The 72,089-nt window shown below is 33.4% G+C and overlaps 1 long non-coding RNA gene and 1 pseudogene across 2 annotated transcripts; one reads left to right on the top strand and one right to left on the bottom strand.

Moving 5' to 3' along the window:
• Positions 1 to 41,958: 41,958 nt before the first annotated feature.
• Positions 41,959 to 48,726, top strand: LOC143052149 (uncharacterized; annotated as a pseudogene).
• LOC143052150 (uncharacterized) lies at positions 42,707 to 49,170 on the bottom strand. 2 transcript variants are annotated; one of them, XR_012971008.1, is made up of 5 exons: positions 48,903 to 49,170; positions 47,778 to 47,888; positions 46,945 to 47,013; positions 44,448 to 44,611; positions 42,707 to 43,401 (listed from the first exon to the last, which is right to left on the bottom strand). It is a non-coding gene; the product is annotated as an uncharacterized LOC143052150 (long non-coding RNA). The 2 variants fall into 2 exon arrangements; XR_012971009.1 differs by lacking the exon at positions 46,945 to 47,013 and having other exon boundaries at positions 48,903 to 49,160.
• Positions 49,171 to 72,089: the final 22,919 nt, after the last annotated feature.

The raw sequence follows: 72,089 nt of genomic DNA on the forward strand, positions 1-72,089 counted from the left end.
ATTAAACAGTGCACTGTTACATCCAGAACAATCTGTACAAAACGGGTGTGTCAATCCATACCCAACAGGTCCTTCTGTACTAGATGGTTTAGTCCAGTTAGAACGTTTTTGTTGACCCAAATACGAGATAAGGTTACATCGACCAGCCTGTTTTTGAACTTTGCAAGGTCTTATGTCCCCCAATATAGCCATAAACAATCGATACATACATGAATCACACAGAAAAACCAATGAGTTATAGGTTTCTTCCAAAAATAGGATTTTAAAAAGATGGTACAATTTAGGCCAGTGCTCGAATGGAACGGTTCTGTATCCAACTGTAATTCAATCAACTGTGTTTTCCACTTCAATTTAATCAATGTGGTGTTCCATTTTAATTCGATTATATTATTGAATACTCCAAAAATATATCAAAAAACCCATCCTTGTTATGATAATAGCAATTGTAAGTTTAACATACTGGCCTTTATCCATTCTATCTTCAGAGGTGAGCAATCGTGTGCCTTCTCAACTAATCTACAAATACGAAAGACAAAATTAAATAAATAATTGACAGACAGGTATGTCTCGTGTTAATGTTATTTTGGTAGTATAATCCAAATGTTGCATAGCGTTCAAAGTCATTGAACTATAACTTAAGGAGCGGTGACAAATAATCTAAACGCAAACTTTAATTTGTAAACTACTGTAAATACATTTATTTTTATGGGCACCAATATTCGCTTGAGGAAAACTTCCATTTTATTTGGATATTTGATTTCGAGGTTTTGCCACCGGTACCCACTTAATCCATGAAAATTAGTATCCAAAGAATAGTAATTCTTAGTAAGCAAAATTTGTGCTCCAACAGAGTTATGAGGGAGAAAGATTAAAAATGACTTCCGTAAATTTTATGGACATCATCACGAATTGGTTGATCTATACGATATATCTGTGTCTAAACTAACTTACGACATTTTTACATCGTCTTAGATTGTGGTTTAACATCTATGGCGTCTGTCTGATAAGTACCGAACGTGACATATTATCGAATATGACTGTTTTGCCGAGTGTGAATTTGCATTGCTTTATGACGTGTCTCGGTATTTGTACATCCAACATTCATGTATCTAGTTGTGATGTATCTTTTGTGTGTTCGGTTGGATATTGTGTTGTGTCTAATCGTATGTGGTTTAACTCTGTATTCTGAACTTGCACGATGTACTTTTAACTTTTGACAATTATCCAATATATAAATATATATCGTCTCAAACATTAATTTCAATTTATAGTATTTACAGAAATAAAAAAAAAAAAAAAAATGCAGATGTGATATCCATATAAACACATTTTTGCAACGTTTATGGAACGCCGTAACTATCTTATAGTGTAAATATTTAACGTGCTATTGCGTCATTTTGTCTTGAAGTCCTATCATTTCTTCTTTATGTTATGTGTACCGTGCAGTATTAAAACAATATAAGTGCAATGTCATAAAAATATAAACTTGTTTGAAATCTACGCAAAACTGTGGAAGGGCTCGGGAACCTCGTTCTTCCCCAGGTTCTCAAGCCTCATACAAAAAAGTTTATATTTTTCTTTCATTGACATAATATTGTATATATATATATATTTGTTTGATCTTTATTGTTTTGGTTTGATTAGTTGATTATATAAACATTAATGCGATCTTTGTAACGAACGCACAACCAATTTTATTGTTGGTTTTTGTTTAGTTTAGTTAGGTCAAAAAATATTTATTTTAGTACGAACGAAATTAGGTAAAGAATAAGAATTAATCCTCCACCTCTGCGGAAATGAATCTACTGATTTCCCAACTGTATATGCATTTACTGCATACATACACTGTATTGAAGAGGGGAGTATCTAACCTTTTAAAAGTATTACCCCAAAAAAATTTGGAAGGGTTTTGGAACCACTTAAGGCCCAAGAAGCTATATAACAAATGATGCAAAATCATGCCGTCTGAGTTTCCAAGACCCTTTTTTAATCTGAAAATAAAAGTTTTGTTTTAATCATGTTTAGATAGTATTTTTGGTCTCAAAGACAAGTATATATTCAGCGAATGACTTAAGTTTCTAAGGACAACACAAAAAGACCAATATGTATAGGATAAAGCAAAAATGTAATTCACTTAATTAAGTATGGGGTTGGTTGCTGGTTTTTTTTTCAACTCATGATCATTTTAATAACAAAATCACGAAATTACAAAAGGAATGCAAAGCTAACCGTATGCAGAAGGACAATCAATGATCAAAGGACAAATGAGTTAGAAACAGTGATCCTAAAAAAAAAAACCCAGAGGCTACGTTTGAAATTTCCTACTTGAGGAATGCCTCCATGTAGATACGGCCCTGTTAAATAAAAGTGAGTTAAATGTTCCTGAAATAATACACCTGAAGTAAAATGAATCCCATTTTCAGACATTTCAAGTATATCTGAACTAAAAGCTCTTGTGTGGCTCACCTTGGTCTATTTGCATATCAAACAAAGGACACGTATGGATTCATTGAATCACGAAATTGTGTTTTGGTGATGTGTTTGTAGATCTTACTTTACTGAACATTCTTGCTACTTCAATTTCCTCTATCTGTAATGAACTTGGCTTTTAGAGGAAAATATTATGTAAAAACTTACCAAAATTTACCGAGTTGATGTTGACTTATTTGCAGATCTTAGTTTGCTGAACAGTATTGCTGTTTACAGTTTACAGTTTATATCCATCTATAATAGTATTCAAGATAATAACCAAAAACGGCAAAATTTCGGGGGGGGGGGGGGGGGTTATCAACCCAACAACCAGTTGTCCAATTCATCTGAAAATTTCAGGGCAGATAGATATTGACTTTATAAACAATTTAACCTCTTTTTTGAGTTGCTCTAAATGCTTTGGTTTCAAAGTTATAAGCCAAAATCTACATTTTACCGCTATGTTCCATTTTTAGCCATGGTGGTCATCTGTGTGGGTTGGCTGAGTCACTGCACACATTTTTAAAACTAAATACCCTAATATTGATTGTGGCTAAATTTGGTTAAATTTGGCTCAGTAGTTTCAGTAGTCTTAAGAATGAACCGGATGAAAGAGTTAAAAAAATGTGTGTTTCTCTCTCTCTCAATTTGATGTCTTAATCACTGTTTCAAAATTCTGCTTCAATGTTATTTTCCACTACTCTTCCAATGCATGTGAAATATATCTTTGTCAACTTGTTTCTGGAAAAGAAAACACAATCAGATTTCAATGTTATAATTTTTGTTAAAGTCCAATAATAAGATCAAATATACTAGGTCAACCATGACATAATGTGTATAGTGTACATGCATTGCTATAGCGTTAATTATAGAAGGTTCATATTATACATGGAGAAAAATGAAAAAAAAAATGGAATAATATTTGATTTATTGCAAAGATAATTTAACGGCAAGTATTTGGACGACGATAATCATTTTTCAGATTCAATCAATGAGTATATCAGGACTGCATGAGTGCTACCATACTTTGACGTCACAGCATCTCTCAATATATATACATCAAAGATGTTGTGGTATGATTGCCAATGAAACAACTGTCCACAAGAGACCAAAATGACACAGACATTAACAACTATAGGTCACCGTACGGCCTTCAACAATGAGCAAAGCCCAAACCCCATAGTCAGCTATAAAAGACCCCGATAAGAGAGTGTAAAACAATTCAAACGAGATCCCAACCCTCCCCTAACCTGAGACAGTGGTAGAACAGTACACCATAATAACGAACTATAAAAATCAGTTGAAAAAGGCTTAACTCATCAGATGGACAAAAATACAAGTGGACGTGGCCGGGTACTTATACATCCCAACACAAAAAGAGACAATGAACAGATCTGAGAGTACTCGCAGTTATCTGACAGTTAGTTCAAAGCCACTAACAACTAATAACAAAATCATGCATCTAAGACTAAACTATCAATCCGTACACATCCAACATCCAATGGATTTAGTGCAAAGACGTCTTAAACAGCCAGAGAAAAACATGACCTTTACAGGTATCGACAGATTGTAGATGCATGAATATGTATATAACATAACAGTAATATTTAGTTTGCTTTTAATTTACTGATAACAAAATCAATATTTATACCAATAAAAACAATATTCAATGATATTATTACAGTGTTGAATAGGTAACCTTTTAGAATAAGTTTATTTAAAGGAGCGAAAAGTTTACATGGATCATTTCTAAATTTCCGTAAAAATGAGGATGTGCTATCCTGTTTGAAATAAGTTTTCTATCATGCATATCTAACGGTTAAATTGAACATTCTGTAGGTATGCAGTGTAATACTTAAAACGGCATGATTAATAGCCTTCACACTGAAATTGATTTGTTACATTCTGAATAAAATTAAAATTAAAATAAAAATAATAGTGTAGAGAAGAAATTAACAAAGAGATACCTGTAAGATTGAGTAAAAAAGGTGATCCCTATAATGAAAACATCCGAAAATTTTACCATGAATTTCTATGTAGAAACACAGGATTACAATATATACAGCCCATTTTTCGTACTGTTTTTTCACTCATGAATTATGGAATAAGTGAACTTTTATTTTTGTGGGTACGAATTTTCATGGTAAGAGGATCTACTGGGTGTGGCATTGTCTATATTTTTCTCAAGATAAGAAAAGGGATATAAAGGCAACAGAAATTCAAAATCAGACAGGACTCCATTTATGATAAAAATGAAAGAAAGACGGAAACAAAATGTACTTGTAAAGGAAGGTGTTTAGGTCTTAAATAGTTATATTGGTAAATTGGCACTAAGAAAGAATTATGGCAATACAACTATTCATTTTCAATTAGGAACTGCAGGGCAAGGCACACCTATTTGGGGTGATTGGCCAAGCTGGTAGAAGTATTTCAAATGGACACTACTATGCATTTGTGAAATTTGGGCATCATTGGTTTACAATTGAGGACATGAAGGTGAAAAAAAATCCTATATCTATAGTATATTTCATAATTCTCTGATTTTATTCTCAGTAATAAGTCATAAATATTAATGCACACACCATGAAATGATATCAAAAAGAATTACAATATATTAAGTTTTAAATCAATAATTTAGAAATATATAGACTCAAAAATATCATTAAAATGAAAATAAGTATGAAATTAAAAACCAATTCTTCAGAGAACAATTCAAGGTCTTTCCACCTCGATAATAAGAATGAAATTTAAAAAAAAGTGTTAGAAATGGTCACTCCTTGTTGATGTTATTTGGTTCTTCGAATTGATGTAAAAAAAAAAAGATTAATAGGTATATGCAGAAGAAGTTATTGTTTTAGAATGAACAGAAAATAATTTTTAGCAAAGGGCAAATGTAGAACGTCAAATTGACCTTTGGTCTTGACCTCAATTTCAAGGTCATAGGTCAGTGATCTCAAATCAAAAGACCCCAGGTCAATCATTTGTATGGTTGTGGAGAAATACTGATTTGAAATACATAAGGGGAGAAAACTTCTATAAGGATTAACCAAAACACTTCGACTGAAATATGTTGAAGTTGCGCCTTTTAAATAAATCATATCATTAACTGTAACAGTTTCTTTTGAATAACGATATCAAGCAAAATTACAATTTATAACATGACCTTGACCTTCAACCTTGATCCCAATTTCAAGGTCATAGGTCAGTGAACTCAAAACGGAAGACCGGATGTCAATCACTTGTATGGTTGTGGAGAAATACTGATTTTAAATACATAAGGGGAGAAAACTCCTTTGAGGGTTAACCAAAACACTTTGACTGAATTAGGTTGAAGTTGCGCCTTATTGTAAACAGTTATTTGGCAAACACATCATATCATTTATTGTCACAGTTTCTGTGAATTAACGATAACAAGCAAAATTCAAAATTTTGAACATGACCTTTGACCTTGACCTCAATTTCCTTCAAATGGACCAAGCATTTCATATCAAAAGACTGTAGGCCTCTACGACTTATAACGTATGAATTTATCCAACAAATCGCATATCTTAAATTTTCAAAGGGAAATAACTCCCATAAGATGTCTTCCGATCACAAGTCAAAATAAACCAAATCATTCTCAAGAGTAGACAAACAATTTGGTGAAAACAGTTTGCTAAAATCTTTTACGGTTTTATAGATATAGCGATAACAAGAAAAAAGGGACACGGGGAGATAACTCCTATAAGAATAAGTGTTCGGTCAGACAGGGTGAGTTTTGAAACCCCCATTACTGTACAACATCATTGGCCAAAAAATCCATTCGATATGTTGTAAGACAGAAAAGCATCTCAAAACGGCAGAAGAAGAAGAAAAAAAAAATAATAATTAAAAACCAATTGTTCAGAGAACAATTGAAGGTCTTTCCACCAGTAAATATCTATTTTGATATTAAAATATTAAAAATCAGTCTAAAATGTCAGTTCCTATGGCTTTATGATGTATAGATATGAATTTTAAGCAAAGGTCATAATCTAGAACGTCAAATTTACCTCTGACCTTGACCTCAATTTCAAGGTCACAAACTGAGGATCTCAAATCAAAAGACCCTAGGTCTCTAATATGTATGGTAAATAAGTTATATCACTTTACGCATAATTTTAGATATGATAGGGGCTAAAACTCCTGTTTATTGACTACGCACCCTTTCAACCAAAATTATTAAGTAACGACATGTCACAACTAACAATTTAGTAAAAATAATTTGTTGATATCTTATAAGGTTAATGAAAATTAGTGAAAATAAGCCAAAATCAAAAATTAAGAATATGTCCTTGACCTTTGGCCTTGACCTAATTTTCATTTTTTTGGACCAAGGATCTCTAATCGAGAGACCCTAGGTCTCTAATATGTATGGTTAATAAGTTATATCACTTTACGCATAATTTTAGATGTGATAGGGGCTTAAACTCCCATTTATTGTCTACGCACCCTTTCAAACAAAATTATTATGTTACGACATGTCACAACTAACAATTTAGTAAAAATAATTTGTCGATATCTTATAAGGTTAATGAAAATGAGTGAATATAAGCCAAAATCAAAATTTTTTTTATTATCAGACGACATTTTATGAATATTCTAAACAATTAAATCAATGAACGAATGAGAACATCCTGGATAAAGATAACATATCCTACATGTACCAATGATTTTAACGCTATACTATCTTACTGTTTAAATTTAAAATTCTTGCATTTACCTCATTGAGGTCTTTCATATAATGAGAACAACAGTACCCCCTAAAAATTACAAGCTACCTTTTCATAATACAAAACGAATATATTTTTTTTATATGTTTTGAATAACATTAAAATTTCACGGTGCCATCTTTTTGAAGTAACGTTTTATCATGATATACTCTATTTCAATTTACTTTTTCAGAAAAGGTAATTATTTTTTTTCAACAAAAACAAGCATCGTGTATTCAATTGATTGATTACAAAGAAATGCTTTTATTACTCGAAACTGTACAAGTTAAATTAGACAGAGCCTCTTTTTAGAAAATAAACCCATCCCTTTTCTGTACTTTTCTCAAAGATGTTGACAGAACCACACTACTTTATTTTGATGTTACTTTGAAGACCTCTTTGGTATGACACCAATTAGTGTATTGCTTAAAACCTAAATAGATATGTTTATTATTTAATAATGGATGTAAAAAAAAAATTTTAAAATCACATCATAAAAAGAAGAATTCAACTAAATAACACCAGCCACAATTAGTCTTTGAATACGGTCAATCGTAGTTGTCTGAATTTACGTTGTAATGCATAACAGAAATTATGAAGTTCCACTTTTATTTTAAAATGATGATTTTTATACCATTTGAAAGGAAAACGTTTTGTCTATACTGTATAATTCATTAATTTGATTTACAATAAAAAATGAATTAAATATGATTTTTTTTTTATTAGACATGTATACTTCGTATTTGCTATATTCAACCAGAAAATGTCCCAACGTTGAACAAGATGAGGACACCAGTAAATTTTAAGATAAAGTGAATTTTATTACACCATTTTAAAGCTATATTATTGGTGCAATCTCTAGAACTTGTTAATTTTATATGATATTCATAGTATAGGCAAAGTATTCGTTTATCTAACTAGTGGTCATAATTCCCCATAGACAATAACGTTAAAAAAAATCAATGATAACTGCTCTCTGTGGGCTAGTTGATAAGGCCATCCAGCTGAGCTGTCCGCAATTCTTGTGTATGCTTGCAAGTGTGTATTTATGTCGGCTATCTGCTCAGACGTGTAACATATGATGGATGGTGGCTTACTGTTATCCTGTGTATATACAACCTCTTTACAAAGTCATGATCATTCACCATTGACAAAATTTGTAGCACTTCATCGACAAAGTATTTACCGAAAATTTCTTACTTGACGAAAGGGAACGGTATGGCAGTAATTCTAAAGATAGGAAAAAATTAAGAAGGAGTTCAGTTTCCTTAAATCAATGCTGATGAAAATAAAATATTTAATTTAAAATTTATAAATTGCTTTCAAATTATAAACTTTATTTTAAACAAACTTGAAAAAAGTATACCTGTTAAAGTCTAGATAGACTTGACACATAGTTGTATTGAGAGTGATTCATGTTGAATTTGTATAGCTTTGAATGTTTGAAATATTAATTAATACATATAATTGTTTTTTCAACAATGTTATTGTTTTTAAAGACGGTCTTTGAACGCTGATAATTAACTGTAAAGAATACATAACGTTGTTCATCCCAACCGCAATCAAGTTCACATTATTCATAACTTATTAATTGTGAAATTGAAATCTTAACAAACAGTGTTAGCTTATTTTTTTCTCTCCGATTAGTCTTTATTTATATGTTCATGTTCAGGAATCTGATGTTAGTTGTCAAATTCCCATCCTACTTCTGGACTTGCTAGACCAAAGTATGTATGCTGAAAATTGTATCGAACTGTAGTTTGCATGGACAATGGACCCCTGAGAAGACATGAATCACAAATAATCTGTGGTTCATCAAAATTTATCAAACTGGTCTGAACCAATTTAAATAAAAACACATTAACCATATGAAATTGGTTTTTATGATGTAGGAGCAAAGCATGGTTGCGATTCCAAGATAGTTATGCTGGTAGTTTACCTGGTAAATTGATTTCTTGCTCTTCTGTCTCTGTAATCAACTCTGCACTTTGCATCACTACAACAAAAATATAAAATGATAGTGATTTTTACTCCCCTGTTAGAAGTCCTAAAGGTCTTTTTTCAGTACAAATGAAAAAGCAAGATAGATCACAGTAGTCAATATAAAAATGAGAAGATGTGGTATGATTGACAATGAGAAAACTCTCCACAAGAGACCAAATAACACAGAAATTAACAACTATAGGTCACTGTATTGCCTTCAACAATATGTTACCACTAAATTACAGGCTCCTGACTTGGGACAGGTACAAACAGAATGTTTCGTGTTAAATTATTTTGAAGGTGCCAATCCTCCCCCTAAGACTACTGAGAGTGGATATTCTAAAATGTCTTTCCTATTTTTACTGAGCATTGATATGATGTTGATCGTCCTAAATATGAAGTTTTACTTCATGTATCACATATATAAACTTAACTTGATCCAAGAAAATGAGGGCATACTCAGATAAATATAATATAAATAAATTAGGTTTAACGATACTGATACGCCTCCGGGTGCGGGAATTTCTCGCTACATTGAAGACCTGTTGGTGACCTTCTGCTGTTGTTTTTATATGGTCGGGTTGTTGTCTCTTTGACACATTCCCCATTTCCATTCTCAATTTTATGATACATACAAAGAAAATCATGTTGTTATCGAATATGTTGCGGCAAAAGGCACTTTTGCCAATTTCTCCAACCTCCATAGTCCACTCTTTGTTTGTTAATTCAAACTTCTTGTATTTTGGCTTCTTCATAGTCATAGATTTTAAAGATATTTCTGTCAGCTTCAAAAACATACACTTTATTAATTACAGTTTGATGCACCTGTGATAAATAATCGTATAACAAAAAGTTCTTTGTTTGTATGTGTGTTTCTTAGTTGGGGTATTTTTATGCCACTATCAGCGCCCTCGGCTGACTGCGGTATGGGCTTTGCTCATTGTTAAAGGGCGTACGGTGACCTACAGTTGTTAATGTCTGTCATTTTTGGTCTTTTGTGGATAGTTGTCTCATTAGCAATCATACCACATCTTTTTTATAGTAGTCTGTATTCTTGATTCAGAAAATGTAATTGCAAGAAAAAATTACACATTACTTAGAGTACTTTAGATCATTCAGGTAGTCTTTATTTAGTATGTACAAAAGAACAGCCAGTAGCCAATGGATATTGTAGATCATTTAAATAGTCTTGACCTTTTTATTAGTACAAAAGAACAGCTAGTAATCATTGGATATTGTAGATCATTCCAGTATTCTTGATCACCTATTTATTTGTACCAAAAAACAGCCAGTAGCCATTGGATACTGTAGATCATAGAGGTAGTCTTGACCTATTTATTTGTACCAAAAAAAAACCAGCCAGTAGTCATTGGATACTGTAGATCATTCAGGTAGTCTTGACTCTTGATATGTTCATTTGTATTAAAAAAAACCAGTCAGTTGTCATCTTCACTTGACACACGCATATATGAATATCAATTATATGCTTACGAGACATGTTGCAATGTTAAACTTATTACGGTATGTGAAAATCAAGACTTGCATAAAAAATATCCCAATATTAGAGGCAGTGGCGTCATTTTTCCTCAGAGCTTTCAGCTCTTTGATTTTATTTTGCATTGTCAAATTCTGGATAAAAATTGTGTCCAGTATCACACAAGGCACGCCCCTACCAGAAGTTCGCCATTTGACATGTTTGGATGTAAAATAAAATTTGTAGCATTTTAGTCTTAAAAGATACTTGTGATGGAAATTCATAGATGACAGAAATCTATGAATTTAATCAGTCAGGTAACTTAAACCACACATATATTTTCATTTGGCCTTCGTCTACAAATAAATCTACTCATAATATCAATTGATCTGTAATATCCTTAAAATGTCTGTGTTGCAGAATAAGGTGCTCACTACACTATGTAAAAAGCCACTACTTAATGATTATAACTTTGTGCTGTACCTCTGCCTGGAGGGACTTCTTTTTATTTTCCGCCTTCAAACTGAACCATTGATTGTTTAGAGCCAATCTACGGCATATTTTTCTTACAGTTTCTCCAATACTACTTCCTCCTAATGCGACAACGAAGTGTACCTGCAATAAAACTATAGTTTTATAATTTATTCATAATGGTGATCATTTAGAAAATATCTAGTTGGAAGCAAACTCCTCAGTGACAAACCTACTGATGTTGTGTTCAGTTTCAACAAAGTTGTCATTTATTTTAGTAAAATTTGTTTATATATGTATTCATGGCCAATTTAATCGTTTAAAAAGTGACTTGCAACTAGTTCGCATAGTTTAACAAGCAATAGAATAACATTTTCCATCAAAGGGACATTACAGTAACCACAAGAAGAAAGGTTAACAATTGATACATGCAGTTTTAGCTAAATCATAGTAGAAACTAATTATTTTGTAGCACTGGCCACCTTGCTATAAATGCATTTCCCTATCATAAGAATACGCTTCTGGGAATATCAATTATATCATACCAGCTTTTTACTAAAGTCTGTGTTTTTCAGACGGGTCTGCTACCCCTCCCATTCAAAGTCCTCCTAGATTGGCACTGGAATTAAGTCTTCTAGGTCTGTTTCTCCATAGTTGCTTTTGTTTTTGTTGACAAGTCTTCTCAGCATTTCATTGTTTTCATTCACCGTATTTTCTAATCTTATCAATGACATAAAAACCTGATCACCAGAACTTATAATGATACATGATCAAGTAAAATGTCTTTGGAAACATATGCCATGGACGGTAAAAGATCATCAATCAAGAACGGTGAAAGTGATCCCAAACAAATGTTTCTTCATCTGTATTTGGTAGCAGTAAACATTTTACGTAGTTTAGCCACCAACAGCTGGAGGTCAGCGTATTTGCATTGATAAGTTTTGTATCATTCGTTTATTTAAATGCAACATTAAGTACAAAAAACAGAAACCATATTTTTGAGGTACTGACAAAGGTAAAAAATTCCCCTCCCCCGAAAAAATAAAATCTGTTGGGCATTTTGTTAAAACGCTTACTATGGGATCCTCTAGTGTTATCCATTTCCAAGTCTGGCAAAATCCTTGGCTCTCGCCTTCTTCCTGGTAACCTGGACCTTCTGCTAGCTGGTGACCTGGACCGCCCTCTTTCTAATGACCTTGACCTACTGTTTATTAGTGAAATTGACTCTACACTATTAGATAAGGACAGGCTGGAGGAGGCCTACTGGCTTGCAAAGCAGACAAGGACAGACTAGAGGAAGGCCTACTGGCTTGCAACCCAGATTTTTTCCGAGTAGCTAAAAGACAAAACATATTCTACATTTTCTTCATTTTCAACTGTGCATTTAAAAAACACAAAAAATCTTTTTGAGAACCAATTGGCAATGTGATGCAGGATAAATAACCCCAGTCAAAACAAGTGAATCTGTAAGCAAAAGCATAGGATCAACAGGGTTTTTAAGTGCTGAAACTGAAAGCATATCACACTGTTGAGCATAATCATGATATGAACCTTGATTATAATAGAAGTAGATCTTGAGAACAAAATGACTTAAATTTCATGAAACTAATAAAAAAAAAGGAGTGTGGGGAGGGGGGAATAATTAATAGATATATCAGAGCTTTGAATATGCTTTTGTTCCTATAAGTGTATTTTGAAACAAGAATTGAATCTTTTTTTATATACTAAAGAAATGCATTTTTTCAGACATGATTAATGCATGAAAATTGGTAGCATGTATTTGTTGGTTTTCCCCGTTTCAATGGTTTTACACTAGTAATTTTGTGGCCCTTTATAGCTTGTTGTTCGGTGTGAGCCAAGGCTCCGTGTTGATGGCCGTGCATTGACCTATAATGGTTTACTTTTATAATTTTTTATTTGGATGGGGAGTTGTCTCATTGGCACTCACACCACATCTTCCTATATATATATTCTCATAATCTGTTTGAATTTTGGGAATACTGTTAAGCATACTTTCGATTGTGATGAACAGGTGGAGCTGCATTTGGGATTGTGGCCTTGCACTCTTTGGTAGTGGGTTGACTTTCTCGGAGGTCTAAAGTCTTCCTCTACAATAAAGCAATGCCAAATTATCCATTGTTTCTGTCACCTGTATATAGTTGTTCAATCAAACTTTGATTAATTGTCAATTATACGACAACTTGAATAAAATATATAGATGTTAACTGTTGTATTAGTCAGTAATGTCAGTCATACGGGATTCTTTCGATACACTAGGGCTTTTACTTTATATTTAATAATAAACATCTGTTAATATCGTACTTAGTAAACATTGCACGGGAAAATGTTCATCCATGAAATATTCACGAATTAAACTGATGTCTCGCGTAGATTTCTTTAGATTTAAAAATTAAAAGGTCTAAGAAAGTACGAAGTTGAAGAGCATTAAGTATCAAAATTCCTAAAGGTCATGCCAAATACAGCTAAAGTAATATATGTCTGAGGTAGAAAAGTCTTTGTTTTTCAAAAATTTTATTTAACATTTTCTACGTTTGAAAATGCCTGTACCAAGTCAGGAATATGAAAGTTGTCAAATTGTTTTTTGATGTGTTTTGTCATATGTTTTTGCCATGTGACTGTCCGATTTGATTTTCCTCTGAGTTCAGGATTTTTGTGATTTTACTTTCTACCTTAAAATGTCTCTACAGGAAGACCGTGGTAGTAATTTGAATGTGTAAAACATTTGTGTATATAGTGCCAGAGCACATTAATTTAGTAACAATTGTAGTTTCCAATAGGATTTAAGTAAGAATTTAAACCAATTGAATTACCTTTACTTATCTGTTATTATTAAATTGCGAGATACGACATTCGGAACCTCTCTAAATAGAAGCCATTTACACACGAGAAGCATTTCTAGATAATTTCATGAAAATACAGTAAAGTATGGCTAATAAGTTATGATAAAAGTATTACAAAGGGAAAATCAATATCCAGGTAAATTAATGTATTAAATAATCAAGAAATGAATTAAACCAGTTAACGATATTTGAAAATAAAATATATCAAATTAAACAAACGTCACAATTAACCGTTCATCTACTTAAATTTTGGTCCTTAACAATCAGCACAATGTTCCCGTCCTATTCTTCCATTTCTGATGGTATCATTTTGATAACTATTTTATTATTTTTGTAAAAATTCTTAATTTCAATAAAAATTAGAAAAAAAGCAAATTATTTTAGTTCAACATTTTATTGCAATTTTGGACAGACATTTTAATTACTTTATTTGTTGTATATTGATTACATTAGAAATCGGACAATGATGTCCGGCTCAAATATGGTATAGAGTAAATATTGATAGCAGGATTACACAAGTAATTAAGATTTTTAAAATCCAAAAGCGTCATTTGTGACCCCACCACCACATTTTCTGTCAATTAGACTAAAGGTGTCATGTTTTCTGATTGGACAACCTGAAACAGTCCCCAAATTCGAATCTAAAAAGTTAATTCCTAAAAACGTCATTTTTACATGCGCTCTTTGGAAATAAAGACTTAAAACTATTTCAAGTTTTTTTTTAATATTGTTTCAGGCCTTGGTTCCAGATATCACAAGTCGTCAAGGTATAGACCCCATTAGAATAAGACCAATTCTTAGCAAAAACACCGAAAATCTAGTTCTGACAACTGGTTGGAGGACTAAAGGTCCCAAAACTTTAACATATGTACTGGTTGAGATCTAAGAACATCAATATGCCAGCACCAAACAACGCTACAACTAATGCCGCAGACAATGAGCAACCGAAGGAAATAGTCGACACAGCCTCATTAGGTACCTCTTCTAATACCACTGTGTCACATATCATACCACCACCACCGGACTATGCTAGTAACAGATACCATGTGAATTTCGAGTCGTTTAGTGGTAGGAGCAATGCTTCAGAATTTTGGGTCATGTGTATGGCATTTGCAACCTTACATAGAATGCCGGAAGTTTCAGCCATATTATTCTTCCTGACAGGCATAGACAGAGAATGGTTTAATGTCTTGGACAATAAATACAAAGTATCCTTGGCATCAACAAGAGAAGCCTTCGTGAAAAGATTTATGCCACTCAACAAGCGAGGCGTCAAACTCACAGACTTAAAAGCAGGGAGAAACATAATCTGTTGACGATTACATACATAGAGCTATGTCATTCAACAGCGAAAATCTTTTGACATCAGACTCGGACTTCTCTTGAACTGAATTTTAATGTGCGTATTGTTATTCTTTTACTTTTCTACATTGGCTAGAGGTATAGGGGGAGGGTTGAGATCTCATAAACATGTTTAACCCCGCCGCAATTTTGCGCCTGTCCCAAGTCAGGAGCCTCTGGCCTTTGTTAGTCTTGTATGATTTTAAATTTTAGTTTCTTGTGTATAATTCGGAGTTTAGTATGACGTCCATTATCACTGTACTATTATGCATATTTTAGGGGCCAGCTGAAGGACACCTACGGGTGCGGGAATTCTCGCTACATTGAAGACCCATTGGTTGCCTTCGGCTGTTGTTTGCTCTATGGTCGGGTGGTTGTCGCTTTGACATATTCACCATTTCCTTTCTCAATTTTATTTCTGAAGATTTTCTGAACAATATGTCTAGAAAAGTTAAACCACCCTCTAATCTAAGCGATTGCTTAACTGATGCTGAAATATACCACATCATCGATGACTCAATTATAACTAGAAAACGCTGTGGAATTAAATTAGAACCAGACAAAATAAAGCAGCAAAGAATCACCCTGAGAAATAAAGCATATCGGTTTTAATCAAACCAAGTTACAGACATCAGGATAAACCAAAATGTTGATTATGTCTAATGCAAACCTTGGCTTCATACAATCAAGCAATCTCAATCATATCATGAAAAACAACAATTGACATGTGTACATAAAATCAAAATGATATAATTTTAATCATTGTAATGACATTCCATGATTTAAGTAAAAATCATGGCTTCTTATAACAAAAAGGGAGAGGGAGGAGAGGGGGCAAAATAAATTTCTTTCTTCATATTTTTTATTTCAGGAACCAAAGCTTGTGTTTGGACCTAAGAGCTCGTGACAGCCACACGACTTAAAACATCCGTTAAAAACTGTCACCTATTCACCAGACTTCAGATGTTGAAGCCTTTCTTTCAACGATAAACCACTTCGCACCAAAGATGTTTGGTTCTCCTGGATGCACTGAAGGTAAATAATTTGAATAAAGATTTCTTAACTTACATCCCCCAAGGGTGACTGGGGTATAGAAATATGGTCACTTGGTCTTCTTCCGACCGGCAGTAAAACGCTTTCCGAAGTGGGGCGTCCGTTTGGCTGTGCGGGATGTATTAAGTTCGCAGTCACGTCCGGTCAGAAGGGGGACGTTAAATCCGATGTCTCGTGTAAAGAGTGTGCCACGCTCTTTGCACGTTAAGAACCCTTGCAACAACTCTTTGAGGGGTCCGTAGGTGGCCTGTTGTAAGGCAAAATTTCTGTCTCTATCCAATATACCCTCATTTTCCAGTGGCAGTCCAAATTTCCCCGACCATCATCCTCTATTATAACAACCTACCTATAGTATTTATTGTTAACTTGTTCTCGTCCTGAATATGCATGAAATATTTGCCACTGGACGTTAAGCAACCAACAATCAATCAATCAATCTTAACTTACAGAAAGTAAATCAAGCACACTACTTCCGATAATTTTCTCATGGAGAGGGACACAAAACACTTACTTTTCCACCATGTTATTTATTTTTAAATTTTTTGTTCAATAGTGTTAATTAAGTCTCAAAGCTTTGCATCGTTGTGCATTAAACCAAATCTTGTACCGTGTCATTTCTTAGATCAAATGTTGAAATTTATTATTGCAGACTGCTTCTTGCTGCACTGCATTTCAACGAGAACTCTGCCAGACCACAAGCAGTTACAAAACATGGAGTAGCAAGATATAGTATACAATTGCATAAGTACAAGAGTGGCGGCTATATCACAAGGAAAAAAAGATCAATCAATCATTCCGCAAGTTTTTGATTTCAGAGGTTATAGAAAATTGTATGACAATCCACAAATCTAACCAGCTTTCTACCTGATGACTGCCAATTTTCAAGTGTTTAATTTAAAGTTGGAAAAAATAATAGGTGTAAACATATATATTGCTTAAACCAGTCTACTCTTCCGACTGTGTGTGCATCCTAGATGTGTTAATGGAAATTCTTTTTTTTTCTTTTTGTCTTCGGGTTGCTGACTTAGTGATATATATTTCATTTCTGTGAAAAAATTATTAAAACATTAATTTAATTGTATATTTTCATTTGATAATTTAATACATATGCCCTTGTATATTGTGACAATTTCTTTAGAATGATGTTTATATTAAGTAGCCAATAATACTTTATATTTCAGGATACGTTAACGCACTTATGAGATCTATTACGAAAATTGTTGATGTAACAACACTTCCCAATACAGCCGAGGAACCAATGCCAACACCAAGACCACTGTGTGCAGCTTTCACACGACCACAGAAAACAGATGCCATACAAGCTATGAAATCAAGTTTCAGGAAAGCAGAAATATAGACAATATTGTTAAATAAAGATATTTAAAAAAAATGCTAAAAAAAGTATATGACATTTAATGGTTGAAATAAATAATGATAATTTGTACATATTAATAGTTGTGAATCACGTAAATATTCTTAATAATGTTTATGCTTCTTCAAAACCTTTGTATTGGTTTGACGGGGACGTCTTCATAATTGCAAGGGTGGCACAAGCCGGGAGATGCACACGTACTGACTTTCCAAGGTAGCCCCAACACCATCTTGCTAACTGACGATAAGCTGTATACCTGTTTCTCCTTAAAAAACAATAAGCATTACTTTTTGTATAAAGAAATCGATTTATCGTTTCTCACAAATATTTCTCACTTTGTCAAACATGTTTTTATCTGATTTTATTTTTTTTATATTTTTTTTTAAATATGTCGATCTGTTAATTAACCCTTTAATTTCCTCAATGCAAATATTTTTTTGGCTTACTTGATTCGCATAGGATATTTCAATAAAATGCTAAAAATATGCTGAAAATATGTTTAAAGTATAAAAATGCATTGCGAAAAATAAATAAAATATATTTAAGTCAGATGTTCTTGTGAATATCCTTTTCATATTGGATACCAATTTGATAAGTCTAATGCAGACATTTCGTAGTCTTAGCATTTCAACTGAGGTGCTACACGGGCCGGGCATCGAAAGGCGTCATTATGGAGGAAAGGGTTAAAATCTTCTTCTCTGAAACTACCAGGCCAAATTTAACCAAACTTACACACAATCATCAATGGGGTATCTAGTGTAAATGTGTGGCATGACCTTGCCAATCAACCAAGATGACCGCCATGGCTAAAAATAAAACATAGGGGCAAAATGTAGATTTGGCTTATAGCTCTGAAACCAAAGCATTAAGATTGATTGATTGTTGGTTGCTTAACGTCCAGTGGCAAATAGTTCATGCATATTCAGGACGAGAACAAGTTCATAATAAATACAATAGGTAGGTTGTTGTAATAGAGGCCATCTAGGATGATGGTCGGGGAAATTTGGACTGCCACTGGAAAATGAGGGTATATTGGATAGGGACAGAAATTTTGCCTTGCAACAGGCCACCCAAAGCATTAACAGCAAATCTGACGTGAGCTAATTGTTAATCAGGTCAAGATCTATCTGCTCTGAAATTTTCCGACAAACAGACAACTCGTTGTTGGGTTGCTGCCCCAGAATAAATAATTTTAAGGAAATTTTGCAGATTTTGGTTATTATCTTGAATATTATTATAGATAGAGATCAACTGTAAATAGCAATAATGTTCAGCAAAGTAAGGTCTACAAATAAGTCAAACATGACCAAAATTGTCAATTGACCCCTTTAGGAGTTATTGTCTTTTATATTTAATGTTTAACAATTTTCATAAATTTTTGTAAATGTTTATAAAATATTTTCCACTGTAATAACTGGGCCAAGTTCATTAAAGATAGAGATAATTGTAGCAACAAAAATGCTCAGTAAAGTTAGATATACAAACACATCACGATCATCAAAACTCAATGTTGTCATGAATGTATCTGTGTCTACTGTTTAATATGCACATAGACCAAGGTCAGCGACACGAGCCGCTAGTTTATTATTTATTTTCACCCATATCTGGCTACTATCTCGTGTATTGTTTTAGCAAGTCTTGTCCAATAATCTTTTACAAATTATATTGTACAAATATGTACTTACCAGTTTGTATTTCCTGATCTCTGTTCCATATCGTCGTCCCCGTCCAGCGAAGCATTATCTTTATCATCGTCGCTGTTACCATCAGAAAGTTTGGGCTCAAACTGATATGGTTGAATGTCATCTTCTGCTACAATTGGCCGGTCAACTTCTTCAATGCTTTCAAATGATGGCCTTTGAAATGACAGCGATAAATCACTAGCATAGCTGTTATCATCCATAATATATTTCTTTTGGTCAATGTAAACTGATCATCAAGGGTAGCCCGCACTGTACGTCACTTCCGGTAAATCAGATCACGTGGTGAGGAAACCGTGTTTCCGGAAATAGCGCTGATTGGATTTCCCATAGGTAAAAATAATCAAACTTGACTCGCTATTTTCTTCGTTATTAATTGACCAAATTTCATGTTTTTTGCGTTTTTATACGGTAATTTAGAACTATGTAATGAAAATAAAGATAAAGTAGCAGGTCATGAAAATCCTGAACTTTAAAACAGATTACACTTTTTTTTTGAAAGTGTCTCCGAACAAGAGCAACAATAAACATTGATGTATGACAACAGAAGAAATGAAGTTTCAAAATTGTATAAATACACTACAAGTGACGTGCAAATGTGTAATTCTCTTGTTGAAAAGTTTCATTCTAAAACGTTTGACAAATAAAAAGAAAAAAATAGAGGCTATGTGTCAAATGTCTAGTGATATTAAAACGGTATTTGCAACCACTGCATTAGGAATTGGTATTGGTGTAGTAGCATGTCATAGCATCATACTTTACGGGTCACCGAGAAGTATACTGGATTTAGTTCAGGAAATATGAAGAGTGGTCCGGGACAATACCAACTCTGTTGCAATTTTACTGCACAACTCTTTAATTTAAAAAGTGTCAACAAGGAAGTCAAATCAGTATTCACAACAAATACTTGCAGAAGACAGGTTCTGAACAGTAATTTCTTGCAAGATACTGAGTTGGAAGAACTTGCTAAAAAAAAGAAGGAAACAAACCCACTTGTGATAATTGTGCCAAAAACTGTTCCTGTGGGGATTGTGAAATTCTGCAAATTGAGTCTCGAAAATGTTGGAAACTGTGTCAGCATTGAGCATCCAAAATTCCAAAAAGTGATGTAAGGCACGCGAACCGTTTCTTCGTAATTTGATTTTTTTCTGGTTTTTTTCCCAACGTAACAACATCCTTATGGCATATTTGCTGTAGCAATTTACTACATTTACAGCTTTAACTTAGTATCCCTCATGTTAGCTTACCTAATAGTTAAGGGAAGCACTATTTGGCAAGATATTATTTCTTCATAATATTTGTATTCATAACACAAGTCATTTCACAAAATATATTTGATAAATTATTGTGATTACACTTACATAATATTTTTTTTTTTTTTTTTTCTCTTTTTCATAGTACTTATTTTTCCCGGAATCAACTCCGTTAACGGTATGCTCCGTGTTTCCATTAATATTGGGCACAGTGTTTTTCACGTGTGCTTTATCGGGTATAGTTTTGATGAGTGTCGTCTAAATATAACTATTATCCACTGCATTTAACGATTATATATGATGAGTATTTAAGTTTTCTTTAGTTATCTGGGCTGGTGATACCCTCGGGAACTATAGTCCACCAGCGGAGGCATCGACCCAGGGGTAGTAATAAAATTAACGGTACCAATTTTCTTGCACCTGATGCGCATTTCGACAATACATGTCTCTTCAGTGATGCTCGTGGCCAAAATATTTCAAATCCAAAGCTAATATAAAAGATGAAGAGCTATAACCCAAAATGTCCAAAAGTATAGCCAAATCCGTGAAAGGAATCAGTTTTCCATGAGGGAGATACATTCCTTATTCTATAATAGTTTATAATATTTTGTAACAGCAACATTTAATAACACAAAAAAAAATCCGTATTTTCATGCCAGTACCGAAGTACTGGCTACTGATACCCTCGGGGACTAATAGTCCACCAGCAGAGGCATCGACCCAGTGGTAGTAATAAAATTAACTGTACCAATTTTCTTGCACCAGATGCGCATTTCGATAATACATGTCTCTTCAGTGATGCTCGTGGCCAAAAAAGGTGATACAATAGATTATTATGATGTAACATCATTATATCCTTGTATTAATAAAACAGGGAAAATTCAATTGGGTCACCCCAAAATAATCACGAAGAATTTTGATTGATTGATTGATTGATTGTTGGTTGCTTAACGTCCAGTGGCAAATATTTCATGCATATTCAGGACGAGAACAAGTTCACAGTAAATACAATAGGTTGATACAATAGAGGCCATCTGGGTTGATGGTCGGGATAATTTGGACTGCCACTGGAAAATGAGGGTATATATTGGATAGGGATAGAAATTTTGCCTTGCAACAGGCCACCTACGGACCCCTCAAAGAGTTGTTGCAAGGGTTCTTAACGTGCCAAGAGCGTGACACTCTTTTTACTCGAGGCATTGGATTTAACGTCCCCCTTCTGACCGGACGTGACTGCGAACTTGATACATCCCGCACAGCCAAACGGACGCCCCACTTCGGCAAGCGTTTTACTGCGGGTCGGGAGAAGACCAAGTGACCATGTTTCTATACCCCAGTCACCCTTGGGGTGCGGAGAATTTTGAAGACATTAATAGATATGAGGGACTAATCAAATGTAAAATCGTTCCACCTAGAGGATTGTTCTTACCAGTTTTGCCATTAAAATGCAATGGAAAGCTCTTGTTTGGGTGGTGTCATACATGTATGAAAAACAGTTTTACTGACGACTGTAAGCATACTGAGGAGGAAAGAGCAATAGTCGGAACTTGGGTAACCGATGAAATAAAAAAAAGCTGTATCAAAAGGATATTCAATAACAGAAGTATATGAAGTGTGGTATCACAGTACAATCCTGATACCAAAGAAAGTGGAATCTTACATAAATACGTTTTTGAAGATTAAACAAGGTGTTTGACTGACCAAGATAAACGCACATATATAAAGAACTATTTCGAAAAGGAGGGAATCTGGCTGGACGAGAAAAAACATTAAAGAGAATCAAGGTTTACGACAAATTGCAAAATTGATATTAAATAGGTTAAGAATTTTATATCTTTAAATTGTCGAAATGCGCATCTGGTGCAAGAAAATTGGTACCGTTAATTTTATTACTACCACTGGGTCGATGCCTCTGCTGGTGGACTATAAGTCCCCGAGGGTATCACCAGCCCAGTAGCCAGTACTTCGGTACTGGCATGAACATGCGGATTTTTTGTGTTATTAAAATTTGCTGTTACAAAATATTAGAAATTATTATTAATAAAAGAATGTATCTCCCTCATGCAAAGCTCCGATTCCTTTCACTGATTTGGCTATACTTTTTGGACCTTTTGGATTATAGCTCTTCATCTTTTATATAAGCTTTGGATTTCAAATATTTTGGCTACGAGCATCACTGACGAGACATGTATTGTCGAAATGCGCATCTGGTGCAAGAAAATTGGTACCGTTAATATTATAATAATAAGTTAGAAATAAAACACACAACACCAACATTAAACACATACAACCATACTTGAAATATAAAAACATTAATGAATATTTGATAATTAAATATGACTTTATTTCTTTTCAAGCTTCTGGGGTAAATTTGGACAACGTTTGAACCTGCCAAAGACGACATACTGACAAGCGAAGGACAGGAAGTAAAAGATTTTAGTTTTGTATCAGAAGAGATGGTTCGTATTCAATGGATAAATAAAGAATTTGTTGAAGAATCAAGAAAAACTAATGTAGTAATTGCTGCATACACTACGGCTCAAGCTCGACTACAGTTGTACAAATACCTTGAACACCTAGGTGACCGATCACTCTATTGCGACACAGATTCAATTATATATTGCTTCAAAACCAGGCGATTGGCGACCGATGCCTGGAGATTATTTGGGTGATTTGACTGATGAGCTACCAAACAATAAAATTTAAGTTTTTGTAAGTGAAGAACTATGCGTCCAAATTAACAAAACCTGACAAAGCTGAAAACCAAACATGTTGTAAAATAAGTGGCATCACGTTGAACTATAAGAATTCACTAGAACTGAACTTTGAAATAGTAAAAGAGATGGTTAAGGGAAGAATGAAATCGATAACAGTGACCGACGAGTACAAAATTAGAAGAAACGTCAAATCCAGTGATATCATCACATGTGTGGAGGAAAAGAACTATAGAATCGTGTTCGATAAAAGAGTGCTCAAGGACAACTATACAACAGTTCCTTATTGATGTCAGTGGAATGTTGCTTTTAATAATAATAAAAATATATATTTACTTGTTTTTTCTCCTATAAGCCAAAACTAAAATTATTAAGAAACGTTCAGAAAGAAAAAAATCAATACATTAACATAAAACAAACCATTTTGAATAGTGTTGCCTTTCAGCCCGGTTATCTCAATTCATATCGATAAATATCAAGGCCATATAATTATCTTTATGCAAACAAGACAAAAAAAGGTCGAGTGAAAACAAGCCGTAAACAATGTACTAATTAATATGCTAATTTCTCATATTAAACATTGTTTTAAGTACGTGTTGCACCCATTTTGCTCGTTAGCATTTGCAGCACTGCTTTTCTTTTATTTGACACTACAGTTGCATATCATACTTCATTACATAGCACTATTGCGTATATCCCATTATCACGTCTTTATTTACTACAGAATGCATATATTACAATTAATCAAATAAAACAGTATTGCATCAAACTTATAATATGCAATATTACGCAATAAGTCAATTATCAATATTACGCAATTACTGCAATATGCATTATTACATGATAACAGTACTATGCATTATTACGTCATCTTTTTAAAAAAACGCGGGAAAAATTGATATATACGTATGAGGTTGACTAATAGCTTATACAAATGCTTTTCAATGAATATACATGTTTTTTTTTTATTTACCAGTATTCTGGACAGTGTCTGGACCATTTCACGTTGTGGTCAATATGATTTACACAAGCAAACAACAGAAACCGCAATATTTACCAATTACTTAATCACAACAGGATTCAACCACAACAACACAACTAACCCAGACGCTAGACAATACTCCGTCCTTTGATCTTCCAGTACCTATAATTGATTTGTTAAGATCCATTGAAGACATCTTTCCTATTCAATGAACATGATCAATGCACATTCCTAGTCATCAGAAACTGAAAGTTTCAACAAGGAATCATCCCTGGAACTCTCTGCACCTCAAATGGAAGATCTGACACCACCAATTGCGAGAAGAACCAGAATCCACTAAATTAGGACTCCCTTAACTAAAGAGACATAAATGTAAAGGAATTGTTAAAATGTGATGAAATTAGTTTTATTTTTATATATTCATAATGTCTGAGGACGACGAGGACGTTACGTATATGACAACAGCCGAAAGACAATCGTTTGATAAAGTTAAGGCATGGGCCAGTGTTATTAAACTGACAGAAGCAACAGCCGATGCTGTCTTAGAGGTTGGTTTTAACAGTATGGAAGCGTTATCTCTCATCGAAGCAGGCGATTTAGTAGAGACTAATATTCCTATTGGACAGAAGAAGCTGTTGTTGAATGTTGTTAAATACTTTTTCGCACGATATTAATGCAGAATTCGCGGAGACGGCATCAGCACCAAGTACATGTATACAACGATGTGATAGCGAATTTCAAAATGGGGAATTTGGGAATGCTTCCGGTGGACATAAAGATGGCGGCTCATCCGAGTATTATTATACATATTAGTTTTTGGGCGGCATGCTTGTTATTATACATATTAGTTTTTGGGCGGCATGCTTGGTTTACATTTTCCTCCTTTTTCAGAAAGTCAAATTTATTTGCCCCCACTTTGGCTGAATTTGATGCTGGCAAGCACCTCAGTAGACAAGACGTTGTTTTTCAGACTAGCGGGACTTTGCTTCGCATTAGAAAGTCAAAGACCATACAATTTGCCAACAGATTGTTTGAAATTTTCACTTCCTGGTTATTGATACCACTGGCCACTTATTCAACATCAAATAAGGGAGGATCTGGGTGGGACAAGTTTTATGGATTAATTTGCAATGTTAGCCTTATTTTACACAACTTCAAAAGCATCAGTAGATGCAGGTGAGCGACACAGGCTCTTGAGAGCCTCTAGTTGCTATTGTAAGGGTCGGACTAAGTTGTCATTACATCGTAACATTTAATGACAAATTTATCATTATTTCCCATGTGATCATAATAGAATATATCAAGGGTTTTAATCCATGGATGGAAGCGTTCTACATTTGTGAAGAAGATTCGTTTTCATATAGGTTAATATCTATATCTTCAAATAAGCACTTCTTTTCTTTACCCCTTCATTTGTGAAGGGTCTTTGGAAACATCATATAAGAGGAAATAATATTTATATCTACTATGTATTTTAGGTGGCACGGTAGTATTTCCATTCCAGAATTTATGTTTCTCTATTGTGTAACAACCTAAGTCAATGTATCTCAACGGTGTGATTGGACAGAAAAATACTTTCCCGAACTGAGGGATGAATCAGGTGTAGAAAAATATGAAATAATTTTTCATACAGGTGAACATTTTTGAGAATTTTTTAAAATTGTGTATTCACTGCATGATAAAAGACCTAAAAGCACTAGTGGCCTTAGGCAGCAGTCATTTTGATTTTCGGGGGGGTATAGATTTTTTCCAGGACAATTGTTTCGGACACAAGTCGTAAACGATTTTTTTCTTTCAATCCTAGCAGTACATATAGTGGCAGCTGAGGGTGAAACAAACAATTTTTGTTTTTCAGAGTCTGCTTAGGTTTTAAAAATAGCAATTAGTAATTGTTTATCCCGTCCCCTTAATAGATTTGAATATCTCTACATTGTTATCAATTACAGGTAAATATAAATGATGTTGTTGCTTCTAGTATCTAAATAGGTAAACCGAAAAAAGTCACAGGTAGAAAAATAAGGGTCCGTTTGTATACTGATTAAACGGGCTGGATTAAACGTGTATATGGTATTTCAAATTGTTCTGTTTTTTATTCTTCGTTTGATTGTTTCTGCATGCCTATAATTTTTTACTTCTATGTAATAGCGTATTTTCAACTCTTATTTTTTTCGATTTTTTTAACCTTTTAATTTTTAAAGACAAATAATTGTGAACTCTTCACGGAGAGGTGAGGATTGATTTTTGGTTGCTTAACGTCCAGTGGCCAATATTTCATTCATTTTTCTGATACCAGGAACCATGCCTCACAGCAAGGTTTTTAAATGGATAGAACACGGGCAAATGCAAAAAATTCTATTGGCCATCTTTGCTGCCTTAGCCCCTTTATATATGATGATTTATTGTGTTTTATGGGACACTAAACTCATGTTAATAAAAATAAATATATTGAGTTTTAATGAGGTTTTAGTCTCATCTAAGTTCTGGTGTGATTAAGTGAGAATGTTTTATTTCTGTTGATAAGAGGCAGTACCAAAACATGTTGTCATGTCAAATACATATAGGGTTAAACATTTTTAAATTTTAAACACTTTCCTTAACACGTTTATGAGAGGAACATATAATTAGGATAAGAACTAGTTAACAAATGCGTAAAGCAACCAACAAGCAACCAATCAATGTTTACAAATGCATAACACGTATATAAATATTTTTAGATTGATGTTTAGGCCCTAAACACATTTTTTTTTAGAGTTTAGTATAACCTATTTATTTCTGACATCTACTTCATTTTTATCTTTTGTGGATAGGTGTCTCATTGACAGCCATACCACATCTCCTTTCGCTGATTTTTGTTGTATATAAAAAAAAATCTTCATTGTCCTTGTTTTTTATATTATATAAAATATATGTATTCTATTATATATTTTATTTGATGCCGAAAATAGAATACGAAGGTTTTTATTAAATGCTATAACCAAGCGAAGTAAAACAACCATTAATTATCATGTATATGAGCATTATATATATTTATATAATATTTCAAATACAAGCAGGCATACCATTTGTGACACCAACTTCATTTATTTCCAAATCTTAAAATCATATATTTCCACATTTGTCCAGTTCTTTAGCATCTCTTCATAATGACAGAACGGGCTTTAGTGTCATATGATTAAGTTAACTTAAGTATTAAGGTGTATGTACCTTAGCGTTGATTCAATGCTAAACATATGGAAATTTTATAGAAAATCCACAGCCTTTATCTTTGTACTCTTATATTTGCCAATTTGATGACTGATAGATATAAGATTATTGCATGCAGTGCTAGTATTGATTTCCTAAATACAAGTTTATTAATATAGTTATTGGTTAAAACAAATAAAAATATGGACCAAATTAAGTACACTCAACACAAGGTATTTTGGAATTTATAGGTTGGTTAGAACATTTTCTAGGAAAAGAACACTAGCACATCATAGAAAAGCAAGTGAGTAATCTAAGTACCCTTTATCTTGTACATGCAATGTAACATTAAATAATTATGCTTTCCATCATGTGTCCTCTTGGTATATGTACAAAATGGCTATTATTCATTATATCTGTAGTTTTGATACAATTGAAATTTGAAAAAATTGTAGAAAAATTGCTACAGAAGAGGTCATAAACATTAAGTTTTCCCACATTGTGAATTATACTTATTACATCACTTTGCTTATTACATTATAAAATTAAATGGTATTCATCTGTAATAAAGATATCTATATTGTCTATCCCCAATTCATGTATTTGGTTTTGATGTTATATTTGTTATTCTCGTGGGATTTTGTCTGATGTTTGGTCCGTTTCTGTGTGTGTTACATTTTAGTGTTGTGTCGTTGTTCTCCTCTTATATTTAATGCGTTTCCCTCGGTTTTAGTTTGTTACCCCGATTTTGTTTTATGTCCATGGATTTATGAGTTTTGAACAGCGGTAAACTACTGTTGCCTTTATTTATAGAAGACAGTTATGATTTATATTCTCTTTTAAGAATATAAAATAGTATTTGGCTATGCTCATATCAACTGAAATCCATGTTCTTTGGGGTCTTAAAATATCGTTTAAGTGTCCTTAGTGCAAAAACTTTCTTCGTAGTGTACTTAGAAGTCCTTCGTGGTATTTCTATTCACCGGTCCTACATTCATCTATTCCTGAGGTAGAAAAGCCTTAATATTTTAAAAATTCTAAATTTTGTTAACAGTTTGTTTAAATTATGAACATATCAAGAATAACTGAAGTTAACACATACATTTACGTAATGACTTTTTCATGTGCATTCTAAATTACTTCTAATAATTTTTTAGCTCGAACATATAATTTGACTTTTCTCCACGTTTTCCCATTTAAATACTTACAGCGACAAAATCATTTTTATTTACCTGTACTGGTCGACGACCAGTTACCGTCAGTTACCAGTTACCGTCATTTGCATTTTTTCCGCGAAACGTCGTGGTCAATCCGATGACGTCATCGTGTTTTTTTAACCCTTTCAATGCCAAGACCTAAATTCAAAATTACCAAGACGTTACAAACGTAACAATATTACGACGTCATCGATAGTTTCCGATTTCCAACGTTGACGTTCCTACTGCTTTCGTCAGCTATTGCTACTCTTTTTCAATGCATAGGACACATACTATTTAATTATTGCACGCTGTGGCGATTGTGGATTGTTGCGTATCTTTAGAGGGAGGAGCAATAATCATTAGTAATATAGAAATTAGTTGAATATTGGAGCATAAAAAGAAAAAGAAAATATTGCAAAAAACAACAGTAAACTAACAAAACAATGCAAGTTAGAAAAGTTGATAGTTTCAAAAAAAAATATGACAGAATAATGGGCAAGGTGTCTAACCATTTGATTGTCCTTTCATGGACGTATTTACCACATCTACTTTTATTCATCATTGACGTATAAATTTACCACATCTTCTTTTATTCATCATTGACGTATTTACCACATCTCCTTTTCTTCATCATTGACGTATTTACCACATCTCATTTTATTTATCATTGACTTATTTACCACATCTCATTTTATTTATCATTGACTTATTTACCACATCTCCGTCTAGTCATCACTGACGTATTTACCACATCTCCTTTTATTTATCATTGACGTATTTACCACATCTCCTTCTATTCATCATTGACGTATTAACCAAATCTCCTTTTATTCATCATTGGAGTATAAATTTACTAGATCTCCTTTTATTCATCATTCAATTTAACTTATTTACCACATCTCCTTTTATTCATTGACGTATTTACTACATCTCCTTTTATTCATTGACGTATTTACCACATCTCCTTCTATTCACCATTTACGTATTTACCACATCTCCTTTATGTCATCTTTGACGTGTTTACCACATCCCTTTTTACTCATCATTAACGCATTTACCACATCTCCTTTTATTCATCTTTGACGTGTTTACCACATCTGCTTTTATTCAACATTGAAGTATTTACCACATCTCCTTTTATTCATCATTGACGTATTTACCACATCTCCTTCTATTCATCACTGACGTATTTACCACATCTCCTTTTATTTATCATTGACGTATTTACCACATCTACTTTTATTCATCTTTGACATGTTTACCACATCTCGTTTTATTTTTTATTAGTTGGTTTATATATCAATGCTTACGTGGTTTTTTTTTACATGATTGTAAGCTAATAAAAAACACAAGAAAAAAAGGATATACACGTAGTAAATTTATGAAAAATCCAGTTGAAATTCAAAGAAATGTAAAATTCTACTAGAATGAGATAATTATGAACTATGAACTATCTTGTCTTCTCTAGTTTATTTTTAATTTCTTGTTTTGTACTTTTTTCGTAACTGTGGTCTTCATTTTCACTCGTGATATAATTACATTATGCAACAGCTGATAAAACGCACTTATATAGATGTAAAATTAATATAATGCTTTGAATTCGCCGTAAATTAGAATTTCGTTCCCTGATTACAAGACATTGCATAGTTTCGTTCTATTCATTCTTCGTCTTGCAATTTATTTTTTTTGGTTGGAGGAAAGTCAGAGTGCCTAATTTATAGAACCACCGACCTTCCGCGGGAAATATTACATTAAATTTTTAAAAAGTGTTATTTGATAAAGTTAATTGCATTTTTTAGGGGGCCAGTTTCTCGACAACTAATAACACATTTAACTAGCTCATGAACAAACTGGAGGCGTCATAGTGGACGAGGGTTAATTGATTTTTTTTTTTATAAAACATGTACAAATTTATCATAAATCTTAGAAAAAGATTACTAGGTTAACAATAAATTTCTTCCACATCTTTTCATCTTTGTCTGATTATAAGACATTGCATAGTTTCGTTCTATTCATTCTTCGTCTTGATAAATAAAAGGAGATGTGGTAAATACGTCAGTGATGAATAGAAGGAGATGTGGTAAATACGTCAATGATGAATAAAAGGAGATGTGGTAAATACTTCAATGTTGAATTAAAGCAGATGTGGTACAAAGGCTGTGAACATATCATTCCGATCGAATTCTCCCATAGTTTTGCTAAAACTTTCTATAGCGGTTGGTTTGCCATGTGGTGAAACTCCTGGTTTGCAAATTTGGACACTAAGCAAACTTGTTTCCGTTCGTTTTGTCTGTATGTACATTGAAAGCAATGTTTCTCGTCTTCTCATAAATACAGAGTCATCCGGACGTTATTCATGTTGTTTTTTTAATTCTTTGGAGCATGTTACTTCTCAAAGTTCCAGTCATAAATGTCCTTCTTACAAGCAGTTTTAATGCTAGTGATAGACTAGGAAAAAAAACTATCGCAAAGCACTTGGTATCTTTTATTAAATAAACAACTAGCAATCAGAAGACTTTTAACTTCTTTGAAGTTCCCCATCAGGCACATGATCAAAGTTACGGCCTCTGTAAACAGTACTATGAATGAGATGACCGGAAATATATTCAACCAGCATCCAAAATTTAATGCCAAATTTGAGGCTTTTTGATGGTATATATTGTGTCATTACTGAGCGTGCACGTGTTCCAATCAAAGACTGGTCAATCAATCGTTAGGTTTCTTTCAGGTGTATACAGATATTTAGATAGCATGTTAAACGAATCAAGAATCGGCTTAAACTTTACCGATGGGTCATAAGTGGTATCGTTTCTGCCTGAAACTTTACGTTTTGTAATACCGCGAGAAAAAAATATCCGAAGTTAGATATTCAGAGGTAATAATTCTGCTAACCGCATCATAATTTGCAATTGTCTGTTAACATTCCGGTCCGTTAATGTTATGTTCATGAAATTAAAAACATTTTGCCAAGATTTTGATGATTTTTTGGTAAATATGTGTTTGGTGTTTTTGTGTTGTTTTATTCTACTTGGAGCGGGATTCGTGGGTATCTATAAATAATTCATACTTAATGTTTTAAAATATAAAGGAGTTTCTCACTAATCCAATTAAGAAATGAAAAAAAAAACGGGAATATGTTGTTGCATTCAAATAAATGGCTTTTGTTAATTCAAAAAGAAATATTGAATTTCTGAGATGTTTATAGTATAACATCATTTTCGGCAGCAAGATAAGAATTGGACTTCAACGATCCTTAATTGTGTTCAGTCGCAAACAAAGAGTAGTAACACACGATCTTTATCATACACTTACAGTTAACGTTCATGATACGCACACCCTCACTCTCACCCAACTCCCCCCCCCCCACCCCCCCAAAAAAAAGTAAACCTCACTTCATTAACTTATCATATTGACATACTGAAACATTTTTCAATAATGCCTTTGGTTGTATTTACTATGATAGTTCCTCTAGACTTTTCACTCCACTTCTTCTAAAGGTTGTACATTGACTACATTAGTTCTTTTGATCATCGGGAAATTGAGCTTATATTTCTTTATTATTTTTTTGGTTGGAATTTGTGAAGTTGAGGTGAAAGAATCATTAGATAAGATTTTAGGAAATTCACATGCAGACGGAAGCTTTACTAAACTGTTTCTATTCAATTTATACTGATATCTACATATATATATAGGATAAGCAAAGCCATGAGCCAACTCAATTACCTCCATGTTTTTAGTATGACAAAATAGATACACTCTATCAATAACATTGTATCAGTTTCATGAAAACAGAACTGCAAAAAGAGCGAATATTTTTACTTGTTTGTTTCAAGAACTACCTTCTTCATAAGATAAGTTGTAAACATGAGCATAAAATATGCTATTGCAGGCATATTCTTTACACCACTTTCGACAGTAAATTCGGGGTCTTCAGCACTTTGAATTTCTTCCGGCGGAAAAAAAACCGGAACCAATGAGTTGCCATATTTGCCATATTTGCAGTATTACGCAACTCTCCATTTGACGTCATAAATTCTTGGTCGACTTTCATATTCGTGCATTTTTCCGTAGTTTTCCTATTTCACAATGTTAATGGTATTTGGGGAAAATGTCAATTTTGCAAATGCACAGAAAATGCTAATAGAATTACTTGCAATTGTAAATGCTGGTCAGACATTTTTTTAAGTATGCAATAAACATTCCAATTGAAAAAAAAAAAATGCTATAAATCGTATCAGTGTATTTTTTAGACTTGATATTGAATTTTACATGAAACGAGTGTATTGCAATAACAGGTTATTAAAATTATTGAACTAATGGATGCTACATGTATATAAAGAAATAATTCAAGTATGAACGTTTTTTACATTTATTACAAATCTATAGCGTATTGTCGACAAATAATATTTCATTGATTGCTTGTTGATTGCAAGTTACTTTCGGGTGTGTTGCCGAAGTTTACTGGTTTATGGCATTGATAAACAATCAACACATAGCACGTGGAGCATATGAAAAATAAATGAATTGATAAAGCCATATTTTTTTAAAACATTTTCTGTCAAACTTTTTTCCTTTTAACATATTGCTAAATGATTTGGTGTATTTAATTTGTTCCTTCAAAATCTTTTTATTATTTACATTGAAGTATGTATACGTTTGTTTACATTCGTTCTTCACGGATTCTCCCTTGCACTTGCAATGTGCGCAGTCCTAACAAGTAGTAATTCGTTACTCTTCATTTTTCAATTTTTGCCCGATAATCCCTACTTTTCGTTTCATGATTTTATAACATATAGATAATTATTTGATAGCAGTACACGTACGAAGATTATGATAGTATTACGGATTAATTTTTCTTACACTTGTTTTACAATAAAACCTATAGTATTTAAGTCTGTTATCAACTTTTCTTTTAAATTTGAAGTTTCATATGACTACAATTGTCAAGATGTGACAGTACTCTAAGTTCTAACGTTTTGTTTGTTTCAGCGCGGGTACCTGTTGTTGTTGTTGTGAAAGTGACGTAATAAACGTCAACGTCAAACTACTGTTCACAGTATACGAAATAAAACCGTTAAATTATTTAAATTTAACTGTAATTATTAAATCAACGTATTTTTAACATTTTTGAAAGACATAACGTCGTATTTGTTTAAAAATAATGATAGATATTTTTACCAATTAAGGGCCAAAATATTGGCCTTGTGGCATTTTTCAGATATTACCGAGGCCAATAAATTGGCCCTATGGCACAGAACTCGTTAACGGACAAGCATCAAGAAGTTGTTGACAAAATTTAGTTCAGTAAGTATCAGTTTTTGGTTATTTATTTGTCAAAAATCACTTTTTTTTTAACCCTCGCATCGCATGTTCAGACGGGGGAATCCTTTGTAGCAAAAATAAATAGAAACTGACCAAAAAAAGGTTTGTTTACATATTTTCGAGAACCCTGTTCGTCATTTGGGAATCGTTTCAGCCATTTATTTCACGATTTTGAATACAAATTTATTTTATAAAAATTGTTGTCATCCAAGATTCTCAATGGGAGCCATTTTATCCGATTTTTACCTGGGATGCAAAAATGGTTGCTGAATGACGTTGTATATTGCTTTTTGTGGCTGTATTTTCGGGTTGTTCCTACTTGATAATGATGTTGAAAATATTATTTCGTATATTTGAACACATAATATAACATTTAGATTGAAAACATTAAAGATATATCTGCTGTATCCTATATTCTACAAATTTGATTCATTGCATTACTTGATTTGAAACACCATATTACGCTTTCCCTTCCAGAAAAGAGATTTTAATAACAAAATAATATATTGACTTACATTTTGGAATTCACAAATGTTATTCCTAAATTGATCCAGACTGCCTTTGCAGGTTGTACAACATAAATCATGCACATTTGAGAATAAAATCGTACGTCTCCAGCATTGTTTACAAACTGCAACGCTTAAAGTCAAGGCCATTGTTATGATATTACGTCACATCTTTGTATTAGCAAGCAAGCACTTGTTACTTTTAAGGGGTGTATAAGGGATATTCACAACCAATGTACACAAAATTCGTTAAATTCGTTAACCTGTACATGGACGGAATTACTTGACCTTTGGCATTGCTTTTTATCTATTATAAAGAGTTGCAAGTCATACCTATCCCACCCATTTTAAAATGTGTGTATTTTTTTTTTTTTGGGTGGGGGGGGGGTCTAACTGTTTGTCCACATTCAAATGCAGAAAAAAATGGCAAAAATAAGTGTTTTAACACCCCACCCCCTCTTTGGATACGCTACTGATATCATATTCTTTGTTTATGTACTTCCAGTTTAAATTCTGTGTTTTCAGTAACAAACATTTGATTAATTATGAAAAATAATTCGGGAGGCTTCCAAGAGCTTATCACTGAACTAGCGAAATGTGGGTGTACCAGGTTTTGAAGGTTTTACACTAGTCATTTTCTGTGGATTTTTAAGGCTTGCATTATAGCGGCAGCCAAACGTTTGTATCAACAGCCGTCCGTTTGGCCTTTAATGGTTTACTAGGTTTACAAATTGTGACTTTCATATAGAGTGGGAGAACTAGCACTTATACTCTTTCTTCTTTTAACCATCATCATGTCAACTCCAACACAAAGGTCTACATCGAAAAAAAATGACGTACAGAGAAGTCATATCATCGAACATATAGACCAGAATACAGTACTTAAATCAAGGAAACAAACAACGGTTTCTTTTAAACTGGGACTTTTTTTACCAATATTAGCTCGGCCGAGATCAGTCGATAATTTTAATATTTGTGCATCGTTTTTAAAAGTACTCAGTCCAGTTAGTATAGAAAGTCCCCCGCTTTTAAAACTGACTTTGTATACCACATTAAATGCTCATAGATATGAAAAAAAATGTGACTAGATTACCAATGAGACAACTGTCCATTCAGGTCACAATTTGTATAACATGTATAAGTAAAACATTACAGGCTTTTAAAGGCTTCCGAGTACAACCATCAAATAAACTCCAACGAAAAAGTACAACATGCAATCATAACATACAACAACAGCGAGATGAGTACACAAAACAGCATAAAACGCTCCAATATGAACTAGAGGACAAGACCTAAAAATTTGTAAGGGTTCCGCAGAACCCAGTGTCTCGCCTACTTCTGCTGTAAATTGAAGGGTCAACAAAAATGAGGAAAAGAATCAATAAAAATATACCGCTTGATACTATCTTTTGATTGTAAGAAGCTTCTGTCCAAGTTAGGTAAAAATCCAGGATAGTAAATGAATCTAATAAATGTTTGTAAACTTTAGCTGCAGACTGGACGTACTGTTAACTGGTCCATTTACAAGTAAAATACAGATACACAGGTACAAAATTTCCTTCAAGATACAAGCTTTTAATCATTAACAAGCTTCTGTCCAAGTTTGGAACGAATCAAAAATAGTACAAGAAAGGTAACAATTTTTCGTTTCCTGGCAGAAAATCCAAGTCCATTTAAAGTAAAATACGAACAAAATTGATTTATCGTTTTACAAAATTTACCTCTGGATACTTTCTTATGATCATACGACATAGACAAGCTTTTGTCCAAGTTTGGCACAAACCAACAAGGACCAAGGATAGTTTAAGAAAGTTATTAAAGTTTTAATAAGCTGTTCCTCAGAGATATGTGTCGCCTTTTTTAATTTCGATACGAAAATGTTGAAATAAAAATAGCAATGCTTTAACATCTTACACAAGTTATGCAAATATTCCAAGTCAATGAAACATGGCTAAACAAACTCCAATCAACATTGGCGTACCACTAATGGTTCACCTTGAACTGACCTAATCTACAAACGAATACATGACAAACAAGAAAAAAATTCAAAGTGAATAGACCATGACTAAGGGGGCGGAGCCTAATTATGTCCATGCAAATGAGATATGCCAATGCTGAAATAACTGCATACCAAATATCATTGACCTACCACTTGTGGTGCCCAATAAACTGACCTAATCACAAAATAATACATATAAAATAAGCAAAAGTTTTTAAGTCAATAGACCATGACTGAGGGAGCAGGGCCAAATAATCCCCCATGGAAATGAGATGTGGCAATATAAGTTTTCTCGTTTGAATTGTTTTACATTAGTCTTATCGGGGCCTTTTATAGCGGACTATGTGGTATGCTCATTGGCAATCATACCACATCTTCTTTTTAATATTATACAACTGCATACCAAATATGATTGACCTACCACTTGTGGTTCACCATAAACTAGACCTAATCACAAACTAATACATTGTTGACGCCGTCGCCGACAAAAGCATACCCGCCTCGCTTTTTAACTCCAGCAAGGCGAAACAAAACTTTGACCACAGGGTGAAGGTAATGTTTTCCCGCAGAAAAACTACGTGCATTTATAAGTAAAATACGGAAGAAATGGAATTTTATTTTCACAAAGTTTACTTCTAGATACCATCTTATCATAAACAAGCTTCTGCATGTCCTAGTTTGGTAGAAATCCATTGTTAAAGACAACAAGAGTGCACACGCTGAAATGTCTCGCCTTCTTTATTAATCATTGATATTATGTTGATAGTGCTAAGTATAAAGCTTTATTAATACTGTCACATAAACTTAACATTAACCAAGATACCTAAATAAAGACCAATGAACCATGATAATGAGGTCAAGGTCAGATGAACCATGCCAGGCAGACATATACATGTAGCTAACAATGCTTCCATACAACAATTACAGTTGACCTATTACTTATAGTTTAAGAAAAATAGACCAAAACACCAAATCTTAACACTTCGTTATCAGTAGACAGTGAAAATGAGGTCAAGGTCAAACAAAACCTGCGCCACTGACTTATAGATCATAAAATATTTCTATACACCAAATATAGTTTACCTATGGCTGATACAATGTAGTATTAGATGAAGAGACCAAAACTCAAAAACTTAACTTTGACAACTGAACAATGAAATGAGGCAGATGACATCTGCCCGCTAGACATGTACACCCTATAATCATACCATACAACAAATATAGTGTACCTATTGGATAAAGTATGAGAAAAACAGCCCAAAACACAAAAACTTAACTATAACCACTGAACCATGAAAATGAGGTCAAGGTCAGATGACACCTTACAGTCCTTCCATACACCGAATATACTAGCCCTATTGCTTATAGTATCTGAGATGTGGACTTGACCACCAAAACTTCACCTTGTTCACTGATCCATGAAATAAAGTCGAGGTAAAGTGAAAACTGTCCGAAGGGCACGAGGACCTTGCAAGGTACGCACATACCAAATATAATTATCCTATTACTTATATTAAGAGAGAATTCAACATTACAAAAAATATGAAGTTTTTTTCAAGAAGTCACTGAACCATGACAATGAGGTCAAGGACATTTGACATGTGACTGACAGAAACTTCGTAACATGAGGCATCTATATACAAAGTATGAAGCATCCAGGTCTTCCACCTTCACAAATTTAAACAGTTAGCTAACGCCACCACCGGATCACTATCCCTATGTCGAGCTTTCTGCAACAAAAGTTGCAGGCTCAACAAAAACTATAACAGAGTGAATATTTGTGGGGTCTGTGAAACGTACCCACCAACAAACTCCAATATAGACAATCAATTAGCTCGCTTTCGGAACATACACCGATGAGAACTAGTTATTAACTGGAAATCTGAATGCTAAATGTCTTAGTTATGTTGTTGGGTATCAGTCACACCAATATGAACAACAGTTAGTCGTATTATTACCAATAAAGAAGTGTGAATGAGCAAGTTTGTTAACAATTGATTAATGGCACAACCTGGTCGTTATAGTGGTTTTAAAACCATGTAAAGTAACCATTTTTCATCTTTCACTAATATGTCAGTCTCCTTTAATAACCATTCCTTAACATATAAAGCTTTACAACATTTACAAGAATAAGCGGCCAAGGTTAGATAAACAATACAGGAAATACATGTAGTCCTACACACAATATAGTCGACTTTTTGTTTAGTTTCTATGAAACAAACTTCACCACGAAAATTACATTGCTTCATTGACGCATGTACCATCGTGTTTTGGTGGAAATAAAAATGGCATTCCATGGACCATGACTGAGGGAATGGGGTCAAATATCATCAATAGAAATGAGATCTGCCAATACTATTACAACCAATGCCATAATACTTGCTATTGAACAATACTGAGCAATTGAAAATTTCTTGCTATTGCACAATACTGTACAATTGAAGATTTTTTGCTATTGCTGGATACTGTGCAATTGAAAATTTCTTGCTATTGCACAAAACTTAATATAATAATTTTGAATCCTGATTTGGACCAACTTGTAAACTGGGCCCATAATCAATAATCTAAGTACATGTTTAGATTCAGCATATATCAAAGCTCAAGAATTAAATTTGTTAAAATCAAACTTAGTTTAATTTTGGACCCTAATGTTGACCAATTTGAAAACGGGACCAAAAATTAAGAATCTACATACACAGTTAGATTTGGCATATCAAAGAACCCCAATTATTTAATTTTTGATGAAATTAAACAAAGTTTAATTTTGGACACCGATTTGGACCAACTTGAAAACTGGGTCAATAATAAAAAATCTAAGTACAAAAGTTTAATTTTGGACCCTTTATTCCTAAACTGTTAGGACCAATACTCCCAAAATCAATACCAACCTTCCTTTTATGATCATAACCCTTGTGTTTAAATTTCATAGATTTCTATTTACTAATACTAAAGTTATGGTGCGAAAACCAAGAAAAATGCTTATTTGGACCCCTTTTTGGCCCCTAATTCCTACACTGTTAGGACCAAAACTCCCAAAATCAATACCAACCTTCCTTTTGTGGTCATAAACCCTGTGTTCAAATTTCATAGATTTCTATTAACTTATACTTAAGTTGTGGTGCGAAAACCAAGAAAAATGCTTATTTGGACCCCTTTTTGGCCCCCAATTCCTAAACTGTTAAAACCAAAACTCCCAAAATTACTCCCAACCTTCATTTTGGGGTCATAAACCTTGTGTCAAAATTTCATAGATTTCTTTTTACTTAAACTACAGTTACTGTGCGAAAAACAAGAAAATGCTTATTTGGGCCCTTTTTGGCCCATAATTCCTAAAATGTTGGGATAAAAACTCCCAAAATCTATCCCAACCTTCCTTTTGTGGTCATCAACCTTGTGTTAAAATTTCATAATTTTCTATTCACTTTTACTAAAGTTAGAGTGCAAAAACGCGAAAACTTAAAGTATTTGGACAACGACGCCAACGTGATAGCAATATACGACGATTTTTTTTTCAAATTTTGCGGTCGTATAAAAATCCAAGTACATGTTTAGATTCAGCATATCAAACTTTTAATTTAATTTTGGACCCTTTGGACTTTAATGTAGACCAATTTGAAAACAGGACCAAGAATTAAGAATCTACATTCACAGTTAGATTTGGCATATCGAAGAACCCCAATTATTCAATTTTTGATGAAATCAAACAAAATTTAATTTTGGACCTCGATTTGGGCCAAATTGAAAACTGGGCCAATAATTAAGTACATTTTTAGATTCAAAATATTAAAGAACCCCAAGGGTTCAATTTTTGTTAAAATCAAACTAAGTTTAATTTTAAACCCTTTGGACCTTAATGTAGACCAATTTGAAAATGGGACCAACAATCAAGAATCTACATAACACAGTAAGAAGTTAAAATTGATACTATAAGCTGGTAGAGCATCAACTAAGGATAAAATTAAGTTAAAAATATTGATAGGTCATGGACCTCCTTTTCGAGATATTCGAGATTTAAAATATGGCCGGAAAAGGCCGACTCTGAGTTTTACCTTATATTTGCATTGGTATTATTAGGTCTCAAAACAAAAGAAAGAAAATTAAGAATCTTCTAAAATTTTGGTAGATGACCTTTCATGAGCTATTTAGTCTTAAAATAAATGGGTGTTATGGGGCAAAATATTTCACATTGTATTGTATGGAAAAACACCAAGGAGTACAAGCATTGGCACAAATTCTAAAACCTCACCTAAGTACATCCTTAAGTTACTGTGCAAAAACCAAGAATAATGCTTATTTGAGCCCTTTGTTGGCCCCTAATTTCTTAACTTTTGGAATCTTAACTTCCAAAATCAATTCCAACCTGTCTTTTGTAGTCACAAACCTTATGTCAAAATTTCATAAATCTCTATTTACTTAAACTAAATTTATAGTGCCAAAACCAAACTAGGGGCTCTAAAGAGCCTGTGTCGCTCACCTTGGTCTATGTGAATATTAAACAAAGGAAGTAGATGGATTCATGACAAAATTTTGTTTTGGTGATGGTGATATGTTTGTACATCTTACTTTACTGAACATTCTTGCTGCTTACAATTATCACCATCTATAATGAACTTGGCCCAGTAGTTTTTGTGGGAAATGTTACCGGTAGTAAAAATTGTTTAAAATTGACTATAAAGGACAATAACTCCTTAGGGGGTCAATTGACCATTTTGGTCATGTCGACTTATTTGTAAATCTTACTTTGCTGAACCTTATTGCAGCTTACAGTTTATCTCTATCTATAATTATATTCAAGATAATAACCAAAAACAGCAAAATTTCCTTAAAATTACCAATTCAGGGGCAGCAACCCAACAACAGGTTCTCTGATTCATCTGAAAATTTCAGGGCAGATAGATCTTGACCTGATAAACAATTTTACCCCCATGTCAGATTTGCTCTAAATGCTTTAGTTTTTGAGTTCTAAGCCGAAAACTGCGTTTTACCCCTATGTTCTATTTTTAGCCATGGCGGCCATCTTGGTTGGTTTGGCGGGTAACGCCACACATTTTATAAACTAGATACCCCAATGATGATTGTGGCCAAGTTTTATTTAATTTGGCCCAGTAGTTTCAGAGAAGAAGATTTTTGTAAAAGTTAACGACGACAGACACCAAGTGATGAGGTGAGCTAAAAATACTTATTTGGGCCCTTTTTGGCCCCTTATTCCTAAACTGTTGGGACCAAAACTTACTAAATCAATCCCACCCTTCCTTTTAAGGCCATAAATCTTGTGTTAAAATTTCTATTCACTTTTACTAAAGTTCGAGAGCGAAAACTAAAAGTAATCGGACCCACAGACAAATACGACGACAGAAACGTGATAACAATATAAATGATATAAGACAAAAAAAAATCAATTTTTGCAGTCGTATAAAAACTAAGCTATAACCATTGAACCAGGAAAATGAGGTCAATATAAATGTGAGATGGAAAATTCGTAACATGAGGCATCTATATACAAAGTATGAAGCATCCAGGTCTTTCACCTTCTAAGATAAAAAGCAGTTAGCTTGTACACCACTGTTGTAACTATCCATATGCCAAGCTTTCTGTGAGTTTTTGGCAGACTTGACAATAATTATTCAAGCATTATTTTATTTTGCTTACAATCTAAATTGGGTTTGCTCATTGTTAAAGTCTGGTTTGGTGGAGAGTTTTCTCATTGGCAATTATATTTCTTGTGTCCTTAGAAATTTATTCTGTAGATTAAATCTTCATATATATATATGCCTTCATTGACCTTTTATCAAAATATACAAATGTATTTATCTTTACTTTTAAGGATGCCACAAAAAAAAGCAATACCTGCAGGAGTCCCTTGATAAGGCCATTGGTGCAGTAAATTCAAACAAATTAAGTATTTCTAAAGCAGCTACAGAATATGGGGTACCAAGGACAACCATATCAGACCATGTCAATGGAAAGTATGACAACCATTTGAATGGACCTTCAAAGATGCTGACAGATGAGGAAGAGACATCTTTAATAAACTACGTCAAGTATATGGCAGAGAGAGGTTTTCCTTTGACAAGAAGAATGTTAAAAGCATTCGTAATTTCTATCATTGAGAAATCAGGTAGATCAACTTTATTCAATATGGAAAAAGGTCCTAGTAACAAATGGGTCAACAAACTTCTAAACAGACACCCTGAATTGTCGGAAAAACTACCAGAACAGCAGGACAAAGCCAGGAGACGCATGTCTAATGTCACTGTGGTTGACAAATATTTCAAGTTGCTAGTGGACACAGTCGACTCTTTAGGATTAACAAATAAACCCAACCAGATATTTAACTGTGACGAGTCTGGCTTCAGTGGTAAAGAAAAAGTAAGGAAAAAGTTTTAACACTAAAAGGGTCACACAGCTACCAACAGAAAGTATTAGTCCATGGTCACATTACAGTTCACATGTGCATAGCAGCGGATGGACATGTCCTCCCTTCATTTACTGATTTTTGATGGTTGCCTGCCTCATAGGAGCTTTAAGGATGGTGTTCCAGATAACTGGTTATATGGATCCTCTGAATCCGGGTACATGGATACCGAGTTGTTTGAAAACTGGTTCGACAAAGTTTTCATACCATTCTGTGGAACAAGAAGACCAGTACTGCTGATTTTTGATAACCACGATTCCCATATCAGTATTGACCTGATAGAGAAGGCCAAAGCTAACAACATTCACATCATTGGTTTACCACCTCATACTACACATCTGCTGCAGCCACTGGATGTTGCCATCTTTGGACCTCTAAAAGAAAAAGTGAACCAATTATCAGTTACCTTGGGAAACCTGAACAAGTGTGCCACCATAGGCAAAGCCAAGTTTCCTGCTTTATTAAGGTATTTACATGTACATATGCTTGGATTATATGTTTATGTATTTTTTTGGTACAACCGAATTTTCAAGCAATCAAACTTTGAGGATTGGGAATTAAAATAATTAAATTCATAGATTTCTGTCATCTGAATTTCCATCACAAGTATCTGATATGGCTAAAATGTAACAATTCATAACAGAATGCAACAAAATTAACTAAAAACATATCATGACTGTTTATTTTACAACAAAACATATCTAAAAATGGTGGACTTCCGGTTGGGGTGTGTATAATACTGGAAAAAATTTCGGTAAACACACAATTTTTTCCAGATTTTGACATTCAAAAATAAAAATAAATAAAAAATTATTTGCCGACCTACCGACCTCATTTTTTTAAAGTATGCAACTGGAACCACACACATAGAATAACCATACATTGTCTCGAAATATCAATGTTATTTGTACAAGGCTTAGAAACAGGTAGAAAGCGAGGCTGTGCCGAGCATTTCTACCTGTTTCGAGCCGAGTACAAATAACCGATTGATATTTCGAGACAATGTATGGTTATCCTTTATATACTGCAACTCATATAAGTGTTTTAAATGAAGTATTTAGTGTAAAAACAATCATTTTTAAATTTGGAGCGAATGACGTAAAATTTCCCAAACCTGTATGTTTTATTGACGTCATAAATAAAATTCTACGGAAACGCATTGTCAAACTCATAAACAAGGTGATATACGGTCATGGACTGTATATGACATATAAATATACAGTCAATGCAATTTGACTGCTCAAATAGGACAGTTGCAGTATATATTTTTATTTGGCCTCAAGTATTTTTTAAGTTAATGGTGTTAAATACTTACTGATTTTCAGTTTTTTGTCAGCAGACTTCAAACTTCAATTTCACATGAACTGTATAATCTAATTTCTGTAACATATATAAACACTGACAAAAACATGCAACTTACACTTTTTTCTTCAGTAATGGGTATCATTTTTATTTGCAGCACTGCAATTGACCAGACTACAACACTAGCAAGGGTCAAAGAGTCTTTCAGGAAATCTGGAATGTATCCTGTAGACAGATCCATAATTCCAAATTCACAACTTGCGCCCGCCGACTTCAACAAATCTGAAAAGACAAATAAAGAAACTACAGATGTAGATACAACAACAATCACCAGTAATGGTAAACTATTTATTTCATTTGATTTGTTATATTAGGCCTGAAATAAAATATTGTTTGTTTCCAAAATCCCGACAAACCTTGCAAAAATGGTGCTACTCATAATAAAATTTTATTGTCATAACTAAATCGAATATTATTTTATTCATTTCTGATTTTCAGGCTTGCAGGATTGTCCGATAATGTTCAAGCTTTTTGGAAAAATAAAATTATTTCCATACCTACATTGTACCTACCCACACCTGGCTTCGTAGAATCGGGATTTGGGAAAAACAAACAATATATTAATTAAGGCCTTAGGCCATACTTAAAAATATTTTGGTTTGCCCAAACCCTACCCAAAGGTTGAGACAGTGGGTAGGTAGGTAGGCAAAAAGAAATTGAAGTATCAGATGTTTATTAGTCTTCATGCCTATTTGATTAAAAAAAAAAACTTCTTCAAATCAGGACAATAAAAGAATTTGAGTAGGCAGCTTTTTTCTGGGTAGGTACGTTTGGGCAAACAAACCTATTATTTATTATGGCCTTATCCCATACATGAATACATATTGTTAAGCAGTGATATTGTTTGCCTTATATTAATGGAGAAAAAGGCTTTTCCCCTGGAGGAAAATCCCAATTTGAAAAAAAATGGCTTAAAATATTCCCAAAAACAACTTTTTTCCCAAACAGTGCAGTCTCAGTACTAATTGTGCATGAATTCAAACTGACAAACACTCATTTTAACTTTTTTTCTTGCCTAAAATTACTGTAGGTGCAGATTTGAGGGTCTGGTTATGTATCATCACTGACAAAAAGAGGTTTTATTTCAAAGCAGGGTTTGACTCTTGAAATGGAGTCTGTAAATTGAAGTTTCAGTCAAATTCATCGTTTATTCCAAAATTTCCAATTTGATGAAAATTACGCATATTTTCGAATAAAAAAGGGTGGAGGTAGTTTTGAAAAAAATGTCAAGAATATTGCTGACTGTTTAGAGGTGGGAAGTTCTTGTCCATTCATTTTAGATGTGTTTTGTCATTTGATTTTGCCATGTGATGATGGACTTCCTGATAGGATTTTCCTCTCAGTTCAGTATCTTTGTGATTTTACTTTTCTCTCAATGATGATGCGATACCAATATATGACCAACATTTCTTAATTTTTGTGTTTCGTATAAAATTTTTAACTGCATTCCATTCAGTGTTTCTCTAAAAGAAGAAATTTGTATGTATTTCCCATAGGGTCCTATGTTAAACTTAATCCCCACCATGGTGGCCATCTAGGCATCTTGGAAGTTGGATTGGCTAAAAAGTAATAACTACTGGTCATTATCTCATTAAGAACATTCATGCTATGCTTGGTTTCATTCCATTCAGCATGTTCAGTGGTTTTCTAAACGAAGACATGTGTTTGTGTTTCCCATGGTGACTTATTGATGACATCAAAATTTCAATGTAGGATAAAAAAAACTTAATTCACATAGTTTTTTCACTGACCCCCACACCCACCTCTTCACTTAATTTGGGGAAAATTGATTGACCAATGGGGATTACATATAAACAAACAATTACAGGCTCTCGACTTGGGACAGGCTATAAATATACCTAATCACTAATCATTCCATTCTAAAATTACACAATTTTTTCATCCAGTTGACAAATGGTTGAAGCTAACTGGGATCTTTTTTAAACCATGCGACATACATGATGCTTTTTCATGAGACCTGTTTAACCTACCGCACATATTTCAAACAAAATATTCTTTTTCTTCATTTTCAATTTCGAAATAGTGGATCATACCCTATCAAAGTTTCTTAATGATCGCTTTCTAAAGTTTTTCCTCCCTCAGCTCACTACTGAGGACTTGCGGCCTGACTTAAACAGGAAGTTATACAAATGACTGTTTTTCCAGGATTAAATTAAATAGCCATTTAAAAAAGAGGGGACAAAAGATACCCAAGGGACAATCAAACTCATAAATCTAAAACAAACTGACAACGCCATGGCTAAAAATGAAAAAAACAACATGAACCCAACCAAATACTAGGGGTGATCTCAGGTGCTCCCAAAGTGTAAGCAGATCCTGCTCCACATGTGGCACCAGTCATGTTGCTTATGTGATAACAAATCCGGTAATTAGTCTAATTAAAGGTGTATGTATCGTATGTGTTAATATACAAAAAAATAATTAAACAAAAAAATGTAACACAGCAACAAATAAATAGTTTCAATAGTGTTATTCTTGCTTGCCCATTAACTTCTGAGTTATTTAATCTTTTGTTAAATTCTACATTTTTGTACCTCGAGTTTTTTCTTTACAGAGCTCCAGGAATCAACAATTCTTTGTCACTGTTGTGGCAACACTATCTCCTATGTTAAAGAAATAGAGATGAGCATAAATGAACCAACTGAAAATCCGCTTGTAACAAAAAACTTAATTCCAAGAAGTTTAGCAGATGTGCTGTTACCTCCAGCAAATCCATCTCTAGCAAAAAAAACTTCAAGTAAAATCATAACAGAAGCCAGGGTAATAACAGGGGATGAAATGCTTCAAAAACTACAGTCAAAGCGTGATGAGGCAGTAAAGTTGGCAGAAGAAAAAGAAGAAAGAAAAACAGAAAGAGCTAGAAAAAAGGAAGAAGCTGAAGTTTTGAAGGAAGCAAAGAAAGAAGAAAGAGAAAGAAAGAAAAGAGACAGAGAAATAAGAGACACCGAAAAGGAAGAGGAAAGAGAGAGGAAGAGACAGAAGAAGGAAGAAAAAAGAAATATGCAGCAATGTAACCAACAAATCACTGCTGAATTCCACCAGTATGCTACATGTACTAAATCATCTGTAGACATGGTAGATAATAGAAGAAGTACCAGAGTAAAGACCCCTTTAATAAGGGAAGAATTTTTACAATTTGATAGCGATATGGAGATTATAGAGACAATGGAAGAATAAGGAATATATAATTAAAATCTCTCCAGACTGTATAATTTGAAGAACTGTGAAATTTATTTTAATTTTTTTTTGGATCGAAATTGCATTATATTGATATAAATCTAATACTGTTCATAACAAACTTATTGCTGCAATATTGATTTTAATTCGATAATACAATTATCATCTGTAAAAGACTTATTATTATTACCTGTATATTGTACATGTTGTAAGCTGCAGAAAGTTAAAAGTTTTTTCTGGGTATTAAGGCATATAAGGTTTAAGATTTAGATTTCCTTTTTTGCACGTCTTCATATTGTTTCTGAAAGAAATAATTAGGAAGTGGTAGAGACAAAAAGTTTTGACCAATAATCTGGGTTCACAAATCATTTAATGAAAGATAATAATATGCAAAATTATTCTGTTATTCAACTTATTGGTAATTCATTTATATAATATTCTAATCCAAAAAAAATAATTAAGAAAATGTGGTTTTTGAAAGATCCGAAAGCAAATGTAATGACAAATAACAAGTTTTGATATGCATGCATAACGTATACAATATTATCTTACACTATATATACCAATATTTAAGTAAAAGATCAGCAAATGATTTTTGAAGATGTTATGAATCATAATCAAATTGATAGTTTCAATAATCTTTAACTTTAATAAAAGCTTTTTATAAACATTTTAATCATCTGAAAAGATATGGACAGTTGTCAGGCTATATAGTATTCACATCGAAAAATTTCTGAATGACATACACATAATATTTTGTTCATTTAAGGTAGTACCTTAAATACTGGAGATAACTCTGTAAAATCAGTTAATCATTTTAATCATGTTATACTGTTCAGGAAATTTTAAGCTTTTCAATGATCGAACTAGTGTTTGTCAAACTGAAATATATTCAACCATTTCTTCCCAGAAATCAATTGGTTCAAGTTTTTTGAAATTTTTGTATTCATTTCAAAGGGTCAAAGTAAATATTTTGTAACAATTTTGTGAAAATTGAACGAGCCAAGTTAATTTTAGTCAGGTGTTGGGTAGCAGCTTAATGAATAATTGTACATGATATAGCAGACATGTGTATTTAACCTTCAGTCTACTAGCAAACTCAGATTAAACAAATTGTGTTTACAGTAGCAGAAATTGAACATTGACTTTGTTTTATTATGCCAAAATCAAACAAATACAAATTTAAATATTTGTTTATTTGCAAATCACGACCTCCAAAATGAGCAGAATAATTACTAAAACAGTGTATTTTTCAAACACAGTCAATATAAGGTATATTAAGATTTATGCCTTAATATGTAATATTATATTGTACCTGTAGTCTTCGTTATAAACTCATCTGTTGGTTTCTTGTTTTATGGTAGTTGTCTATCTACATATTAACATTTGCACAAGTTCAAATTAAGAAGATTCTTCATCCTTTTAGGGACCCTAAAAAAACATTCAGATGAATAAAAAAAAGAAAGATGTGGTATGATTGCCAATATTAAGACAAATCTCCACAAGAGATGAAAATGACACTATTGGTCAATGTACAGCCTTCAGCAATGAGCAAAGCCCATACCACATAGTCTTCTATAGAAGACCCTGAATGTCACCAACAGCCTAACTTGGGTACAAAAAACGAATGAAAAACAAATATGTAACACATAAAAAAGACAACCACTGAATTACAGGCTTTTGACTTGGGACAGACACACACATCCATAATATGGCAAGGGTAAACATGATAGCAGGATCCCAACCCTCCCCTAAGCTGGGACAGTGGTTCAACAGTACAGCATTAGAAACAACTATAAAAATCAGTTGAAAAAGGCTCAACTCATCAGATGCACAAAAATACAGGTGGACCTTTTTGGTCATGGCCGGGTACTTGTACATTTTATCTGACAAGAAAAAGACACTAGGTACAGATCTGAGAGTACTCGCAGATAACTGACAGCTACCTATATCTAACAAAAACATTGTGCATTCAAGACTAAGAACCCTGCTAGACAGACATATCAAATTAAAATCATAGCATATTCATATAAAACTTTCAGCTGTGGTTAGTTGCATCCCTTCAGAAAGACATACACATCTGACAAAATAACATGTACATGTATAATATTGCAGACACAGATGAACTACACAGCTACAATAACATAAATAGTATAGACAGGGTTCATACACCTTTTTAGTTCCATTTTTCCATGACTTTTCCATGACTTTTCAAGGATGTTTTATGAAATTTCCATACCCCAAAACTATAGACCAAAAACTCATCCCTAATGCTATAAACATGCTTTTGTGTCCTTTCCATGCAACTAAATAAACAATCTTTTTAACATCCAATAATGACACAATTGCACTGAAACACAATGAGAAATACCAACATATTTATGAATGACAATACTGAGTTAAGTTTGCTAACAATGATGTAGACCTACTTGTTATCAAAGATTCTATGAAAGAGTATGACCTACACACTCATTTAAATGTCCCCTTTGGATATGTTCTGCCTCTTTTTACAGTATAAAAGAATATATACAAATTTTGAAATATTTTAATAAACAAAGTATTAGAAAAGGTTAGTTGGCATAATCCTCTTGACTGGTTGGACTTTCATCAAACAGATAATACATTGTAGACAAAAAACTATCACCTTCCTACTTAGAGGCATCATTACCATTTCAGAAGTGACATCTGTCTACTATCCAGAAACATATTCTTAAATACCGAGACGATATCCTCACAGCTTTTGTATGAAAAATTGCTCTTTATTATATGTAGGACTCTTATCATTTCAGCTCCTCTATCCATACGTATATACATAAAGGCAACAGAAGTATACCGCTGTTCAAAACTCATAAATCCATGGACAAAAAACAAAATCGGGGTAACAAACTAAAACCGAGGGAAACGCATTAAATATAAGAGAACAACGACACAACACTAAAATGTAACACACGCAGAAACGGACCAACGGACCAAGCATCAGACAAAATCCCACGATAATAACAAATATAACATCAAAACCAAATACATGAATTTGGGATAGACAAGTACCGTGACACGTCTTATCGCAATGTGAAATTACACTCAAAAATATACATTATCATTAAAAGTGTTTTTCAACGGCTGTTTGGTAGCAATAACTTCGTTTTCGAATATTCCGATAGCTGGTTTCTTATTTCAATACTGTTAAATTAAATTGCACTATAAAGGGAACCAGATGCGGTTGCATATTTTTATAAACAATTTTGAAGAAACGAATTTTAAATTCTCATTTTACACTTACCACAACTGGGGCCTTGTTTCTAGCATTCGAAAAAAAACCAGTTTCGACAAAAACTAAGGGGATCATTTAATTTGAGATGTTTGATGACATGCAATAAAGATTACAGTGCAAATAATCCTTTTCCATGACTATTCAAGGACTTGTCACTAAAATATAGCTTTCCATGACTTTTAAAGGCCTTTCCATCCCTAAATAAAAATCCATGACTTTTCCAGGATTCCATGCCCCGTACGAACCCTGTATAGAATAGATGTACATGTATTAAGGTATTAAACATAAAAACCAAATAACATACACATGTACAAGTAATTTGTATGTCAATAAATCACAAGAGCAATGTCAAAGAGTCTAGTACAGGAACATGCAAATTTGATTACAGTATTACATGTATGCATACATGTACATAGGTCAATAAATCACAAAGTCAAGAAGTCTAGTAGTACAAGTACATCTTACTATAAACTGCAGCATATGTACATTGTATGACCAACTATTGAGCTTATCATTATAAAAGCCAATATATTTAACAAGAGGGAGGCAATACATGTACATTGCACCATAATCAGGTTGAGAACAACCTGTTAGATGACCTTCCATGACAATGTTTTTAAATATCCCTTTAAATGTAAGACATGCATGAGGGGTACATTAAGGTGACAAATTTTTTTGTGTAATAAGTTTCTTTTAACCAATTTAAAGTACAAACAAATGAAACTGCGAGCTACTGCTCACTGATGATACCCCAGCTCCAAGTGGATAATATAAATAGTGAAAAAATATGCAAGTCTTCGGTAAACAGGAAGTTGTCGAGTGATGAATCTGAAAACACATCACACGGTTAAGCTGACTTATGTAAATCCTGAAACCAAATTTTAGAAATCCTTGTATTGTAGTTTGTGAGAAAAATTTGATGAAAATTTTCAACTTGGCTATCATGTGTAAAATCATACAAGTGTTCGGTAAACAGGAAGTTGTCAAGTGATCAATCTGAAATCGCATCACACGGTATAGCTGACTTAGATAAATCCTGAAACCAAATTTCAGAAATCCTTGTGTTGTAGTTCCCGAGAAAAATATTCATGGGACGGATGGACTGACTGACGGAAGGACAGACAGAGGTAAAACAGTATACCCCCCCCCTTTTTTTTTTAAAGCGGTGGTATAATGAGTATAAATTTGTATTTTCTAGTCTAGAAAACTTCAAAACCTTTCTGTAATATATGAATAGATGTAAATAATCTGAAATTGAATCAATATTTTTTAGTCTGGAGCATTGATGATGGAAGTTAACTACATTTTGTACCATGGCTGGCTATACAGCCCTTGCATTCATTTCAAAATTGTCTGTAATTGTGATTACATTTAACACAGTATTTTCAGGCCCGTAGCCAGGAATTTCCAAAGGGGGGTTCGTTTGACTCACAAACTCGACTTTAACAGTCACAATTCGAACAGAACATCGACTTTAACAGTGCTTAATAGTTTTCAAGGGGGGGTTCGTCCGAACCCCCCGAACCCCCCCTGGCTACGGGTATGATTTTTAGTACAGATATGCAACTACATTATTGAAGGTAGATTTGGGACATTTATAGCATGCCTCATAAACAGTTAGGTACACTCAGACTCAGGGGCTAGCAGGTGGCATAATTTGTAAGTACTAACACAACACACATCAGCACATGTCATATGTTAAAAAGTTAACCTAACCATGTGATGCAAATGAAGACCCCTCAAATTGGTTCACAAAGGTTGGGGGCACTTCCTATGATATTAAATATATACAATGTGAAAGGACAAGCTGCTGGAATAGGTTGGGAAAACTATCAGTAATATTAAGACAAGTCAATAAAATTCCATAACTTCTTCACTCATCTTTCTTGGTGTTGTTTGTTGTGTTTATACTATCAACCCTTGTTTCTCTTTTTAAAGGACACATTGAAAAGGGGGGGTAGGGTTTGACGTTAAAATATTGAAATTGCCGTCATCCCCTTAAAACAACTAGAATCAAATGGTCAACCGCTCCTTCTTCAGGTTGTCATAACCATAGGCAGATCACCCCCTTTTCTTTGTGGGAAAAAATTGGTTGATTATGTAGGGAATCATTGAAGCACGACTATTAAAAAAAAAGAGTGCCTCCCCCTTCGCTTAGGTCAGTCAGACCCCTTCCCCTTTTAGGAAAAGTTTTGGATCCTACACTGATAACAAACGGAAAAATGTCTGATTGTCACCTATCGATTAAATGTTGACCTACGTTTCAGTGAAATTAGCTGCATGTAAACTGGAGGCTCTGTCTGAAAGTGAAAGTTCCGATTTCAAGTCGATCTCGACAGTATCACCACCAAACGTGCGGTCTTTTTGAGTAAAATCTTGACTGATTATTCGTCTGTCTTCAAATTTGTTCTCCTCATAATTGGTCAGTCAACTTCATTCCACTTCCAGCCATGCTTTCCATGTTGTTCAACGCCGGGTTTTACAATTCATCTAAAAGGGCACCAAATTAAAATGAGGCACTTTGACGAGGTAAGCAAAGAGAGACAACTCCTGCGTAACGAAGACGACGCTTCAGCGATAAAAAAATATTTGCTCATCTCCAAATTGATTCATAACATTTAATGTAAAAAATCAATACTATACAATTTGTTAAAATAGTTTGAGACCGTATTTAAACTCATCTGACAACCATTGAGAGAGAATTGTAACAATTTCGGTGCTGACGGTAACTGGTCCTCGGCATCTTCAAATCTCGTACGAAATCGGCCGCCGTTAAAAGTTAATTTCTGAGAAATTTAGTTAATTTTAAATACTGACCAATTGAAATATTAAAGTAATTTTGGTAACCACTTTCCTTGTCAAAGGATAGATTTAAATGTTCTCACGTTTAGAAGATAAATGAAATATACTGACAAAAAATGACGGTAACTGGTCCTCGACCAGTAATTTACAACACGGTAGAGATAGTTAATTTTAAAATTAACTAACAGTGTTCTACTTATAGATTTTTCAAGATAATCTAAATGCAGAGTTTACAATTGTTAGCAATGCTATATATAGTTTAAAAGCGAAGTACTAGCAATGACAATATTATTTGGCCGACCGTGCAAGGGCTATATAGCCAGTTTAGAACTTCCATTTGTTGACAATATTATTTTTCTGTCACCTGTGTGACGTAAGCAAATCTTTATTAAAATCCTATTCACCCGGGCCAGTGTACGGTGACCTATTGTTGTTAATGTTTGTGTCATTTTGGTCTTTTGTGTATAGTTGTCTCATTGGCAAACATACCACATCCTCTTTTTTTATATACACATAAATATTCCCTTATTTCAAGAAAGGTACATAATGCTTTATTATATTTTAGACAAACACTTATTGTTCAATGACGGAAATTTTTACAGACAGCAAGGAATAAAACAACTTTTTACTGACATTTAGGTAGAATTTAATGGCGGAAATAAACCGGTTTCTCTTTTACTAATAACGTCAAAATCATTTTTATTACTAAAAAAACTTGTATGGTATAATAACACAAATCAAATACGTCAAAGTGATATAATTTTTAACAGCGAGTGTTTTTCTCATTAATGTTTCCGATAATTCATTAATGACAGAGTATCGTTTGTGGGTAAAGACACTATTAATGTATAAAAACCAAATACTAGTAATGACGAAATTATTTACTTGTCACCTGTATGACGTATTCTAAGGACTATTTTCGTTATCTGCTTAGGACTGTAGTAAAGCAGGTGTGGGTTAACGACGGTAATGAACTGAAATTCTCAGGACTTTTAAAGTCTCCAATGATGTGTTGTCAATTGTTTGTACATATTAAAGACAGAATGTTGCACCAGATAAAGTAAAAAAAAAACATAAATTAAAGTTATGAAAGTAACATGGTTTGATTAACAACCGCAAATGCTTATTTTATCAATCTACTAAAACTATAGATTAAATGTAGTGCACTACTTTCTTTATGAAATTTGTCTCTCTAGAGGGACCTGTTGAAATGCATAGCACCATATAACTGTTAGCATCTAAACTATAGTGTAAATATCGTGCACTTTCTTTATAAAATTTGTGTCTATTAGGGAATCTGTTGAAATGCATAGCACCATATAACTGTTAGCATCTAAACTATAGTATAAGCACTACTTTCTTTAAAAAAAATTGTCTTGATAGAGGGAACTTGTTGGAAGTAAATATAAGATAAAACAAATGTCTTCTCCTCTCTCAAACTGTCATTGTAAATGAAAAGAAGAGTCGGTATAAGGAGAGGTGCCCATTTCCATAGTTGGTACAAGGTCTTCAAGTGACTGAGAACAAAAACAACAATATTAGACGGTTATTAAATTTAATATTTATAGATTTTAATACAAATCAGTTCTACAAGTAGTGTGATTTGTGTGGTTCGAAAACAGTTTTTGGAATCATGTTTACATAAGGACCATACTAGGACTATAGTAGTAGTGTAATAGGCATACCAGCACAGAATTAGCAAGGATTAGCAAAAATGTAAGGAATGTGGTCACGTGGAATGTGTAAAGCCACATGGGTTATCAAAGACAATCAAAGGCAATAAAATATCCCTGGGCAGATATATATTCAAAACGGCGCGCTGAAGGTCATACAAATTTAGCCGTTCTAGAAGACGGAGGAGAACCTGGTACTGTATAACTTTTTCAATCCCCACATCAGTTACACCCAGATGTTGCTTGTTTTTTTCAGTCAGTGGGATTTCGGTACTGCAGATAAGAATTTTAGAAATATTCCACTCTATAAAGATACTCGAGGAAACCGAATCATTTGGTTCAAACAGTGCTTAGAAGAACTAAACTTTAAAACTGTTGGACTACCTGATCACATCGGTTGTGGATTGGGAGGAGGAGATTGGACAGCATATTTCTAAATCATAGAAAATTTCGCCAAAGCAAACGACATAAACTTTATAGTAGTAAGACAATTTTTTTTACAAAAATGGATATAGAAACAAGACTCGTTATGCCAAACATGTTTTCGTTTAATCCTGTACACCCAACGAAAATGTAATACATCGATAGGGAACAAACATTTGAGAATTAGCCAAGACAGATTGTGCCGAAACCACAACACTTGATTCAAAACGGTTTCCATTATACCAGGATTGGAGATCGAGTGACTTGTTTCTATTGCAACATAACCATAAAACAGTGGGAAGCGTCCGATTGTGTAGAAACAGAACACCAAAAATGGGAACCAAATTGTTAATTTGCAAAAATGGTGACTAATAAAGTACCATTCTTCAAGTATTTTTCGACGTAGATATTGCTAATATTTAGTTCTATGGAATTTTATCAAATATCAATCATATGAACAACATACCTCAAATAGTTTTGGTAGGAATTTGTTTGGAATATTGACTTCTTCAATATAGAGGAGTATGATCACTTCATTTCCCACTATAGACACATTTAACTTCAGAATGGATGTAGATGAAAACAGCATTTGCTTTATGCTTAGTATTTATAACGTCAAGTTTGCTTCTAAACTGAGAGAAGACATTGTCGAACTGTCAATAAAATATTGTTATGGTTGTGCTGTACACCATCCCAGTCAGATACAACACACATGTTTAATGTGGAACGAGTTGGAACATTTGAAGATGCATTTTGAAGAAGTCTTATCTCACATCGACCACAAGCACCACCAAGGCGTTCAAATAGATTGAAGAATAAGCCGGATTTTATCATAATATGTAAAAATAATAACTTGACCTCTTTTTCAAAATTTTGTTACACATCTGAAGGATGCAAGTATTTTGCAACCTTTCTGCCAAAACTTTCATCCCCATTAATACTGTATTATCTCCATAGTACAGGAGGTCCTCTGATTTACTAATGCTGCCATGTAAAATGGTGTGGTAGAGTCCGACATTTTACTGAAATTTGTGTTGTCAGTTAGGCTGGATATTAACGCCATCTGCCTTCTACTGTCCAGATCCATGGTACAGTAGAGGCATGTCATCTGCATACAATCCACCCATCTCAGTTTGGGCATCTTTTCTAATTCGCTTAAGACTTTCATGAAGAGATCAATTTTAAAGAAGTAAAGTTTTTTTCTGTTAATAAGCAAAAATGTGATCTGTATATTGGAGGGGGTAGGGTATATATACTAAAATCATGCTCGGCGAACATTCATCGAATAATTTTTAGAACTGGTAAAAATTTATTTATTTTAGAACTTTTTTTAAAAATGGTGTAAAATTCCATATTTTGTCTATATATTTGGTAGTGATACATAGATGATTTTTGTTTTCTTCCAAAAATACTTGTATTAATTTTGATTGCCTAAATGAAAATAGAGCACATTTACTAAACTATTTCATGCATATATTTTGTTGATGCTTGTAAACATTTAAATAATAGACTTTTCATTGCAAAAAATGTGATTTTTTAAATCTATCAAGTTAACAAGAGTCTTTCTTCTTTATTTGCAAAAATCATGGTGCTTTTCATTGTCCTTTTTATTATATTTACAAAGATCATGATGCTTTTCATTGTTCTTTTTGTTATATTTACAAAGAGCATGATGCTTTTCATCAACCGATGTGACACATTTTTAAATCTATCAGGTAAACACGTACTCCATTTTGATATATAACAGTTTTTTTTTTATTGTTATCTACCTCATTTACTTCACATATATAAAGTATTTTCCATCCAATTTTTATTCTTTAATCAAAATGAATCTGCATCCCAAATCTGCTGTTTTTCTCCGGAATTCCTCAAAAGAAGTTGGGTAACGGTACTTTGTAATCCGGTAAAGCATTGGGACATAGAGACGAACGCATCACACATGTTGCTCATCGGAATTGCCTCCTGTTTTGAGTTGATGAATGGGCGTGTATTACCTTTTCACCTCAGTTTTAATCTAGCGTCGTACTACAGTACATTATATACAAAGCATAACGATGTTATTTTTACAAATTAGCTATAGTAAAGGATCCTACAAATTAATGTAAGACACAGTCATAGAAATAGTTATATTTATAAGTACCTCTGAACCAGTGATAACTCTAAAACAGATTTATCCATCGGATCTCCAGCAGTGATGGTGATACATGGCTTTGTATCAATGCTCTTTAACTTTGTACTTGTTTGGCTTATAAATATTTTGATATGAGCGTCACTGATGAGTCTTATGTAGACGAAACGCGCGTCTGGCGTACTAAATTATAATCCTGGTACTTTGATAACTATTTGTACATTCTGTATTTACAACTCGTCTAAACATCAAACCAACAATGATAGATCTGTAAATTTGGTTTCGCAAATATATATATATTGCATCAAAGCACTATTCAGTATGTTAATTTCAAAATGTTCAAAATATTTACGATGCGATGTTACAAAAAACGCAACATTTCTATAGACAAACCAGGGTTGCGTTCAACATCATAGCAGCTCAATAATGCTACATAGTGCTACTTATATTTATGACTATTGCACGTGTATTTAGCCTAGCTGCTTCATAGATATTGATAGCAGCGACTACGTCGCTACGATATTGAACACGACCTTGGTGAAATCGGGTGCAGATATTGTGTTGATTTATTGTGTTTTGTTGTTGTGGTATTTATTAACCCGACAATTGTAATGCCCTTTGGCACAATATAGGGGAGGCTCAAGGTAGTAGGCCGGGACAACAATGGCAAAGAAAACCAAACTAAAATATCAAGAAATTCGCTATTTATATTATAGCGGCTTGATTACTTTATATACAAATTTGTGCGTGTCATGAGCCTTATCTATTATCTTAATCTGTAATTTCTAACCCTATTAAATAATAATGCCTAAATGTAGTTAGCCATTGTCCATAGTTGTTTATGACATAATTTGTTAACCTTTATCAAACAAAATTAAGTAACATTTGTACTCTCAGAACGTCACTTAGAACAACGTGACATTTACTTGAAACAAAAGTTTATTTGTTGTTTCTTATGTTCACAAATTGAACACGAAAGTTTGGCTTTAAAGTATATAGCAGTTAAACAATAATTGACTATAAAATATTTTTCACAGAAGATTTTACATGTATTAACTAGTAAACTATATGAAATCAATTTAAGTACATTTTCCTGTTACAATAATCGCTCTCCCTTTGAAAAGGAGATTGTTCCACCAATCTAAATTTACTAACACCATGAAATAACAAACAATAATAAAACAATATTTTCTTTGTTTTGTTTTGTTTCTATTTTTTTTCCATATATATATATATATATAATACAATAAAATACACAATGAAAAAAATAAAACATATAAATACAATTAAATGGATATATAACATAAATCAATGATTTAAAGGCCTTCAAATATTTACAGATGTACATAAAGATACTTAATTAAATGACTATTTTAGAAACAATGATCATCATAATATATCATTCAATTAAGATCTAGTTAACTTTCCATGACGTTAACGATTTTCCCTTTCATGCCGAAACAAGGGACATAATTTTTTTTGTATAATTTATACATATATCACAATGGCAGCGATGCATTACATTTTATTTGTATACAAGTTTATTATTCGCGCACTTGAAATTTGAGGATAGTCTAATAAAATGAAGGGGGAATCTATTTGAATGTTTTAATCTTTTGCAATATTGTAAAAAAAAATTAATATATAATAAATTATGAATAAATAGTAAATATAATTCAGCCTTATCAATTGACAGAATTTAAATTTAACGAAAATAACTTCTTATTTGTCTACTGTATGATTTTTGTAGTTTTTCAAAATAGTCAATATATTAACTAATAAAGGGGGGTAAATCATTATATGGTATATCCAACTCTTTGATTTAAAAAAAAAATATCTAAACAATGCAGTTTGTAGAGTTGAATAATTGAATGGATCAAAACTGACAGATATTAAATAATCTGTGGCCTCTAAATAATCTATATCAGTATGGTTATTACATAATTTGTACCAGACCTGGGCCGGCGAAAAGGTGGATACGTCTTTTAGCATAGTAAAATCTGAGAAAATAGAAAAAAAACAATATTAGTATAAGGTAGAAGGGTATACATTAGTGTTGCGGTTGTTTGGTTGACCTGGGTTATCACTATTTGTTGCGAACATATTGTCATTATCAATAGGACATTTAATGTTATGATGAAGTAGTATGACATAAACAGAGAAAGGATGTTTAAGTATTGACCTTAGTGTGCATGCTTGAAAAATGTTCAGATCGATAATTTCAGGTACATAAATGGATTGAGAAGTATTTTTATTTCGAACTGTAAAATTTGGATAAGAAATATGTAATTTAGGCCTGATGTAATTTACAACAGTTAAATTATCAATAATGTTTTGATGTTGAATATCCCAGTATGTTGGACATAAAGGCATTGAAAAAATTGGAATACAAACACAATTGAAACCTGTTGTTATTTCTAAACATAATTTAAATTAATATTCGTTCTTTTGAAGGATTTAACTAACAAAATAATGGTCATTAAAAAAGAAGTAAAAGCTAATGTAAAAACAGCATGATCCCACGTTATATTGGAATTTAATACATTGATCCATGTAGTAGGTGCTTGAGTTGTGGAAGGGTCAAATTTAAAATTTGGTAGTGTAGTAGCAGATATCTGAACAGGTTGATATATAGCGATTGCAGCAGCTATAATTTTGAATTTATAAAATAACCAGATAAGAACAATTGTATTAAGTGAAGTAATAATAATTGCAATTAATGATAATATATCATTTGTCGTAGGCCATTTTTCAAAGTTTAGATCAATTTGTTCATCTACCATAGAATCTAAAGTGGAATATATAGTATTTTGTGTCTTGACTCTCGTAGCCATTTTTTTTAAATTGAGGTGATATTTTTCATCTTTAGCAAAAATATGATTCATTTTATTTTTGTATATTGTGAAGTTCGGTAAAGAAATAGAAACTGGATCAGTGAAATTTGTAGTAGCAAGGATATTTTCAATTTTTGAATCATCAAAGAAGTGTTGTAAAATTGCTAAATTAACTGGATGGAGTTTGGTAAAATCATATGTTCCATTTTCACAAAGTGACAATTTTGTTGCAAAATGTGCAAGTAAAATACAGTGACAAGGAATCCTAAAAAAACAAAAGGAACAACCTGATAGTGTTATATTTTTATCATTACACATTAAATTTAAATTATCACATTGATAAATTAGAACTGAATCGTCCGATATTTGCTCAATATGTGGTGAAATGGAAGTAGGCAAATAAAATCACACAAGTTTTTAATTTTCTGTTTGTCATTATTAAAAATATGAAAAGCACATTCTGTAGTATTGGATGATTGAAATAAAGGATTAAAATTACAATGCTTTGGAGTCATACCTTGACACATATTCATTTGTTCAAAGGTTAGAGTTGTGAAAAATTTACGATCATGCGTGATCAGCATATATTTAGGTACATCAAAAAGTTGAGTTGCGTGAGAAGTATTGGTAGTAACTTGAACAGGAACAGATTTTATTTTATATACTTCAAATAGCTTGCTATGAGTTGTTAAAGGAAATTGGACAGCTAAATACAATTTTGTATTGTTTTGTAGAACAATATATTTAGCGTAGTTATAATGGTAATGTGGATTAGGAACTTTGTATCCAGTGTAGTTAGCGTTTAAAATATTTTGAATATCCAACACAGCTTGTTGAATTACCTTTAGTTTTAGAAGAAGAGGAGACAATTTTCCTTCGACTAAATTAATAATGGCTAATTTCAAATCTATTATATAATTTTGCAAAATATTAGCATCTTGAGTTTGATCTGTTAGAATTTGAAAATAGTCTGTATAATGGTCTTCTAGGTTTTTAAAATATCTTTGAATAAGGGTACTTAAAAAGGATAAGCCTGATAATTCTTTTAATACCTTGCATTGCATTGTCAAGTCTTTTCTCTGTTTGTGAAACAAAAGACGCTAAACTACCTCCATATTGTTTTAAAGCATTTGAAATTTTATTGTTTTCAGATATTAAGGTATTTATATGGGTAACTATTATTTTCATAGATTTTTCAGTTATTAAACCGAACAAACCCCCTACAATGCTTCCTACAAATGGGATTATCGCTCTCTTTGATTTGCCAATTAAAGTGATATTTAGTCTCGGTACCAATTTGTCTATTAATGATTTTGTGTCTTGGATTTGTGCATTCATATAGTCTCTTATATAATTTACTTGTGAAGCAATTTTGTTATACGATTGACATTGACGACCTGCATGTTTTACATTTAGTGACCAACTTATGTTCTATGTTCAAATACATTGGAATTTCATAAATATGTGTCCAATAATCTGTAGCAAAGTCAATATTAGGTTGATTTTGAAATATTATTCCATAATTTATTCTCTGTTCATCTGCGTTTGACGTTGACAAAAGTAAGGCAAAAAGCATCCATGTGGCACTTCAGGTCACTGATCCGTAAAAACCTCTTCTCATATAAGAAACACCACAGACAAACATCATATAGGCGGCCTCCATGTGTTCCCTTACTGCCTAAATGTCTTCTTATCGGGGAATTGCTGCTGACAAATCCAACATTCGTCTCGGTTAAGTGGTCTCTTTCCGAAAGATATAGATTTGAACTTGAGGGGGTCTTCACGGTATTTTATTTTAGATATCTTTTTTGGGTTCTAGTGTCAGCTTTTGAATATACATAACTATTTTCTTATAGTCTTTCTTATGGCTAGGTATAGTGTTTTTTTTTAGGTAGGCAATCATTTTTTTTTTATTTTGGTACGCAATCATTTTTTTTATTTTGGTACTGGTCTCTCTTAGCAATTTATGTGGCAATTTTAGTTCTCCTTTATCTCCTCTTACCTTACGTTCAAATAAGGAATTTTGGGAAAACAAATCTGCGAAAAGTGCTTGTAGCTGGCGGCCATCTTAAATGCACTTGTTGTAAAAACATGAGATTGAATAAGATGCATGGTTGCCTTCTTTGAACAATTAAGTCAAGTATAATTCAATATTCTTTGAACACTAATGTTTCTTCTTGACATATAAGACGTGGCTCTGTACTTATACCAACCGTCATTGTAGTATTGTACTATGGGATTTTGTGCTTCTTATTTACATTTTAGTTTTTTGTGATTAAGATTATATAACAATGTTGAATTCTGTATATAGACTTTGTAGCATATTATTTTTTAAGCAGTTAAGCTGCTTTATGCGAGCACCCTAGATTTATGTTCTACACAATAAAGGCTGAAATATGTGCCACTTTTATTATCTGGCTGGCTTTCATGTTATTTATAACTAATTGGACACTTTTTTCATACTTTTTATTCTGGAATATAAAAAATATCACCATAAAAACGTTAAATGGTCGTCGATTTACCCAAAAGTTTTGAAGTTGCACATAGGAAGTAGTGCTCGATAGAAATCCTTCTATAGTGTATTATCCCCTGTGCTGTTGGCTAAGATGTCAAAGAACAATTGTATGAAATGTTTGATCGCCGAAAATCTATAAAGATGAGTCGTTTACATTTCCCAAATGGCAAAAGTCGTAGGAATATTGTTTGTCATCGATACGTATTACATACGTCAGTAGTCTATTAATCAGCTGATATAAGTTGGCGGCAATTTCAAATTTCATAGAAGACGAAATTTACGTACCTTTTAAATTGGGAGGATTCTGATGATACATAGGTACTTTATTATTAATCACTTTATTCGTTTTTTGTCTGAAATGATTGAGATTATTTAAATCATCTTAATTCAGTAATCTTAAATGTGTACTCATTTGTATTCTTGTTAATATTATTCCGTTATCTCGCAAATGACCTCCTTCATGCTTGTCAAATAAAGTTGTTGTTAATTGGTCGATGTCAAGGTCATTTTAAGATTGTTTCGCTTTGGTGTTACAATGTAACATAATGCTACACGTGCTTTGATTTAGCTCAATGTGTTTCAATAAATATTGAGATTAAAACTGTTTTCTAATGGACGGCATTATTTAACTTCCAAAGTCGCATATATTCTGTAAAATATTAAGTCCGAATCTCTGACGCGTATCACACCGTAATTGTTTTTGACTTACAAGGAATTTTCGATTTCCGGTACAGAAAAATACGACTTTTTTGTTATGTTTCTTTTTATAATTTTTCACATTTAAACACTCGTTAAGTGTTCTTGAAACAATTCTATGCGGTTCCTTCGGCAAGTTTATGCTGGTAAACGATTTCCCCATGAAGATAATGTGAAAAGAATCGCATGATACGATAAAAAGTAAAAGACTTACGAGGCTCGAGAAACGTTTATGTTTTCAACAAGTTGAAGTTACAAACAAGTTTTTCTTAATTCCTACTATTACAGTTATTTAAAGTTTAGATAAATGTTTTTTTTATTATGATATTGGTAATGGAAGACAGTTAAACCGTAATCAAGATATTTCAATTCAGTTATAATTTGAGACGTTAATAAAATGGCACTGGCTACGGTTCTTGGAAATGTTACATTGGAGACTAAATGCCGGAATGCATGGTTGGGTAAGGACCTGTTTAATTACGAATGTAACAATAATTATTGAGGGTACGGTTACATATAGAATAACCATACATTGTCTCGAAATATCAATGTTATTTGTACAAGGCTTAGAAACAGGCGGCAGAAAGCGAGGCTGTGCCGAGCATTTCTACCTGTTTCGAGCCGAGTACAAATAACATTGATATTTCGAGACAATGTATGGTTATTCTTTATATACTGCAACTCTTATAACTGTTCTAACTGAAGCATTTAGGCCGGAAAAAAACATCATTTCTTAATTTTCAACGGAAGACGTAAAATTTCCGCGAACCTGTATGTTTTATTGACGTCATAAATAAAACTCTACGGAAACACATTGTCAGCGTCATAAACAAGGTGATATACGGTCAGTGACTGTATATCACATATGAATATACGGTCAATGCAATTTGACTGCTCAAATAGCACAGCTGCAGTATATATTGCGTTATTGTTACATGAAAAACAGTAATGTACGATGGGACTAGAAATATGTACTAATATATATATTATATTTACAATAATTAGACAATATACGTATAGTGTCTTGAAATATGAAATTTATTTGTATGAGGCTTAGAAACGGGGGAAATGCGAGGTTCTACCGAGCATTTCCCCTGTTTCGTGCCGAATACAAATAAATTTCATATTTCAAGACACTTATACGTATATTGTTTTTATACTGAAATCGATAAAAATTAAAAAAAAAATTAAAAAATATGTAACAAACATTGTTAAAAACAAGAGGCTGTCACAACGACAGCAAACCGGATTTATTAATATTTATTTGTGTCCTGGCAATATCACAAGAACCATTACTGATGAATGGTGAAAGTGAAAATCGTCAATATCAAATTTGACCTCCATTTTGTCATCAGTATCAACATATTAAAATTTGAAAAGCTTAGATTGAATAGGTCATGAGTAAATTCAACAACGTGAATGGAAACGCCATTTTACAATCTTTAAAGAACCATAACGCCTAAACGGTAAAAGTCAAAATCGTCATTATTGAACTTGACCTCTATTTTGTCATCAGTAACAATATATAAAAATTTCAAAAGCTTTGGTAGAATGGTTCATGAGAAAATGCATGGACACAACTGGAAACACCATTTTTTAATCTTTCAAGAACCATAACTCCTGAACGGTAAAAGTCAAAATCGTCATTATTGAACTTGACCTCTATTTTGTCATCAGTAACAACATATTAAAATTTGGGAGGCTTTGGTAGAACAGTTCATGCGTAAATGCATGGACACAACCGGAAACTCCATTTTTCAATCTTTCAAGAACCATAACTCCTGAACGGTAAAAGTCAAAATCGTCATTATTGAACTTGACCTCTATTTTGTCATCAGTAACAACATATTAAAATTTGGGAAGCTTTGGTAGAACAGTTCATGCGTAAATGCACAGCACGACTGGAAACTCCATTTTTCAATTTTTCAAGAACCATAACTCCTGAACGGTAAAAGTCAAAATCGCCATTATTGAACTTGACCTTCATTTAGTTGTCAGTAACAACATTTTAAAATTTTAAAAGCTTTGGTTGAACGGTTCATGAGTTAATGCACGGACAACATTTGATTGCCGCCCGCCCGGCTGCCCGACCACCCGACTGCCCGGCAGCCCGGCCGCCCGCCGTACATCCCCAAATCAATAACCGACATTTTTGTCACAAAAATCCGGTTAAAAAGTGTTTGGAATTTCCCTCTTGGGGTACCATTTTGGGGTATTTCCCTATGAGTGTAGTCCAGGTGGTAAACTTTGACATTTTAAGGAATTAGAAAGGGGAAAATGAACTTAATTAATAACATTTAATAAACATTGTATATAAATTACCAATTTGAAGACATAACAATTTTAAATTCATAAAAGTTTGACCATTGTTACTACACGTCGTCATGGTTGTGACGTGACGTTGTAAGTAGACGGGGCTTATAGGTGAGTTGAGGTCATTGACGTATAAAGCTAACGTTTATACGTATAGCTTTATCTGTATAGTAAAATAGCTGATTGCAGTATAAATACATTTACATGTATTACATACAATTTATTTACTGTAATTTTTTATTTACAATGACAATTTCTACAAATCCAGAAGTGTTTTTGAAAGTCCGACACATTTCTGATGAACGAAATTACGTCCTCCACGGATACGTGTACATACAGAAGTTCTTTGTATTTAAGTGACAGTTAGCAAACTTTGCTTTTGATGTATCAATTTGCGTCAAATTGTATAGCTGTATGAAATTTATGTCTTGATATTGTTTTAGTTTCGTTTAAAACGCATCCCAAGTTTTAATGTTTTTCACCCTGAACAAAATTGGTTTAAAGTATAATGACAGTTATAAGAGAAGGTGTGCAGTTAAATACATTAAAAAAGTGAAACCATTGAACTATATTTTTCGCCTTTGGCACTCCTAATGAATCTTGAGTAGTATCTTTAAGAACATCAAAACCATTAATACGTACAACTATTCAAGTTATACACCATTTGTTGAATAATAATATTTATTTTTTTCAGTATCAGGGGCGGATCCAGCCATTTGATAAAGGGGGGGGGTCCAACTATATGCTCCCATTCAAATGCATCGATCGGCCAACCCCCGGAACAAACCCTCCCCCCTTTTGGATCCGCCAATGAGTATTATAACATACAAAATTTATGAAAGAATTAAGCAATACAACTATAGAAGATTTAAGTTTAATAAATCTAGCGTACATTGCTGTTTTTCATGTATCAATAACGTAATGCTGAGATTACTATTAATCTCAGCGTAATGTAACCGTAGCCTCAGTAATTATTGTTACATTCGTAATAAATCGGTTTCTCGCCCAACTTTGCATTCCGGCAACTAGTCTCCAGTGTAACAATAATATTTTTATTGTTGTTAAATTTCCATGTAACCGTAGCCAGTGCGGCAGTGCCTAATAGAATTGAGAATGAAAATGGGGAATGTGTCACATAGACAATAACCTGATCTGAAAGCAGACAACAGTCGAAGGTTGCCAATGGATTTTTAATGCAGTGAAAAACTCCTACACCCAAAGGATTGCTTTTGCTGGCCCCTTAACATAATAACAAAAATGTATACTATTTCAACTAGTCACTTTGTTCCGGTGGAACTTTTAAATCAGAGGAAGAACAAAGTAACTAGTTAATAAGTTCCTCCGGAACTTTTCGGCTAGTGAGTTCTTTCCGCCCGGAACTTTCCAACGTCGGAACAAAAGAGCTTTTACAATAACTTGGACATACACTAAAATCAGATACACAAGAAATTAGAATTTAAAAAAATGTACAAAACAATTATGAAAAATAAATATGATATACAGCAACAATCACCACATTAGTGGGTCCTCACTATGGACAGGTGCATACAGAATGTGGTGGCTTAAACATCTTAACTGGCACAAAACTCTCCCCTAACATAGGGCAGTGTATGTGTATAATCTCAGACATTGAATCTTTATCAATATAAATTGGAAATAACTTTTGAAAGTGGTAGGATTGCATAACACAATAAACATAACTGTACAAGCATTATTTGATACTTTAGAAATAGCTGAGAACAATGCCTGAGATAAATATTTTGACTAATTCTTTACACTATTCATCTGAACTTGGCCAAGTTTGCCTTTGGGTTTTTGATTAACTGCCTATAGCACCCTTTGGTGCTTTGATTATTGTTTTGTTCACGCATCTTTGTCATTATAATGGAATTTGATTGGAATGTCATTAATGTGAGAGGTTTAGCTAGCTGTAAAACCAGGTTAAGTCCATCATTTTCTACCAAGTAAGTCCATTCGTTTGATCTTTTGGTTTTGTAACTTGATTCAGGTCCAAACTGTTCAGGGTTCGACCTTTGCGTTGTCAGTTTATTTTCGATTTATGAGTTTGACTGTCTCTGTGATAACCGAACACTTATATTTTTTACACTATTAAAATTATCCAAATTCTCTTTCAGCAGTGTGCACCAGACCACAGTTTCACTGAATCCATTGCTCATTAAAATCAAACCGTATGGTTTGAGTCATTTCGAGCGATATCTTGCAGGAAAGCAGCCATTACGTTCCATAAGTGTGATGTGCGGCTCATGAACCACAACTTCGGGAGAAGACCAAGTGACCACATTTCTATTCCCCAGTCCCCCTTGAGTTTGACTGTCTTTGTGAGTAGGGTAAAATTAGGATTGTTACAACAGTTTTCGCCCTTCGTTTAACGTTAGGCAGAAAATGTATCCGCAAAACAACGTTTCCAATACGTACCAGTCATTTGTTTACTCGACTGTGACCTATTAATATAAACGTCAATTGAATTGCATAATGATCATTCTAAAGATTTCGGTGAAGTGAAAATGTCACGTCAAGAATATCTACGTAATTGTTATCACTTCTGCTATGCCAAAGAAATCTTAAGTCAATGTCGTATAATCAATAACGAGCGCTGCATTGGTTGTGCCTATGCAGACCCAGTGCAAATTCACCATGATTGTCTTATTAACTCAAATTATGACACTATGAAGATCGTGAAGGTGCTCCGGGTATTCTAGGTCAACCTCTAAAATCTGCCCCTTCTCCCCGTCCACATCTGCCTCCATTACATCAAAATCTGAACATTCCTGTTTATTTAAGAACCTAAAACCACTTACTGGAAGACTCTTAGACATTGCAACACCATACAGGTTGTTGCAATCAACATACATAATGTAAGAGGACGGTTTTGAGGGGTCATATGTTTCAGGGATGTATTTATTATTAGCCTTAGCAAATCTATTGGAGACGTGAGAGATACGACCGCGTATTCCCGCCTCTATAAACAAGTATGCATCAGCATTATCTTGTGTTATTAGTTCAAGTTTACATTTTGACAGCTTCAAGGCGCTTGCCCAGGCAAGACCCGGGCTGGTGTAGAAGTGCAACGGGTCAAGTCCGTACGTAGATAGACTTTCGTCCCTGAATTGTTCGAAAACATCGCTTAATTGACAAACATCGCTTGTAAGGTATAAATCGTGGTAGGATCCAAAGTTGTGCAACTGAAATGTATTCCAGACTGCTTTAGCATGATCATAATCTTCATCGCTTATGGAAGATTTGGTGAGGTCATTTCGAAATGCTTGTCTTGGTGGTAGGTCTTCGCTTTCAAACTTTGATTCACAATCTACCCATGAATATGGGTAGACGCCTTTCCTCAGTAGTAAGTTGAAACGTTCTCCGTTTGGAAATTGTTTTCTAAGTGTTTTAAAATGTTTCGAGTCTTCCTTTACTAAATCATCCACTAACCCTGCCAAGCTGTTTGGTAAGAATTGAAAGCTATCTAGAAATCGTAAGGACCCTAAGGAGAACGAAATGTATTTTTGTACCGAATGAGGTACTACAGAAATTCTTTTACGCTTATAAAATCCCAGACTCTGCATGATTAATGATGAGTCAAACCCTTTCAAATTATGAAAAATGCACGGTATGAGTTTTGGGTGCTGGAAGTTTAGATTACACGAATTATGTTCACCACCTCTGTATTTTCCTGTCACGTGGCAATGGTCGCGAACCTTCAACGCGTCCTTGCCCGTCACGTCTCCGCATATACAGCAATGAGTACTGTTTTGAAAATGGGTTTCATCCGCGATTTTCATGACTAGCGGTTCCACACGATTTAAAATTTCTCGTATATATGCCTCCTCTTGCAATAAGCTTTCCATAAAGTGTTTACTGGCATCCGGTCCCCGGTAGACTACCGGTGGTTTAGAATAACGCTCGTCTATACACACGACCTGATAGCCGTAACCGCAGGCTTATCTGGCAGTTTTCGTTGTATGGGAACTGCATGGGTTTGATAAACACGTGTCGATTTGTTGTGTAAAGGCTTCAAAGTCGCAATAAATTGCAAATGGAACTCTCATTTGTTTTGAAAATTCCTTAAATTCTAGTATATCGTCCTCCCCTTTGAGAGGAAATTCCACGTGTTGTGCTTCATGTTTGGAACAGTACTTCAGATGTTTTTCTAGAACTCTTTGAGATGTAAATCCTCTGAGACAGTAGCGACAAAACTTATATGCTGTATTGCTTCGTTTTGTCCTTGCTAATAGCCTGTTCAAACTTTTGACGTAGCAATAATGTGCGTTTTTGTCTTCGCTCAAATACAGCAAATCCACCTCGTTTTCTTACCTTTTCTCGTACTAATGTACATTGGAAACAGATTACCGTCCTCGTATCCGAATACATTTACAGAGATATTATTTTGGTCTTCAAATTTGGGAATCTGTTTTACTTGCACGGGATATGATATACCCGTCATGTTCAACTCGTCTTCATATTGTTTATAATTTTGCAGCCTATTTGGATTGATTGCCTTTGGGTGAAGGTGTGCAAGAATAGACCATGCAAAACATTTTTGGTCGTTATTACGAATGTTGACAATAGAATGACTACCGTTGAGTGGATGCGGGGTTTGAATATAGCTGGATCCACCTATGGGACGGTATTGAAATGTGTGAATCTCTAAATTTATAATGTGTTTTAAGTTCCATCCGGATCCTCTTGCAATGTATTCATCGAATGACCTGAATTGTTTCTGAAATGCTTCGTTCAAGGTAGTCTCGGATAAATTTTCCTTTGACAATATAGTGTATACATCACTCTTGAAATAGGGTTGACTGGTATCACTTTCACCGTCAACCATCTCCCTAACAAATTCGACATGTACATTTAAATACCATTTTATATGTTTCATTTTGTCACACCTTTCAATCAAGTGACGTTTTATTTCCTCTCGTGTGTTGTAAAAAAATACGAGTAGATCGTATCTGTCAAGATCGGTGGGGAAAAGGGTGAGAACATGTACCGCATCGTCTATTGCGTTTTGTGTCGACGACTGGTGACTAGTAGTGTTTGATTTTGTCGAAGATGTGCTAATTTTCCCACCCCACTGCGACGAGTGTGCCTTCTGAGAGTGATCGAACAATGAACTATAGTTATTGAAAACTTCACCACATCTTTTGCAGGTAAATGCATTATTTGCTGGTTTGTAACCGACTAGATGTCCGCGTTCGTGTCGTGTAAGTGTGTCACTCCTATTGAACCTTTTGGGACACATGAAACATTTTAAAGTAGTTGTATGCGACTTGACATGTCTCTGATAATTGACTCTATGTTTTATAACCCTGTTACAAATTTCACATTTAAATCCCTCGTCTATTTCTAAATTTCTCTCAAGTTTTCGCAACTCGTTTTCAAAGGATGGACTACCCTCTCGATATTTTTTGTCTGAATCCTGAAATATTGTTTCTAAATCCATGATGTTGACATGTGGACAAGAGAGGCGCTTGCTCTTTAAATATGATTGTTATACCTTGTTTTTCATTGGCCATCAGGTTAACAAACAACCAATCAGTAAGTAAACACTAAAATAAGCTGACTATGCAAGAAAAGATACGTACAAAATACGTTTGGAATCACATGACTAGCGTTCTCACTGTCCATATGACAAGACCGTGTAGGAAGGAAAAAAAAAAAAGATCAAAAACCATTCAGACAAATAGACGGACAGTCATGTGAGAAGACTGGGTATGAGTAAAAACGACATAATGAATTTGTACATGTTTATTTATATAAGAATAGTGAACATATATATATGAGCCAGTCCATGCGAAAAGGTACAAAAAGTCCTTTTGGTAAACTTTA

This window comes from Mytilus galloprovincialis, chromosome 11 (assembly GCF_965363235.1).
Source record: "Mytilus galloprovincialis chromosome 11, xbMytGall1.hap1.1, whole genome shotgun sequence".
NCBI classification, from domain to species: domain Eukaryota; kingdom Metazoa; phylum Mollusca; class Bivalvia; order Mytilida; family Mytilidae; genus Mytilus; species Mytilus galloprovincialis.